Below are 72,089 nucleotides of genomic sequence, written 5' to 3'. Positions count from 1 at the left end.
AACAAAAAGCATCATGCAGATCTTCTTGGATTTTTGGGTCTGAGAAGAAGCAACTGAAATGCTCCAGAAACTTCCCTGCTGCAGGTGTTGCTGTGAGAGGGAGCAGGAACCTCTCTCAGTCCTGACCTGTTTCTTCGGAATGGGTGAGGCAGAGCACTGAGGAGGCACGTTGTTCATTGCCCGGGGAATACAGTGCTCTGAATAGGTAGGTATTTGGTGCCAGGTCTGGAGCATGCTTGTGAAAAAACAGAAAATAGCGTTATTTTCTAACGTAGTGCTGTAGAAGATTTTGCTTTTAAACATGCTGAAAGTTATTTGGAACCTGCATAAAAGTACATAACATTCTGTATTCTGTGCTTTTTAAATATACATAAAAATGTTTTATGTTTTTGTCTTTTGTATTCAAGTATTACAGATACATTCTTACTACAAACCAAGTAATACATACTCTTAAAAGTAAATGCTACAGTTTCTTACTTATCTGTTTTCTTTGTATTTTTATGCATTTTAAAAGTAATACCACAATATCCCATTGCTCACAGTGATTTGGGTTTAACTTTTCAGAGAGCTGGGTGTAACTTTTCAGCAGCATGAATCTAACCAGGCGGTGCTAGGAAACATCGAAAAGAGACATCAGTTTGTGTTGAAATAGTGAAATATCCCTTCATTAGATTTTCCCCATGTAATTTTTGCTTAAAGTCCCTTACAATTCAGACCAAAAATGTGCCAGTTAACTGTAAGAATATGTACCAAACATATCTCTTTTCATTATATTTATAGGGAGCCTTAGAAATTAACTCATACAACTAAATGCAGGTGTTTTTTCTCTTGGAGGCTGATTTCTATGCACTGTCTGGACTGTCTGGATTTCTGTTGACTGAAAAGGAATCCAGTGTCACTAGCTCAGGTGTAGGTACTTGCCACATGGGCACCCACAATTGATCGGCCTCTTCTAGTGGTTTCTGTGGGGTATCAGTAGCGAGATGGGGTTGGAGATGGACATGGATGGAGGACAAGTGGACTGCAGTGGTCTTGGCATAATTTTTTGTTTATGTTTGCCAGGAGGTGGAGATATGAGTCAGAATAAATTCTATATTTACCAGTTCTGTACTCTTCCTTGGTTGTTTGCTGCTAGCAGTTATTAAAGACCAAGCATAGCAGTGATCACATACATTATAGCAGTTATGATCTCATTTTGGCTTGCTCAGTTGATTTGAAATCTTATGTTTAGGTTGGTTCTAACCTCTTCAATTCCTATTCTGATCTAAATTCCTACCCCATTTTCACTAATACTTGCTGTATTGGCCATTCGCTCTCTGGGTAAATTGTATGTAAGCAGCAGGTTTAATGGTAATGGCCTGTGGCTTTTCACAGCTTGTTTTATTCTAGTGAGAAACTACACAGTGGGGGTAATGTTATACTCCATCTGAGACAGCCAGAAGAAGCTGTGGAAAATGCAGTAGGTTATATCACCCGCCTTCCTCATATTGGAAATGACCTGGAAGAGAAAAGGAGATACAGCTGGTTCTGTGTTGTTTAGGTTGGCCTAAGGCAAGAGAAGAACGTGCTGAGAGCTGCTAAGAAAAATAAACTTGGAATAATTTGAGTTTTCTCATATGTGGGAAGTACATGCATTTACCTGAAAGTAATTTGGGGTGTCTAAATGCTGCTTTTAAATTGGTTTGGTACACTAATATTAACTAGGTCTACTCATCCAGCCTCATGCTGTTGGTCCTCATGTTTGTTACCAGAAATAGGCAATGTCACATTGACACTTTGGGGGAATAAGAGAATTTACATAATTATTGCTCTCAGCCTCAATAGTGTGTGTGGGGATGAAAGTTTCTTGGTTTTTCAATAGCCCTCAGGTACATCTGAGAATATATATATCCTTGTGCAGGTTTGAATGAAAGCAAAATGAAAATAAAAGGATTTGTCCATGACCGAACTGGCAAAACCTGCAGTAATGTTGTGGATTAGAGCTAGTTTTGTTGCCTTTTCTAATGGGACTTTGCTGGTGCATTCGGTGTTTCAGGCAGTCACAGCTGAAACACCCTTACAGCTCCCTGGAGCACCTTGGTGGTGGCACAGAACAGCAGCTCTTACTGGAGGAGCTGTGATTATACTCACATCTTTCCTTCCCTGGTTCTCCTTCCTTTTCTACGTAGTTTTCTTTAACTGCTGTGTGGGTACGGGGTTTTGTTTGTTTGTTTTAAACTTCTGCTTTGGACAATTATTGAAAGAACAGAATGAAAATGTTACTGGCTGTGTGAGTCTGCTTTACCAAAGCAGTTTGGGCTTCTGGTACTCTTCCGGGAACTGCTTACATACTGAAAATAATAAGAAAATTAGTGTCCTTATTGTGTCCTTAGCTTTCCTCAGATCTCCCTGTCTTCTCACAAATCAGTACTATTAAGTTATAGTTTCATTGTAATCTTGTTTGTTTACAGAAATATGTACTCCTGTCTCCCTCAACATAATAGAAACACATTTCTTTGTTCACTTACCCTAGTGAGCTTTGCCTTTTGCTTTCTGTCTGGCTTTTTGCCTTCAACAGAGACTCTAAAATAACTACCCTAGCCCTTGCAATTTCAGTTAAGAAAAATGAACCTTATCCAGGTAGGCTGATGAATTGATCTGAATCCTGACCATGTGTTTTTCATGCCTCAGGTGGTAGCTGAGAACTGTCTAGAGTTGTTTCAGGGCATAGAGGCCTAATTACTTCATGCCTTGAACCTGAAAGCATGTAGCTGGCATATCTGTAATTTAAACTAGGTCTATTGTAACTGTCTTTTGGAACAAAACCAGCTGACGATAGATATTGGCTGCTTTCAGGGTAATACTTCACTTACCAATAGTGAAAAATGCTACCTTTACAACTCACAGTCAAATTTTTCCTGTGTTTTTTCTTTCTCCATTTAAAAAACTTCTTATCCTTTTATTACCAGATCAACAAAAAATGCTTTCTCATTTATATTCTTTAGTTTAAGCTAAAAGGCTCCTTTCATTTTGATTGTATAAATGCAAGGACATAGGAAAGGCTTTTTTGTTAATAGCAGAACACCAGATGATCATACCATAATAATGCCAATTAAATAAAATATGTCTTTATATTGGAAAAAAACAAAAATTGAATTTGATTAAACGATCATTATTTTATACTTGGAAAAATTCCATGAAGTTCACAAGACTTTCGGGAGTCTGTTGACCCAATTAAAATATCATGACCCAGATTACACAAGCCTTTGATTACTAATCAGTTTTTGATCAGTGTTTTCTCAGAACAATTTATCATAATTGCTCTGAAAGCAATTATTGTATGTTGTTCAATGCTTTTAAAATTCTTCACTAACAGCTTAAGGTTTTTGTCCTTGTAGCTTTTCACTAGAGCAGCAAATGATATAGTAGTGTGTAATTATATGCTTATTGCTAGTTCAACAACCAGATATGTTGAATGTCATGTACCAATTATGTTTTACTGTAAATTAACTATTTGCCTTTAAGCAAAAGAATATTTTTTAGACACAACTATTAATCAGTTGACTTTTAACTAGTAATGATATGTATTTTCTGTAATGGTTGTGTTCTTTAACTTGTACGGTCACATCGGGCTTCTGTCCTCTTGTTTTCAGAAACACCACAAACTCCTTTGATTTGGCTCAGCTTTGGCCTGTGGTGGCTCCGTTATGGAGCTGATGGAACCAGCTGTGTCCAGCGGAGCATCCCCCAATCTCCTTCCACAGAGGCCACCGCTGCAGCCCCCTGCGCCCCCGCTGCCCCTACTAAAACCTTGCAACTTACACACAATACAAAGAGCTTTTTCTTTTACTGTAGTTACTAATAATATTAACTTTCTTACAGATTACAAGCACAGTGGAGAATATTTATAAGTTGAAGTGAAAGAGGCACATGTAGACTCAAGTGTATGTATAGTAACCTTTTGATAAACTAGAGATTTAAGAATGCATATTACTTAGAACCTTAATATCACTTTAAATGACAGTTCTAATACTGTATTTACTTCACAAGACTGTTCAATTTTTATTAATAGAATTTTTTTTTTAATTTACAAACATGAGTGTAAGCGATCTGGATTCTGAATAAGTCATAGGGCTGTAAACTGCAAATCAGAAACAATAAATTACTGTATTGGTGATTAAATTGGATAAGAACCTAGAAAACACAGTGATTGTTAATAGCAAGGCTGGTGTGGGTATGAAGCATATTTAGGCTTTTTGTACTTGTAAATATTTAAGACCAGAAACCTCAGGCCCAGAAGGCTGGTATCTTTCCTTAAATACAGATGACATAGCTAGTTAATCCTGGGAAATATGTTATAATTTTTTTCATCTGATTCTAGCCACAGTGAATAGAATGACAGGTAATGCAGCTTTCACACCACATTGCTTAAAAGGTGACCCTGACTGCAAAATTCTTGCCCATTTTAACAAGGATCAGTTTATTATGGCCACAGTACAGCAGAATGGATGCCACAAAAATTCTTGCTTTGGTTTATTGAAAAGGATTGAAACTTTATTTCAGTCAGTAAAACTGGTTGTTTTGAAAAAAATCCAGCAAAGGGCAGCAGCAGCGAGAGCAAAGAGAAAATCAGGTTTTGTATGTTCCTTTTTGTTCACCTTTTTTATTTTTGTTTGTTTGGTTTTTAAAGGCAAGATGAATATATGGAAAGTCCAACTCCATCTACAGTTAAGATTTATTTTTCAGGAATGATCATTATAAATTGCACTATCAATATTAAGCGTTATCCTTTGAGACCTGTTCATTGGGCAGGACTAGTCCTGAAATGGAGGAGGATCACAGGAGACATCACGGTGTTCTCTGCTCATGCAGAAGCCTGGGCTACTCGTATTATAACAACAGTAGTACAAGTCTGCGCGTAGAGATCCTGTTCTGAAAGTGTTGGTTTACATTCTCCTGTATGAGGTGAGGCAGACTGGAGTGTTTCACATTTGCATCCTGTTTATCTCCTTTTAATCCTTGGTGATCTTTCAACTTGCCTGTCAGTTCATTAAATTCCAGCTCAGTGTTGATCCTGAGGAAATTCAGGCTCAAATGAACGGTGAGCTGCTTCTCAGCGGAAGCTGTGACTCAGACTTCAGGGACATCTGGATCTGTCTCTCTGCATTTGACCCAAGTGTCACTGAGGAGAGGGCCATGCAACCTAACTGGTGTTGCTAATGGATGCAGATTTGGACATCCTGATGGTTTGGGAAATCACTGGCTAGCCTGGTGGCCTTGCCCTAGTAAGCTGCCTGCTGGTGGAAGTCAAGGACTGTGGAAGCTTCACGGGATTTTCCTTCTCTGTGTGCAAGTGTTCCCTCTTGTCCAAATTACACTTGCTGCTGGGTCATTTGAGATACAGCACACTATAATGTTAGCAAGGAGATACTATTCTGGGACTCAAAAGCTTCTCTGAACAGAAGGAAGCTTACCATAGCATTCATGGCTCAGCCTGATGCCTGAAAATCAAGGTGCTGGAACATGCCACTGATAAGTATCTCTTCCTATTCCTGCAGTTCTAGTGGCACTAGTTCTTCCAGGGTGTCCCTAACTGTCAACATAGTAGTGGCTTAGATGGCCCTTTCTGGAGGATAAGTCTGGTCCATAGGCAAGGGGTGTCACTGAGGACATGCTGAGCACAAAGCCTTGTATTGAAAACACTGGTATATTCATGTGTTGTGCATGAGGCAAATGAATGGTGAATGTGGTGCATGTTTACGTGAGGCGGGACAGGGTGTATTCCCTTTCCTAGGAGGTATGAACACAGCCAGTGTGCTCCGAAGGACTCAGGCTTAAACGGATTAATCTTTGTTGGCCCAGGGACCACAGTTTGTTCTTTGCTGTGAATGATAAAGATAGTACCAGAATACTCTAAATGAGTATGGCCATGGGCTTCTTGACTCTTGCATTAGCGGTGTGGCTTCATTTTGGGCAATATCCTAGTTTAAAAATATTATTAATTTTCGAACTGTTCAGTAATATTAAAACCCCTTATACTGCAAGTAGACCTGATTATTCTTCTCAACTTTGTCACATTTCTTCTTAAAACATCTAGAACAATTACTACCCAAGTCTTTAAATATACAAGAAGATTCACCCCTATGACAAGAAGATTCACCCCATGAATCTCAGGAAAACAAAAGTGCTGCATCTATACTCCAGCTTTTTGACTTTTACAGGACTGATTGATACAATATTTTTATTGTCAATTTATTAAAAATATTTATAAACATGGACAAACATCATCATTTACTTGCTGCAGATTAAATCTGTGATACAGAGGTAATGATTTTGGTGAGATCTCACAAGTAGTACTCGAGGTTCTGCCATGAAAGTACATTATGTCAGTATAATTTACAGCATCTCTAATGATTGTTCTGAGCTATGTCAGCATTCAGCAGCTGTTTTATTTCTTCCCTCTCCATCCAAATAGAAAGCCTTGTATTTCAGTCATGTAAACTCTAAATCCATCCAGCTTTCAGGCAGGTTTCCTTCATATTCTTCAAAACAATAATGCTTTTGAAGGAGGATGGGATGGGATGGGATACTTGTGCTTGTTGTTTTCCAAAGAGTTGTAAATCTTTACCTCCTTTCCTTTCCTTTCCTTTCCTTTCCTTTCCTTTCCTTTCCTTTCCTTTCCTTTCCTTTCCTTTCCTTTCCTTTCCTTTCCTTTCCTTTCCTTTCCTTTCCTTTCCTTTCCTTTCCTTTCCTTTCCTTTCCTTTCCTTTCCTTTCCTTTCCTTTCCTTTCCTTTCCCCTTTTTTTTCTCTCTCTCTCTTTCTCTCTCCCTCTCTTTCTTCCTCCCTTCTTTCCTTCCTCCCTTCTTTCCTTCCTTCCTTCCTTCCTCCCTCCCTCTCTCTTTCTCTCTTTCCATCTCTCCCTCTTTCTTTTCTTTCCTAATACAGTATTAAAAGTCAACCATGATAACTCCCTTTGTTTTACAGTAAATAGATTAAAAAACTCAATACAAGAAAAACTGATCAAATGACTTAGTTCAGTGTAGCTGCTGCAAGAAAGATGCATTTTTCTGGTGTTTTTTAGCCTGAAGAAGCTGGATGTTAGGGTTTTTCAGTGTGCCTCGGAGACTAGTCAGAGTCCAGTGCAGCAATAAAAGGCAGAACCAGCCAAATTTTCCTTTAAACGTAGGTCATTTCAGATTGCAGCCTTACACATCATTGCAGTAACACTACTGAGAAGGCAGTGAGCTGTAGTGTGCTGGAGGGAATACCGGCTCCGAATGCGGTAGGGTAGAAGTTTAAAAATCAGTTTTGATGCCAAATAAAATGTACCATTGAACCTCAGACCAAACAACAACAGATGATTATTAGAAGAAATAACTTAAAGCTCTGAAGTATTTATTTTCCAAGATGTTGGTCACTATAGTACCTGCAAAGTTACATTGTGTTTTGTCTGTTCTAACTGTCAAGTCTGTTTTGTGAATGTAATGTAGTAGTAAAATATTTCAGAAGAAGAAACAGAGGCAAATGAGGACAGAGCTTATTATTTTCTCTAATACACCGAACAGGTTAATTTAATAATTTTTTATTGCTACAGTACTCCTGTGCGAGTGCCGTCTATACATTAACAATTGACCCTTAGCGTAGCTTCATTCAGTGAGAAAACTGGCTTGTTTGTGACTTGAATTGCAGCTGTTTAAACTTGGAGAAATTGATTGCAGTAGAAGGGATTATTCCATTTTCCTACCTGTCCTATTCTTTTTTTTCAGGTCTGTGAAATAAGCAGCATTGTAAAATGTTCCATTTCGATATTTCTCATTGTTTTTGAGGACAAATATATAAGCATAAAGGAACTGAATCAAGATAAAAAAGTGAAACCAAGTGTTTCTTTTATTTCCAAAATAATCTATTGGCTCTTGGGCGCTCTTAGTTCCCATGTTTTAATGTATTCATGAGTTTTGCTTCCTTAAACTCCAGTGAAGCAGGTAACTCTGTCATAAATGTTCAGCAGTTGAACACAGCATGTTTGACTTTTGGGAGCTTTTACATGAAAATAATTTCTATCTTGGATTTCATCAGTTCTTCTACATGACAGAAGTAGCACAGAGACTGCAGTTACAATATATTATGCTTACATTACAGTATTTTGATTTGAGAGCAGTCTACAAGAGTGTCCTGAGGCAAGGAGGTAAAAACCTAATATAGGAATCTGAATATATAAGATTATCCTGTAAAAGTGTCGAAATATAATCGAGAACATATTTTGGAGTAAAATACCTTAATGTTTGCTAACCATATGGAAATGATGAATATGATTCTATGACGGCAATGACAGTAACCTACACCAAACCTCTAGTATCTCTGTTTTCCTTTGCACACCAGAATATGACAGTCTAACCAGCACTATTGTGTGAGACATCTCTTCTTTGTCCAGTACTGTTCCCATAGTTCAGCTGTTCAAAATACGTACCTTCTATGACCCCACAGAAAGATTATATATATTCTGTAATTTTCCAAATATTGAATAATTTATTTTAAATTATCAACTGCCAGCATTTCATTGGTTTGACATCAGACTTCTCAGTTTTGAAAAAGTTGATGGTAAAAAGTTAAAATGGAACTCGGTTTCTGGATAAGGTTCTGTAAATTTGGTAAGTAAATCAAAATGAGAAAAAAAGGGCAAATATTATTCAATTTATTTGTTTAGAGATTAGTTTTAGTAAATTAACTAATTACTTCTTAGTTCTTAAAGATAATTTATTAGTTTATAGTTTGAATGCTTTTATTCACGATTTGGATATGTGAAGAACATTTACCAGTTGACCACTATTGTAATAATCACAAACAATATAACGTAATGCTATTCTAGAATGTAACTTTGGAAACCATCTTACCTGAAGAAAAAAAGGCTTCCATGGGCTCTAAAAAGAAGTAGTAGATGCTAAAGATAAATCTCTAATTTTGAAAGAAGAATGTCTGATTGTAAGTAGTGCCACCATGCCAAAGATTGCCAGAAACCATGGAATGTGCTTCCCAAATCCAGGGTTTTAATGGTACTGAGAAGCATTTCTCCCTGATAGACTGGGAATTTGTTATACCAGTGAACATACTTCTGACTGAGTTGATTACACATAAAACACATTGAATCATGCTGATATGCAGAAAGAATGAATTTAAAATAATTGTAAAGCACACTATATGATGAATACTGTATGAAAATTTATGTGCATTAATGTGTTCTGCTATTAAAAATATTTTTGATACATGGGGAGTATTTACACAAGTAAAACTTATATTTTCGTGATAGTTGTCAAATAAGGAGCCTACGTCACATGTAGAAAATAACCATGATTTAATTAGATACAGACAAATAACAGTGTAGGATCCTTATAATGACAATTATTATTTCCAGAGTGACTCCACAAATTATTATGGGTTATTTTCTGTGGCTGTCAATCTTCCTTGACTGACTAGATCAGGAGTGTCAAACACATTTTCACTGGGGGCCACATCGGCCTCACGTTTGCCTTCAAAGTTGAATTAACTATACGTACATTTCTACAGTCCTAAAATTACATTCGGCCCTTTGAAGACAACTGCGAGGCCGATGTGGCCCCCGATGAAAATGCGTTTGACACCTCTGGACTGGATGATGCCTCTTTAACTGATAAATACTGGAACTTGCAGGGTTATCCAGAGAAATAAGACACACCTGGCCCCACTAAGGCTTCAGGTGCAATTCCTGACATGACCGTCAGCTTTATGTGCTCATTCTTTATGTGTTAAAAAGCATGGCAACATAACCACATTTTTTTTTAAATTCTAAAAATTCATGAAATCATCTTGATATTTAGCCAAGAGAAATGCAATTTGTCCATGTGTATTTGCAGTCTTTTTAGACAGAAAAGGACATTGATCAGATGCTGCACAGATATTGCCGTTTTGGCAATTAATTTTCTTCTTAACCTTTGCAAACCTGTTCATCCCTGTCTGCTGAGCCTTCAGTTTTTGCTTCTATAAAAAGAGAGAATGATTCTTATGTCTCCAGATACCTTTGCGTGGTTCGGTACCCATCATCACCTTGCAAATAAGTTTGTTATAAAGGAATAAATCTTAAAGGTTTGGTTTTAGGTAAATATATAACAACAGAAATATGTTACTTATTAATCCTTTTTTTGATCTTCAGATTAGCAACAAACATAAGCCTGAATGTGCTTTATACTCGTGGTGCTTCAGCCATTTTAAAGTTTCATTACATTAACAGTATCCAGTGGCTTTAATATAAATTATAATCAAGGCTGTAATGTACTATGTACTTAAATATAAGATACTATAGACCAAAAAGATCAGAGTACTAAATACAGTACTAAATATAGAACGTAGTTTTCAAGCAAAACGTGTTACTATGCTTCTGTGCCCTAGATTAAGACCTATGTGTTTTCCTAAAGTAACTTCTTGCTTTTGTCACACTCCCAATGAGATAGAACATTTTGTAACGATGGTGACAGTTTGCCCACAGCAAGCTGGGTTGGTTTTTTTGTGTGTGTGTATGCGGTTTTTTGTTGGGTTTTGTTTGCTTGTTCATTTTCCCAATTGTTACCAAAAGTTGACCAACTCCGTAAAACCTGAAGTTTGTGCCAGTTCCTCATCTATCTGTTTAAAATAGCTAATAAAGATGATACAATAAAGGATGAGGTAAAAATATTATATAGCAAAATCTCAACTCTTCATGTGAGGACAAAACTACCTACATCTGTGCTACGCATGTGCTTTGCAAAATGGGCTGAAATACCTGTATCTGGACTCGTACATGCACAGGCCTGCAGCAAGTAATGCATTGAAGTCTAATTCTTAGGGGTATATAAAGCTTACCTCACTCTTTTTTAGAGTATGCCATGTGCCAGTTTCTAGAGGAAAATCATTAGACACTGTTTAGATGTTTTGTCTGCTGAACATCTTTCTGAGTAGCTTTTATCCTTATATGCAGGGAAGAAAGCATTTGCAGTGTGCTTGCCAAGCTGTCATCAGGTAAGAGAGATCTGAAAGACAAAGAAGCTTTTGAAGACAGTGAAATAGGCAGAAATACTGGTAAACGCAGAATAGATGTAGAGATCTGCATTCTGTTATTTAGGTCCCTGTTTAACGCCTCATAGGCACTTATTGAAGAAGTGTTACTGCTCTAGCAACTCCTGGGCTCAAGATGAAGAAACAAATATTAGTGAAAGGTACTGGAGACACTATGAAAAATACAGTTATTTTAAGAGGAATTTAAATGCAAATAAGCTAAACAACTTTACGTCATTGGGCATATAGATGACAAACTGTGAAACAATTAAAAATACTGGGAATACTAGCAGAATGTACCAAAAGTAAATAAGCATAAAGCTTAATGAGGGAACGGGAAGGGTATTTATTCAGAAATACATAAAGCTGGGCATGAACTAATATATCCTGCCAAGCAGCTTGATACCAGTGTTGCTAGTGGTATTTCACTACTGCTAACTGACTTCTGCCAATACCTGACTAGTTTAAAGCTAGCTCAGGTATTTCTTCTACTTGGTAACTAGGTATAGTTTACCTGATAAAGGGTTTAATTTCTTATTATTTTTTTAAGGATTTAGATTTATATGTTACATGGACACTTAAAAGCAATACTGAAAAATGTAAATCTGATGTCGAGGAGAACTGGGAGCTGGCAGAATTCAGGTGGGACAGTGTTTAGGCAAAGGTATTACATGAACAAATTGAAAGGGCTTTTATAACATTTTATGAAGACTGAAAGGAGGCCATTCTGTTTGAAGAAACAGGGAAAGAGGATGATGAGTAGAACAGGATCGCAGAATGGTGTGTGGAGTTTCTTTCATTAAGAGCAATGTGAGGGAAAACTTTGAAAGTATCCTGAGATCATGCACCTGAGTATCCAGAAAACTAGTTTTGGAAATAAAGATACAGCAAATTTTTGGAAAGCAAAATATTAGCTCTTTTTCACAAGTCTAGTTAAAGCTGATAAAACCTTGAATTACATCTTTGAGAGAAGGGTGGATGGAGAATGTTACTAGAAGAACAATTAGTGATGCTGAGCTTGATTTGTTAGTCATCAGCATGGAGATAATAACCCAAGATGTGTCAGCTGCTGAAATTGCTTAGAGAGAGAACATAAAGTAAGATGAGCAAAAGGCTATAGACACTGCCCTGGGGAATAGTGAGAGAGTGGGGAAAGATATTGCATCAAAGATGAACTAAAAGAACAGTCTTGAAAAGAACTGGAGCAAAAAAAAGTATCTTCAAACCTAGTGGGTGTAAAATGCCAGGGAGGTGAGAATAATCAATGGCATCAGAAATAGCAAGAAGCCAAAAGAGAACGAAAAGGTGGGAGCTGAAGGACAGTGAGATTCTGTGTGTCAGGGAGCAGCAAGAAGAGGCTGCCCCACAGGAAGGCCATCTGGGAGAGGATGGTGACAGCAAATGATTGTGGTCAGTGTCTCCACTGACGAGGGCACAATCCCTCAGTAGCTGGGCAAGGCAAGCAGCGCTGGGCTGGTTCTGGTGATCAGGATCACCTAACAGTCCGGAGCACAGGACACGTCCAACATGTTCCAACATAATCTTCTCCCCACGTCACCAACCTGCATCCTACCAGAGTTGTCCTTGGCCACAGGTGGCTGAGCCCCTTGGAGGGGGAACAGGTGGCACTCAGGGCCCAGGTGATTCATAGTATCCAATGATTTATGGTGGGCTCTGCTGCAGTTAATGAGAGTTTTGCAATTGGCTTAATTAGGGTTGGGAACTCATCCCCCCTGCTATGTCTGACCATAATTCCTTCTTGCTATTGTGTAAGATGGGAAAATAAGACATTACAATCCTGAGGCTGGAATGTGGATCACAGTTACATTGTGATACAAACAAGAAGACAATCTTTGTTTTGAAGGGCTTAAATCTCAAATATAACACATTCAGGAAGGCAGAGTTAACTAGATAATAAAAATGCCATTGTTTTTCATTCTTTATAGACTTTTAAATTTTGCTACTATTTAAATATGAGCACAAACAGCGCTTTCTTTTCAAGGCTTGAAAGTTTTTTTTAAACATTACTCACAGTATAGGCTAATATTTTACTATATCATGGATATTATTTCCAGTATAAAGTAACTTTTGAGTTCAAGATCCATCTGATAGCATTCAATTTTTAAAAGAAATATATAAATGTAGTTTTCCAACCACTGCCTGGTATTTTGCATCTGTTGCAGATAACAGACTAAAGGAGCTACCAAACCAGAGGCTTCTTGCAATTTTGGGATTGAATCTGAAAGACCTGCAGGGAAGGGCGGCTCTGGCAGCTGGCGGAACCGGCAGCACCGGTGGTGAGTGTCTGAGAACATGGTATTTATTCACTGACACTTTCGTGTGGTTGTGGAGTAGAATTACTGAGGCACTCAGATCCTCCATGGGTTAGGGTACAGGACGGGCTTTTTATAAACGTGGAAATGATTTTAGCATTTTTTTTAAAGTTTTTTTTTTGCTTGAGAATTATGTACAAAAAAAGTAAGAATTTGAAGGGAATATCTATTTTCACACAGGTGAAAATGGTCATTGACTAAAGTTCTGACACTGGAGAGTGATATTTTAGGTTGACTGAGTGCTACTGAAGTATTTTTGAAGAAAATACATTTTAAATTACTGATAACTTAGGAGCATAATAGTTGAATATGCATAAAAATACATTTCTGATCTATGTCTGCAATACTAGATTGTCACTATAATGGAAAATAGTATCAAAGATATGTTTCATCAGACAGGAATTATTTGCTTTTATTCTTTAAGCTGTACAGAGAGAGCGTTACATACCTGCACTATATCTTGTGTGATATTCCGTAACAATTTATAGAATGGTTTCATTCTTCAATTTAAATATTAAATAAAAAACCCTTCAAGTAATTACTGTGTCTAATATTTAGTGTATTGTATTTCTTAGGAGAATGCAAAAGCAACTTCTCAACAGTAAACACTGTAGCTTACAATTTTTATTACAAGAGCTTGTAAAACTTTAAATTAAATAATGTATCTGTCATTTTCTATAGAGAGGGGAGGATATGAGCTAAAAAGGATTATAGCTGCAAGTCTGGAAGCCAGACTAAAAGATTTGCAGCAAGTGGAGTCTTCTCTAGCAGATAACTGGGCTGAGACCCTGTATGTACATTCATCTGTATGTATGGTCAGTAAAAATTCTGGCTTGGGTAGACAGTCCTAGGATGGATGTTTAAATATCTAATTTTGTAGTGAAAATATGTATTATTGCTTGGGTCTGATCTGGAACATGTTAGAAGCCTATATTTCTTAGCCATAAAAGATCAGCTTGACAATTATCTTGGATAGAATAATTTAGCAGGACTATATCAATAGAGAACTAGGAGAAGGGAATATAACTGATGTTCATCATTATTGTTTTATGGAAAATAACACGCAAACCAGCAACTTCATTTGAGCAGTGTTGAAGTTATCATGTTGATTAACAGCAGCTGGCATAATAGAGATCTGCAAGTCTAGAATTTTGCAGAAAGATTTTTTATTATGAAATTAGATAAATATGGAATTAACTGCCCGGTTTAATATATTCTAGCAGAATACTTGTCAGCTTTGTGATGTGTTTCTTATCAATGTAAAACAAAATTGATTGTTGTTTTCATTTTAATTACTATCTCGAAAGGAACTGATGAAAATCCAGTGACTGGTGTTATAGAGGAGATTGATTTCAGTGCAAAAGTCAGGCCAGACTTACTTTGGCACTAAAGAAAGGATGTTTAATGAAGAACTGAGGTACCCGAGCCAAAGAGAGCAGTTCAGCAGAAGCTGAGTGGGTTAATTACCTCTTATCCTGTATTCCTGGTTGTCAAGTTTCCAAAAGATTTCTAGGTTTCAGAGTGCACAGTGATCCAGTTTCAAGAAGGAATGGAATCCAATGAAACTCTGTTATTCAATGCTGTTCTCCAGCCACTGAACTGTATTACATTTGCCCACACCCAGGGAGGGCTCAGTGCTCTGGATCCTGAGTGGATGGAGACACCACTGAAGTGCCAGTGAAATGCAATAACTGACACAAAATTTTATTGTTAATATTTCTTATTCGCTGCCTGCAGATGACGCCTCAAAAAGAAGCACGGAATCTTCACATTTTAGCTTGGAGATTAAATTGGTTGGCACTTCATTCATTTCACTAAAACACCAGTTCTTGTAGAAATGTAGATGGATTTTGATGCTTCCAAATGACAGGTGGCTTTGAAAATCCTGGACTCTATAAATTCAATCCAATGTTCTGGTAATCGAATCCATGCACCATGTGAAAGAACAGGATATAAAGGAGCTGACGGGTGGTATCTTCCCAGTCACGGATTGCTAAGTGCCAGCATATTTTTTCCGACGTATGAAAGTGTCTCTTTCAGCTCTTTCTGCCAGGCGTCTCTCCTGCAGCAGCTCCCAGAACTCTTGACACACGCTGTTTTCCTGTTACTGTTTGAGAGATTTATGACAAACTGGTCTAGTTTTGTGCCAGTGGAGAGTCTTGGAAAAAAGAGAATTTGTTCCTTCGTGTTCTGGGTAGGATGAGGTTTTGCTGTGCCCATTAGTGTGACACAAGGTAGCAGGCCAGCCTACCTTAGTGAAAACAAGCCTATTATTTCTTTAGAATCAGGTTTTAAAATAGTAAATGTAGCTTCTAATTATTGCTACAAAGTATTTCTCTTGTGATAGAGAAGAAAACGCAGGGGGTAACAGAAGAAAGGTTTTGCTTAATAGCTTGGAATCGAACTGGAAAGGTCTGCAACAAGCTCCAGCTCTTGCGAGTCACCAATTTTATGGCACAAATGGTAAATACTAAGAGCACAAAGGTTTCTAAGCATCCTGCATCAGATTAAAGGTTCCTATCATCCAGTGCCGTGTCTCAGTCTGTGTTCAACAGCAGGCATATAGAGAACAGTATCAGATTCTTCTCCAAATATTCTCCAGTTTCAAAGTAGGCCATATTTGCTATGTTCTGCAGCTAATGTCCCATGATTAATTATTTCATAACTTTATCTATTCATTTAAAATCCATAGTATCCATAGTATGTCAACATACTTTACAACTTAATTGTGGGTTATAGGAAGAAGTACCTTAAGTTTATTTTGAGCCTGGAACCTTCTTGGTCTGAAAACTCCATGGTCTTCCCCTGTTCACCTTCTCCATAGCCTCTCACTGTACATACTCAGTACTCACGGCAAAGAAGGTGAACGGGATCCTGGGCTGCGTTACGAGGAAGCTTGCCAGCAGGCCAAAGGCTCTGTCAACAACATCCCTCAAATTAGAAAACTGATAATTAATTTCTATGGTGTGTTTTCTGTCTTCCGACTTTAACAGTTATTTAGTCAATTTGAAGCATGATCTCTCTTGGGCTGAATGTTGCTGACTCCCTCAAAGAAATCTGGTAGATTTGTGGGGAACAACTTCCCTCTGCCTGTGTTGGCTTTTCCACGGTATGTGATACTCATCCGTGTGTCCGCTTGTTCTTATCTTTTCTAGCAGGTAGTGGTAGAAACATGTGGATAACTTTTATTTATTTATTTTTAATTCCCAAAAAACATCTTAAAAATTTGGACTATGCCTGTTAGCCATTTTCCATTCATATGGCAATGAGATCTGGCACTCATCCTTGAGTTCCTTAGGCCTTCTTAAATGATTAGTACTGGCTCTTGGCAGTTTGCTGCTCTTCCTAATGTTGATTTATCTCTAAAATATTTTTTGACACTTTGATATGAATAATTTCTCTGGCATTTGCCCCATGACAGGGTATTCTAGGTTGACCAGCTCATGAGACTCCTCCACAGTAGGTACAGAGGCAAAGAACAAGTGCACATGTATTCCAACTGTTCTTCTGATGTCTCAGTGTCAGGCTTCTTGTTCCAGTGTGTTTATTACTTTTTATGCCTTCTGTGAGGCACTAAATCCTCTTTAGCATACTTTTAATGGTGAACTTTGCATTCTTTTGTATTTTCTTCCTTTAAACGCAATTCAGCTTTTTCGAGGACAGGTCCTGGCTTTGATCAGCTTCTTCTACTGCCTGTTGAATCGGTTCTTCTGCAGTTCGTGTGACCTTTCTGAAGTCTTTCTTGAGCAGGTTCTATGGTGCCCAAGAATAATTTGGTGCTCCCCTCCAGACATGTTTAGTGATCCCTTTCTTTCTTTTTATACTTTCACTTTTTAAAATTAGGCATTACTGTAGTAGAGGGTTTGACTTTTATCCACCTTGCAATTACAATAGTCTGTCAATTATCATCCTTTTCAGAGTTTCTGGTACACTGACTGTGCCATGTCAGCATCCTCATTAACAGAACAGGAATCTTCCCCTTAGCCCATCTTACTTCTTAGACTAACACCTGTTTAGAAGAGTGGATGCATTTGATCTGGTTTTTGATGCCTTTTTTTATATGAGGCTCTGAGGTCGGCCTTGATCCTGAGTCTGTCGAGTCAGAAAAAAGCCATGTTTGTGTGACTGGATATGCTGAGAGCTGAGCTTTGGTTAGTAGAAGTTCTAGAATAAAATTGATGATATTTCAGATCAACACTTTTCATTTCTTTACTTGTCTTTGCCTTGTGCTAACACAAAAGGCAAATAATATAATACCTAGGAAAAAAAATAGTTAATTCATTTAAAAAAAAATATACAACATATAAATAATCACTTATCTAAATGAAATGCAATGGTTTGATTGATCTATACTGACCTGTATTGACACGAGAGTGTTGCTGAGGAAATATAAACATTTGCATGTTTTGTATCTCAGTTTTCATTTTATAAAGCTGTTTTGTAATTTTTTTTCTAAGACATACACCAAAATCATGCACTTTCTATAGTGTCTATTAATGTCTGCTTTGACAATCCTAATTGTGTATGTAAAATTAGGCATGGAACCAAGAGTGTGAAATTTCACATAGCAGAGAATTTACAATATAGTACTTTTAAATCTCTTGTGGATAAAACTACTTATGTTTTGTGTAATGCAGTGTTAAAGCAAGGTGAGACAGTTCACACCGCTGTCCTATGAAGAATAAGCAAATTCAATTTTTCTGATTGTTTTCCATTGACAGAGTATTTGAGACCCTTATTATTTCTTTGTATTTTAGAAGCTATTTCTTATACTAATCTGTATGAAACTCTTCAGCCTACTGTCAATGTTATTTTTAAAAATCCTGCCTTCAAAATTAATTCAAAATTAGTATTTAATCCAAATATTCAAGTTAAGTGTGTTTTTTTCGCTGCAATTCATGCATTTTAATTAGGCAAGGTTTAATATATTTACTGCCACTAATGAACATTCACCTGAATTACTTTACAGCACTCTGTGTTCTGGCACTTGTATTCAAAGTTGCTTATAAATATTTACTGATAGGTAACTCCTTTGGCAGTAATTCTGATTTTTCAGAAAGAAAAAGACGAGTACTTGGGAAACAGCCTCTGAATAGTTGAGCGTTGTAGCAAGAGGATCCTCTTTCACTGCTTCTACTTGATCAATACCAAAGCTTTAGTAAGAGAGTTCTACTTAAAAAAGTGTTTTGTTTTCTCTCTATTCACATTCTCTGCTCCTCTGAGAATGGATTTCTACTTGTTATGGAAAAGTGGTCATAATGCAGAAGAGTGCAGTTGTGCAGAAAAGGAAAAGAAACTGTCAGAATCCCCAAGGCAGGAGGTGTTTATCAGTCACGATTTCCTCAGGCAGGTGCTCACGACTCTGCCAAGAAGCGGCTTCAGTCTGGGCTCCAGGGTCCTCAGTCAGCCCAGAGGCAGCTCAAGGCAAGAGGCTCAACAAACTGTGGCGAAGTTTGTTTGTGGATGTTACTTAAGAAGGGCAAGAAGGAGGACCCGGGTAATTATAGACCGGTCAGCCTCACCTCTGTCCCTGGGAAAGTAATGGAACAGCTTATCCTTGGTGCCATCTCAAGGTATATCAAGGATAAGAGGGTTATTAGGGGCAGTCAGCATGGCTTTACCAAGGGTAAGTCATGCTGGACCAACCTCATAGCCTTTTATGAGAATGTAACAAGGTGGATGAATGATGGCAGAGCGGTGGATGTGGTCTACCTTGACTTCAGTGAAGCCTTTGACACAGTCTCCCACAGCATCCTCACAGCTAAGTTGAGGAGGTGCGGTCTAGACAATAGAGTAGTGAGGTGGGTTGAAAACTGGCTTAAGGAGAGAAGCCAGAGAGTGGTAGTCAATGGTGCGGAGTCTAGTTGGAGGCCAGTATCTAGTGGAGTGCCTCAGGGGTCAGTACTGGGGCCAATATTATTCAATATATTCATTAACGATTTGGACAAGGGAATAGAGTGTACTATCAGCAAGTTTGCTGATGACACTAAGCTGGGAGGAGTGGCTGACACACCAGAAGGCTGTGCTGCCATCCAGCAGGACCTGGACAGGCTGGAGAGTTGGGCGGGGAATAACCTAATGAAATTTAACAAGGGAAAGTGTAGAGTCCTGCACCTGGGCAGGAACAACCCCAGGTTCCAGTATAGGTTGGGAAATTACATATTAGAGAGCAGTGTAGGGGAAAGGGACCTGGGGGTCCTGGTGGACAACAGGATGACCATGAGCCAGCACTGTGCCCTTGTGGCCACGAAGGCCAATGGCATCCTGGGGTGTATTAGAAGGGGGGTGGTTAGTAGATCGAGAGAGGTTCTCCTTCCCCTCTACTCCGCCCTGGTGAGACCCCATCTGGAATATTGTGTCCAGTTCTGGGCCCCTCAGTTCAAGAAGGACAGGGAACTGCTGGAGAGGGTCCAGCGTAGGGCAACGAAGATGATTAAGGGAGTGGAGCACCTCCCTTATGAAGAAAGGCTGAGGGAGCTGTGTCTCTTTAGTTTGGAGAAGAGGAGACTAAGGGGGGACCTTATCAATGTTTATAAATATATAAAGGGTGAGTGCCATGAGGATGGAGCCAGGCTCTTCTCGGTGGCAAACAATGATAGGACAAGGGGTAATGGGATCAAGCTGGAACACAAGAGGTTCCACTTAAATTTGAGAAGAAACTTCTTCTCAGTAAGGGTGACAGAACACTGAACAGGCTGCCCAGGGAGGTTGTGGAGTCTCCTTCTCTGGAGACATTCAAAACCCGCCTGGACATGTTCCTGTGCGACCTCACCTAGGCGTTCCTGCTCCAGCAGGGGGATTGGACTGGATGATCTTTTGAGGTCCCTTCCAATCCCAAACATACTGTGATACTGTGTAATAAACCTCGTGATGTCAGAGGGTTATTTCCTTTGGCTCACTTGTATTTTTGCTGTTTTAGTTTCAACCCAGGATAAGAGACTTCTTTTTATTAATAACTGCTATAAAGCAATTCTAGCTCTTTAGATGGATGGATTAAGGATAGCAGGACTATGGTTATTCCAGCTGTAATTCTTTTAAAACAGATACACTTCTGTTTCCCAGCACTTAAACTTTATCATATTTGAACTACACCATCCCTCTTGGCTAGAACATCAAATCTTGCTTTAAAGCAAATGATACATTTTGTGACAGTTATAGTATCTTGAATCTGATACCGTGGGATGGCAGCTGCTCCCTCTCATTTAAGCAACTGTTCACTTGGAGACATTAAGCAACTTCCATCTGGTTGGAAGTGGCTACTAGAAATCCAGTGTAAGCAGGGATTTAAAAAAGGCTTAATGGGCCTCTTGAATCCAAAGCCTTCAGGAGCATCTCTCTGTGAAACAGTCATCTCCAAATCCACAAAAGCATTTTGAAACCAGATTTGTTAAGGAAACTGTAGAGCTTGTAACACGGATGAGTGGACAGAACTAGGTCAATCTACATGTAATCAAAAATTTGCTTAATTTAGGAGGACTGGTAATGCTGTCTTGGAATCAAGGTTCCTGAATGTCGGCATCCTGCTGCCTGTGTGACAGGAATTCTGTTAAGTTCAGGATTCCCGTGTTCTGTGCAGTCTGGGAAAGACGAAGAAGTAAAAGGAGATACAAAGGACACTTTGATACAGTCTGAAACAAAAATTTGGGATTACTATTTCTAGAATATCGAAAAACCAACAGCCATAAAGTTCAGAAATTATCCTTTATGTTTAAGCTGCCTTGTCTCCAATGAAGACAGTTTTCATGGACAAGTAATACAGAACGTGTTTAGAAGAAATTTCTGCATCTTTTCTTATGGAGCTTTCGAAGATCCTCAGTGTTGCTGTAGGAAGGGAGGCAAGTTTTCAAATGTCCAAAATAAAATCTCATCCATTGTGGCCACAATCCAACTGCAATTCTGTAAAGTCATACGAAGAGGAGCAGACAACACGAGCTGTACACACAGGTGCAGCTCCCACTGGTTTTGTACCCCGTGGTCGGGTTAATGCCATTCTCGGGCTCTTTTGGTTCCCTTGCTGGAAAAGCAATAGGAAAAAGAGCATTTGCAATGCAAGAAATAATCCAGAGCAGTACTGTGGACTTTGTTACAAAGGACAAGCAGGCTACACTATTGCACAGCTTCTTCCCACCCGTGAGTTTGCTCCTGTTTACACCAACCAGCAGAAAATGTACCTGTTGCCTAAGCCAACAGCCCAAGGGAATCAATGCTGCAGCAGCTCCGTGTCGGCAGGCCCAACCTGTCATGAGCGTCATCACGTCTTCCCAGGAACCACATGCACGCAGAACGCGTACACAGAGCATCCGTACACAACAGCCACCTCCCCTTCGCCTTGCCCACAGATCAGATGGAGGCCCATCAGTGGGACATTCAGGTGTAACTACAGTGCCCGTCCCTGCCACCCTGGGCTCAGACACCCAGCCTGCCCAGTAGCTGCCCCCGGCTTTCTGCTCTCCCCTGCTGCTCCCTGCAGTGCCCGTCCTGCTCCAGTGGCTGCTGAACCCCACACACACACTCCCGTACACACACCTGCCTGTCCCACCACCCCACCGATCCGTCCAGGAACTGGCCTTAAAAGCCAAGTCCAGCTCAAAACTGTCCCTTGGATCCTCTTGTCTCCAGCTGCTGCCCTCACAGAGCTGGGGACAGACACACAGCCCGACCTCCCGCTCCATGGGAACCAGGCTCCTCCTGCTCTCAGATGGAGGTTCAAAGGGACTATCAGAAAAAAATTCCCATTACTTCTCAGGATAACCTGAAGGTACCAACAGTTAAAAAAACAACGTACTGATTCTGTGAATATACAGAATCACAGAATGTCAGGGATTGGAAGGGGCCTCAAAAGATCCAGTCCAGTCCCCCTGCTGGAGCAGAACACCCAGATGAGGTTACACGGGAAGGTGTCCAGGTGGATTTTAAATGTCTCCAGAGAAGGAGACTCTACAACCTCCCTGGGCAGCCTGTTCAGTGTTCTGTCACCCTCACTGTGAAAAAGTTTCTTCTCCTATTTAAGTGGAACCTCCTGTGTTCCAGTTTGTATCCATTGCCCCTTGTCCTATCATTGGTTGTCACCGAGAAGAGCCTGGCTCCTTCCTCGTGACACTCGCCCTTTACATATTTATAAACATTAATGAGGTCACCCCTCAGTCTCCTCTTCTCCAAACTAAAGAGACCCAGCTCCCTCAGCCTTTCCTCGTAAGGGAAATGTTCCACTCCCTTAATCATCTTCGTTGCCCTGCACTGGACCCTCTCCAGCAGTTCCCTGTCCTTCCTGAACTGAGGGGCCCAGAACTGGACACAGTATTCCAGATGGGGTCTCATTTACAAATGTATTTAATTACAAAGTGGTTCTGATAATCTATAACATTAGTACCATTAAAAAATTTGGAAGCCTTTTCCTACAAAATTATAGACTCATAGAAGGGTTTGGATTGGTAGGGACCACAAGTTCATCCAGTTCCAAACCCCCTGCCATGGGCGACACCTTCCTCCAGACCAGCTATGCAGCAACTGTTCTCATTGCCATGTGTTGTGAAACAATATTAACCAGATAGTCCATTTACAGGGACAGTTATTAAGCTCCAGAACCCCTTTAGCACACATGCAAACCAACACCTGGGGCTGCGCATCAGTGGCCACTGTACGTACCATGGAACCCTGCACAGTGCCCTGGCCCTTGTGCATTTTGTACCACAGCTCACGTTTGTCACCCAAAAGCACTTCTTAACTTGTCTCTGATTTGAGCTAAAGGACATACTTGGTATTGTTACAACGTCTATTACCACTTGCCCAAACACACATAGTCCTTAGGTTTTTTGAAGAGCATCAACTTCTACAGGATAAAGAGACGAGATTTAAGTATTTTAAGGTACTTTTATTTAATAAATAACTTCAGTAATAGCACTGTAAAAAGTGAACATCTGTTAAAATAAAAAGGCACTTAAAACAAGAATATGACTATGATGCAGTTTGAATGGTCAAAGGCAAATGTACATGGCGCATGTCAAGAACGGTGTGACTCGTGTCACACGACAAACTACGCAATCTTAGCTACAGGGTAGAGGCAAATTTACAGCTAAGACTGCCCAAAAAAAGGAAAAAAAAAAAAGAAAAAAAGCTTGTGTTGATACAAAAATATTACAAAATGAATCGCAACCAAATACGTTAAAAAGATTAGAAGGGTGACAAAGCACCAGGCTTTAAACCAGGAAACGTTACAGAATGAAGACACAGTATGATGTAAGGCCCTTATGTGTTTTGAGGATGTCTCGGTAAGGTACTTCACGATACTGCCACCCAGGGCTTGAATTTACAAACAAAATCTAAGCAAGTTACCAGTCAGCAACTTTTTCAGTAATGGCACATGTTTTAAAGCTATTTTTTCCTTCTTAACATTCTTCTCAAAGTCTTTCATTTTAATCATAACCTGGCAATAAACAACTTAAAAATTCAAAATAAGTATGCAGACAATTTTCAGTCTTTTACACTGCTCAGTTCCAACTTACTCCACTTACCATGTACTCAATCACATGTCTCGCAAGCAGAAGAGCAATTAACCACCAGCTCCATGCTACATGAATTTAATTACATCTGCAAACTCAAGCCCTGATTTCCCTGTAAAGCTAAAAAGTGTAATACTAACTGGCTAGGCAGAGCCCTCGTGCCGATGGCTTTCACCGCGTCCCCTGTCCCGCCGCAGCATCGCACCCTGCAGAAGACCCGGATTCACAGCACGGGAGTGGAAAAGGTCCAAAAGGCACCATGTGACCTCAGCTGACAAGGCTACACAGTCTCAAGTTTTGTGTTGTGTTTTTGTCAGACCTCTGGTACTGATTACTTTCATTTGCAAAACAAAAAATAAAATAAAAAACCAAAACCAACATATTGTACATTTTCAAAACCTGCACAGGAAAACAAACCTATATGTAATGAATTAGTAAAATCACTGCAGTTTGCCCTAAATCTATCTTACTGTGACTACAAAAATTGCTATGCTGCATACAGTGTTGTGAAGTTATACAAGCAGTGTTCATTTTCCCTCATATTTAGGATTGACCACAGTTGTCACTGCACTCTTGTAAATAGGATTTTCACCCTAGAAAAAGAAAAAAAAAATAAAAATTACCATTTAGAGATGAAAAAAGCGCTGTGCTTGCGAGAAGTGGAAAAAATCAACCTCAGAAATCAGCTTAAGAAATTACCCACTCATGTTTTGTTTGTACACACAAACAGCTTAAGTCAAGCTAGTTTTCCCTCCAGCAACTCCAACACAGGCATGCTCAGCTACCAAAGCGGAGGGTTAGGGCACCATCCTGTTCAGTTCATATCACAGATCTCCTTTCAAGCTGCTGAACCTCCTCTGGTCATCTCAAGGCTGAGCCATCGGCTCAGGGCTCTGCAGCCCGTGGCATTCCTAACAGAACTGTAGCTGTTGTTTGAAACCACGACAGCCCACAGACCACATTCAGCTATAGTAAACATTTAAATAGCTTATCCTGTATTACAGTTTAATTCAAGAAACAAAGTAGAAAGGCTTGTAGTATTTAGATAATACACATTCAACATTTATATTGAACATTAAGTGCTTGTTATCTTCTTTTATTCATGCAGGTTCCCCCAACACCCAAATGTACAAAATGCACAGTTAAAACTGAGAAACTGCTGTACTGGTGCAAATGCTGTAATAAAAACGTTAGTTCTACTGATATGAGAAATGCTTACAGAACAGCTGCTTACTTACTTACTGCTGAGATTCAAAGACCTCTAAATCAAGCTTTTTTAAAGCTTCCTTTGTTCCCAGGTCTCCTTTTATCTCAGTAAATCTTACTCCATTTATGGCATCCCTGCACACCTAAGATGAACAGCTTGAACTCCAGATAAATAGATAAATCTTAGTAGCAGAAAGGGCTACTGCTGGGACTCTGTTGATACAGCCTGGATCTGCTCCTGTCTCAGCCTGATTTTCAACCTAAATAAATGTTGTTTACCACGATGAAGCTCTTCTGTACAAACACAAATAATTCCCGAGGAAATCCAGCACAGTGCAGATCACCTGAGCACCACGCTGGCCAGAACCACGTCTGGCCTTCAGCAGCAGTGAGGGCATCTCTCTCTCTTTGAAGTCCCCTCCAATCTGAGATGGTCTGTATCACCATATTGATTTAATACAGTGGGATTTAATTAAACAGCATTTAAAATACTTCAGGTTGAAACAGGTTTTCCTACAGTCAATTAAAGGAAATCCTCTCCCTAGACACACAAACAGCAGGTGTGTCTGGTTTTTTCAGGGTCACCCCAGGATGTGCCAAGAGGTGACAAGGCAAGAAACCAACCTGGTGTGAAATTTTCATATCACAGCTCCTGGCAAGTTTGTTGTCTTCTGTTGGCAAGACCTGATACTGGGGAAGTAACTGGTCTATCCCAACAACAGCAGCTGCTGCTGAGGAAGAACATTTTGCTGGTGTCCTGCCTTTCTGTCATGGCCCCTTTCCCCGACAAAGGGTGCTTCTCCTTAAACCAGCTTCTCTACATGCAAAGAGCAATGAGGCACATCCAGTCCTGCCCGGACCCGGGACCCCAGCCTGGTCTCTGGAGTCCTGCCAGAGCCTGGGCTGCTGGGCAATGGCAGTCAGGGTTCTCTGGTCACCCCTCTCTAGATCCCAGTCCCTGTCATCTGCTTTGAGGCGAAGGAGGAACTGGGTGTCCAGTGCTGGATACGCTTCAAACTCATAGAGACAGCAACAGACCCTTCCAGCAGTTCCCAGGGCAACTCTGGCTTGATTGAAAGTGTATCAGCTACTGCTTTGGAAAAGGATGAGGAGTTCAATATGCATATTTTTTTTAAATTAAATGATGGAAATACAGTGTTGTGGCTAGTTGCCCTAGCCAGACAAACTAATAAATGCAAAATTACACTCCGCCTTGCCCTCCCATTTTTAATAAAAAGCTTTGCAATAGTAAGAGGTAATTAAACTGGAAAAACATCCAGGGATGAGGGATTTAATCTGCAACTGTAGCAGATCATTATGCCTCATAGTTCTTGGCAATGTATGCTATTTCCTTGGCAAGTTTTAATGGAGAATTCTTAAAAAAATAAACACAAATCAGTAACATTTTTGATGCAGAGAAAGTCTGTAAGCTTAATAGGCTGTATCGTATGCAGAGTAGAAGATACTGCACAGCTTTTCAGTGGCATTACGATACTTGTTACACTGTGCTTTTAACCTTCAACATTTTACGAAACAGACTAACCCCAGCACATACAGGGAGGTTTGTTTATATTTTCTCATTTGTAAAAGAGAGATAAAGTCTATCAGATAGCGTGGGAATTGGTCTAAAGGTTAGGACTAAAGCTTGGAAACGCATTTTCTTCATGCCACTGCAGAGAATACACTGGTTTAAGCATGCAAAGTTAGGGAAAACACATTTGCCACATGCCCCTGTAAGTGAAAACACCATGCACGCTTAAACTAAAATAGAAAACAACAAAGAACAGCAATCTACAAGAGCAAGTGAAATACATTAAAAGACAGAGGTATTTTTAAAAAGTACCTTCAGCAGAGAATAAAGAGCTACGTTCTTGCAACATCATTCATTTTCAACTAGAGGGTAACAGCTCAGTCTAGTGTTGCATAAAAACGAACCTGTTATACAGGATGGCTGTTTAACCTTCTCATGCCTTTTTCTCTCCATGGACTTACTATTTCAACAGTCACTTAAAATACCTTTATGGTGGGTTTAAGTCCTAATTCACTGCAAGAAACTGCACTCCAGAATATTTAAACTCATCCACATACATTGTTCAACAGCTGGTTCTTCCTATTTTCAGCTCTTGTTAATATCTATCGTTATTTTACAGTAACATAAAATGAGTTCTCTGTCCACCTGTAGATATGGCAGTTGCATCAGAGGATGAAGCAAAGGCCCAGGTTAAGGGCAACAAAGACGACCGAGGGCGTCACCCACCATGGCTGGAGGACAGCAGCTGGCCTGCCATTAATTACATACTTTGTTAATGGCACAAATCTACACCAGGTGGGCAGTGAGGAGAGTAAAGCCTGACAGCAGCAGAAAGACACCAAGACAGCAGCTTTGCTGCAGGCCAAGGACAAATCAAACTTGCTTCAGCCCAGCTGGCTTGGGGACCAGCTGCAAGGACACCGTGGTGACAAGTCACTCGCCACATCATCGACCAGGACATGTGGAGCATTTGGGCACCTGGTCCATGACAAGCTTCATGTGTATGTGACCACGTGGGAGAGGGGAAGGGTCACACGAACTGCACAGTCTAGTTTATTGCACACGTATAGACCAGGAGGGAACCTACTGCAGTGTTGTTTTCTTGTAATGGGATTTCAGATGACTTTCTTGCCTTGGCAAGACAACTCTTTCTTCACCTAAATGAAAGGTTACCTCAAGAATGTAAAACCCCCAGAAAATCTCAGTGATAGGGGAAAGGAGAATGTTATTCTTTTACTTCTTGTGGGTCACCTATTGTACCAATACTGATCTCCTCCTTTTTGGTGGCCAATAAAGCTGAAGCCACCTCCCTCTCTCTCAAAGTTCTGGTATTTCTATGAATACCAAAAAGGATAAAGTATTTTTTTTTTAAAAAAACACACTCTTTCAAACTTCTAATCTTCATAGTGAGTGAAAAAAGGCAGAAGTCAATCCCACATTCACATGGGGGAAGGATTTCTGCAAGAAGTACATTTTGAAGACAAATGGCAGCACTGAGGACATTAGATCCTGAAAGAGTCATGGGGTGGAGAACAAGAGCACAGAATGAAGTTACACACCGTAAGGTTTGTTAGATACTTGCCTTGCATGCAACAGAAGGTACACAATTAGCTGCATGGTAGAAGAGACAGTAACAGAGACTTAACCAGATGGATTATGTGAAATGTGAGAAAGGAACAAGGACTCCATTTCCTCCACAGAATAACTGAGAAGAAAAATGGAAAGGAGGTGAATGTGGTCAGTGTGGCAAACAAAACGAATGTTTTTACAATCAATTTTGGACACACTGGAAAGTGAAATGATTGTAAAGAGAAAATGAAAGTATATTTCAACAAGGAATGGCTCAGAATGCTGGACAAAGAATTTGAAAATGTTGTCACAGTGAGGACAGGTAAGAGTTCAAACACTCTTAATTCCTGCTTTGTCCCCTAATTTTTCCTTTACAAAATCTTTTGAGTGCAACACCAAAAAAGGGAGGCAGCAGACAACAAAATTAGAGATGAAGATCCTTCCCTTCCCCTGGACCCTGAAAAAAGCCCTTGGACGTTTAAAGGATGTGCTGCCTTCCCAAATTCATCACTGCCCTCCCTCTAATCTGACCTCTGTACTGCTCATCTCCCAACACTCTCCTGACACCCACTCCCCACCTAAACATTCAAAAAAGTGCAACCTCAAAGCCTACCAAAGACACCCATCACTTCTGGTTTAGTGACTTGCTCTGCTGGATATGGCTGTTTCTGAAGCCAGCATTTCCAAACAGAGATGAGGTGTGCTGGGGAGCTTAGGAAGGACTAAGAAGCTGGGGAAAAATGCATCTGGGGGGAGAGGAACATTTCCTCTTATTATTATTATTATTTTCTATGTCAGCATCCAAACTGTCTGGGCTACATAGACTGTGATATTGTCAGTTTCAATAGAAATAGGGATGGAAAAACTAAGATACATATTTAATTATCAAATCAGTAGACCATCTGTATTTTACACTTTAAATACAAGCTAGTTCTGTAGTAAGTTAATAAGACAAAGCACTCAAAAAAAAAAAAAGAGTAATCTGTGAGGCTACTCTGAATGTTCCCAGAGTTATTCTAATAAAAACAGTGATATTTATAGATTTGGTTATCTGAGGAATATCTAAACTAGCTTTGCAAACATATCAACTTCAAACAAACTGACTGCTGATTTGAGGAGGTAGAAGACAAGCCCTCCCCTGGATGCTGTGTCTTGCCACAATCCAAAGAGCTTCTTCAATCCTAACAGCTGTTCTATTACATATCCACACATTTATCCCTCTTCCATAAAAAAACCTCACCCCACACCCAGAAAACTCTTGTAGAATAGTTTAAGCCAGTAGTGGTGGTATTAGTAAGTCAACAATCTTGCTGTCAAAACAAGTTAAAATTTTCAAGCTGCATTCTTTAAAGCCCCAGAATCAGCAGCAATAGATAAACTGAGCAAGACCCAAACTGTGATTAACTGACTGTGACACACAGTGAGCTTGAAGTGACATGCAAAGGAAAAAAAGGAAGAAAATGAAAGAAGATACAAACTGAGACTTAGAGACCAGCTTTACGTCCATAGTTTGGATTCTTGAAATTGTTAATAGGGCTCTTGTATATTGGATTTTCTTGCTGAAGTAAAAGAAATGGTCAATGGCGAACAATTCGACGGGAAAAAAGAAAAGTAACATTCTCAACTATCACGGAAGAAAATCATGCTATATGTAAAGAAAAGTGTTAGTAATATTTTTTTCTAATCTAGAATTAATTTTTTTAAATAAAAACCAAAGACTTCTTAGGAGATTTTAAAAAAATTATTCTCTCATTGAGGATACGTGGGTGTTGACTTGTGCAGAACTGCAGTGAAGGGTTTTGATTAGCAGATTCCTACAATTTCCCAAGGGCAGTGACCCTATAGCCTATGAAAGCCTATAGACCATAGGCTTGTTTTTCTTGCATACTTTCCCATTGACAAGGGGTTGGGAAGATTTCAACAAACCAGTACCAGCCATGGTTTTGTGACCAGTTATTGAAATCTCCCAACTAAACATGTATAAGATCTCTTCCGTAAGTGCAAAATCATCTTCTTCATTCTATACAACAGTGACTTTCATCTTCTAATAAGCATTTTAATAATGTGCTGTAAAGCGTGGTACAACTGCAAAGCCAAAAAATTCTGTCACCATCTCATTTTCCCTCTGACATTTTATTTCAACTGAAGTTACTATAATACTTGCTTGTTTAAGCCAACAGGTACTTCTCAAAAAGAGCTGGGTTTGGGGTTTTGTTTTTTGTTGTTTGTTAGTTTTCGGTGGTTTTGTTTGTGGGTTTGGTTTTTTTTAAATTTTTTTCTAGTGGTAATACGTAACATTTTAAAGTTGGCTTAAAATAAGTATATTTCTGGTCCTCTGTAGGCCAAAAGGCAGGAATACAATCTCAAATATTTAATGTACGTGAACAAAAACCTTCTGTTCTTCCTCAACTACTGCAGCTTTTATACAGATAAAAGCCTCTCGACTTACCGTATCCCACTTGGCATTCATCTTCTCCTTCTCGAACTTAGCAAATTCTCTTCTGTCATGAATGATCATTAGTAGTTTCCAAATCAGTAATAATGCAAGTCCAATAAGAACAATTCCAGCAACCACACCAGCTACAATGGGAATGATGTCAGGGCCGCTGGGGCATTCTAGGGAACAAAGCGAGGGAAGCATGATTTTATAAAGTGTTAAAGCATCCAAATGCGCATTACCTTTAAAAATGTTATTTCGTATGAAGCCATTATTTTGAATATTGGACACACGCCAATACTATTTGCCCTTCAAATAATGGAAGTTTTGGAACGTGTGCAACCTGTAACGTTCCAGTTTATTTTTATCCATCCAATTTGTGTTTAATCTTAGCAACGGAACAATTCCTGTTCTGATGATAAAGTCTACGCACTGCTAACTCCTTAGGTTATTCAATTAGTAATTGTATTTTAAATATGTAAAAGCTCCAAGTCAAAGGTGGCACTGGAGGAATAAGCCAGCTAGAGCACAAATACAGATTAGCAAAACAGACCCTATCAACAGCATTACAGAAAATAAGTGTTCATCATTTTACCTCAGCTGTTATTCCTAGTAGCCAATATATAGAGATAAGTAACAGCTTTGCTTCCGAGACTGGTTTTTTTATTTTTTAAGGATATCTCCTCATCTTGGGAATTGACCTCTTCTAAAATAAAATTTTTAAAAAGGGGTACATCATCTTTGTATAAAAATAAATCTCACTTGTTTTGAAAGTCCCTGATATGTTTGAAAAGAGTAATACAGGCACAAAATCATTTAAGGTGACTGACATAGAAATAACCACCCTCCAAAATGAACCCCAGCTCTTCTACTAATACAAAATTCCCAGTAATCACAAACTGAACAAGAGCTTTTGCAAAGCTCAGCTGCAGGAGTCAGAAGCAAATAAATGCAACTCCTGTGCTGTCGATAGGAACGCTGCTTCCCCCGAACTGCAGACCCCTCATCTTGGAGCTGCCTCTGCAGGAGCGAGGGAAGTGGGAAGGGACACGACATGAACTCCCTGGCAACCAGGAAGGAAGAAATGTCTGCTCCACCCAATCCAGCTCTACTGAACGGAGCTTGTTCCTTCAGCACCTGTATGGCACAAAACTTCAGGTGCTTCCTGGGGCACAAAGGCTTGATTCAGCTCTTAGCTAAGACCACAGAAGTTTATACACGAAACAAAGGTCAGACCCCCAAAGTATAGTGCACGCATTGGCTTGTCCTAACAGAAGAAGGGCTCCAGGTCCTCCTCTATAATTTTGACTACATGCTTAGAGAATTTAAAGCATTCTGAATGGAAGAGGTATTTATTTCTAAAGACCACTAACCACTGATGTGTATTAAGTGCTGATCAGCCAAATGATCAACTCTGAAAGTTCCTTGAGTAGAATACAGCACTTAACCTTTCAAAACACAAGTAGGGTGTGTATTTTCTATCAGGTTTATAAAAATCGGGAGACCACCTGCTGCTAATGCGCAAAACCAGAATTTTTGCACTGTTAGATGCAACATGCAGTGATGCAAACTAACAATACTTATGTTAAATAAATGGTAAATTACAGATTGAGCTGTACAATTCTTCTCTCCCTTTTTTTTTTTGTATCAGAAGATTGATCAATACACTATTAAAGATTAATTAAGCAAAAGGCTTTTCAGACTTTAAGGTACCTCAGTTAAGTAAAAGCAAAGGCTCCCAGAATGAAATAATTTAAGGAGTTTGCTGCACAGTACACATTTGGGTGTGTGTGTAAGACTGGTCCCATATTATTAAACAAAAGGAAAAGCAAAAAGCAACAAAACCCCACAGACACCATTGTTTCTAACCTGTAGCACAAGCCCAGCCAAAAACACTGCCAAAAGTTGGATATCTAGGACTTGCTACAAGACAGGTAAAAGAAGCCTGCAAAATATAGCAAGTGGAAACATAAATGCTTTAACAAACGTACCTATCTGATTTACTTTGTTTTTAAAAAACAAACCCATTTCTGTCATCCTAAAGGTTCTAAAAGAACTAGATCTAGAGACACTTATGTTTTTCTGAAGTAACTCAAGTTTACAACATCCACAACTCTCGCTCGGGGAATACATACCCATTTCCAAAAGCACCTACCTCACACAGATCAACCAGGGTGACTTTGTAGCACACAACTGTGTGAATTAACAACAAGGACAAAGGGAGAGCAGGGAACACTCTGTTCATACCTGGGGTCTCCACCACGTGGACGTTGGCTTCACCATTTGAGTTGACAGAATACGTGAAGTAGAACCAGCAGTCGTCAACATCCTTCTCTTTGCAGTGAGACAGCGGATCGGGCTGTCCAGGCTGCGGCAACTTGTCTCGACTTTCTACCAGCGTCATGTTGAAATGCATACATTCCTGAGAGCATGTTTCCTTCTTTTCTCCCTTATCGAAAGCTCTGCACTGAACGCAGTCCCTGTGGAAGAACAAATCGGAAGCAATGCCTTTTAATATGCTCACGAAAGATTTCTAGCATTTAATCTAAAGAATTGTAAAAGAGAAAATGCAGAAAAAAACCTCAACAACTCCAACCCTTTTGCCACAAGGCCAGGAAAAAAAATAAAGCAAGGCACAGCTTTTTACCAGTCAGAATATTTATGTACCTGGTGATTAACAAAGCCCCCCTTTAATAAACTCTTCTTTCCCAGGGTGGTAAGGTAAAAACATTTTCAACACCTCCACCTGGAAAATGAATACTCTCAGAGAACACAGTGTAGGAACAGAATATTTACAGTGAAACAGTATCTGAGAGACAGGTTAAAAAGAACAAACTGAGTGACAAGTTTTACAGTAAGATTTCACTCCGAATAACTCACTGACAGAAGCCGGCTGAGCAGGATTTTGATACTAAAAAGACTGTGCGGAAAGAAAACCTTTAAGTCATCCGCACAAAGCCAGGACTTGGCCCAGCCGCTAATCATAAACTTATTTCAAAGTTTCCATTCAGAAAATGCTTGGTTTCCACAAACCTGGATTTCCAACGGCAGAGATAAAAATTCCATTGGCTCATACAAATCTAGGCTGAGTTTTTGACTGTCAGGATAGTTTGACTTTTTTTCAAGAGTGTTTCAGAATAAAAGTTTTAAGCAAAAAGTTTAGCTGAAGTTTTAACTACTCTGGAAATGGTACCATATATATATACTTTTGTTACAATAATTTTAAAAGGTCAAGATGATAGGACTTTACAGCCTGTCACATTATATACCTGGGTTCTCCCCAGCTCTGTAGAAGGCTGGCTGTTGATAATTGTACGTGAAATAGGGGAAAGCTGTCACCAGCCCAAGTCAATCTGAATGCTTTAAATGACTCGACATAATGTACACATTTCCATGCCTAATAAAAAATGGCAGGGAAAGACTTTAAGAAATAATTTGCCTACCTGGAAGCAACCAAAATAACGTATGTTATTGTTTGTAATTATCAATTACTCATGCAACTTTTACTGTCTAAAGGGATGATAAGATACAATGTCCCTGCATTTCAGGGTAAAATAAAGCACAGTATCAAAAGCCTCATTTTAAAAATTCTGCACGTGTAAATACCACAAACTCAAATACACAGAAACTGGGATTTGGTTTTCTAGGTACTTACTTGTGCTCTGCACAGACACCAAGGCAAGTCTGACACATTTCACATGTGGGGCCCTGGAATTTTGGATCTGTACAGTTACAGGTCCCACATTCACAGGTTCCTCTTCCATTGCAGATCTGCCCATTAGACGCCATACACGGCAAGGTATCCAAAGAGCAATCACATGCACTGCCAGTGAAGTTGGGGAAACACTCGCACACTCGGCATTTGCAGATACCGTTTCCTGTGCGTTGGAAAGATATCACAGTGAAATGAAGTCTAATATAAAACACAAAATTTGTGACCGTAAGACAAACTTTCACCATCTGAGAATGGATACTGGGAAAAGAAAACACTGGTGGTGCGATAATTAATTTAGAGCTACAAAATAAATTTTTAGCTCCTTGAAAAACTACTTACAGGCATTTAACCCCTTTTCCCATTCTATATTTGGATTTCATTTTGTAAACAAAATAACAAGACTAGGGAAGGCTGATCAAGAAGAGTATAATGTGATGGCCCTGTCTGCTGGGTGGAGTGCACTACAGCACTGCTTCAGTTCACCATGTTGTATGTACACCGTGCGGTCTTTGTATCTATCACTACATACATTTATAAAGCAAGATCTAAAGAGATGAGAAATGCACAAACTTAGACTTTAAAACACAGAAAAATGAAACATCTTTGAGTGCCTAGAACACCACCATTCAGCTGCTGTCCTTCTGACCTCATCCACCCAGCCAAACTTTATGCTCCTTACACTCCCGACACAGCAAACAAGACACCTGTATCTCCAAAGGGTGATCTGGGTGAAATGGAAAGAACTTTGGCTACACCCCTCCTCCTCCATTGAGAATAAAGCATTTAGGTCAATACTTATCTATCACTGTATATTTTGGAACACCACCACCATTGCTCCTATTCCTTGCGGAGCTGGTGAGCAATTGTGTGTCCTGAGCAAATCGAACAGATGATGCTCATAATTCAGTTAAAGCTTAGTGGCTTCTCTGTTTTATTTTTGTATCACATTCAAAACTGAGGTAGTAGTTACACTTCTACCAGGTATTTCCATGTGAAAAACAGCCTAGGGAAGTTACAGGACAAAAATACATGCAGCAAGATAATTTAGACACTGCCTGCTAGAGGATTTTCTAATCTACTTTTGATTTCAGGAATTAATTGCCAGTCTTGTTTCAAGCCCTTAAGGTGTTTCTCTGTATCCTGGACATTCTAATCTTCTCTTACCTTTCAGAACAGTCTCAAGATAGCATCTCAATGGTATCTTGTCAGGCACAGAGTCAAGTGCTCACTATTACAAGTAAGCTGAGGTCATTATCTCTTTTTATTGACACAGTGGTTACACTGAGCCAGTATAACATTATAATCTCAGGCTAGTTGTCTTTACTGTAATACCTGAGGGTAACTCGGTAATAAACAGCAGAAGTCAAGTTCACTTTACATCCTTCCTGGAGTCGTGATTCAAGGAAGGTGACATGTTTTAACGTACTATACGTCACGATCACAGAGAGCTGTTTTATTAATAGACATTTCCAATCACCAAATCTGTGGATATTCTCATCTCTGTTATCAAGCAGGTATGATCTATAAGCTCAGTATCACTGCTCTACAGGGTGGAGCTGACAGACTTGTAAAGAGCTGGCCAGTTTTGCCAGCAGAAAACTCTGAAGTAGTTTCTCACCTCCACAAATCAAACCATTTGATCGATCACAATTGAAGTTGTCACATTCACAGTATTTGCCAGAATACACTTCATTGGTGTTTTCTCTTTTCTTGCATACACACTGTCCACAAATGCATTCTCCATTGTTACTGCAGATTTCTGTACTGTTCTCCCTCCTGCAGTAAGCATCCATATCCTCGCTATTTACTTCATCTGTACTACATTCACACAGTCTTCCTATACGTCCTTCATTACATCTGGAAGGTAAAAACACAACTGAAAATTATAAACTTAAAAGTCATACAATAAAAAGACCACAAAAATAGCACAAAGAACAGTAGTAAAAGTGACCATTCTCTCAAGGAATATTCTGAATTAAACTTCAAATGCAATTCCAGCTGACATCTACGTAGGCATTCTTGCTGGAGCAAACTGGACTACATTGCTCCTCTGCTGATTACTTGTTCCAGATGAGAAACTACAAGTCACCTCCTCTAATTACATTGCCACAAAATCACTATTAATCCCTCTCTCATGTGACACAACAATAATTATTTTTAAGCAACAAGAACTGTTCAGTGTAGCTGCTGTCATCTTCCAACGAAAAGATTTCCCACAAACAGCAATTAGGCAGGAGAGCAGCTGATCTTCAGAGCTGCTGAGCTGAGATCTTCGGGGATCAGCACTTCTCATTACCAAGGCCAAATTACGGATCAACAAGTGGAGGTCGTTCTTGTTTCCAGCAGTGACTGAGAAACCATTACGGAGCATGGATCAGAGACAACGTTCCCTCAGGAAACTGCTGCTGCTGCCAAAGGCCAAGGCTGCTCTTACTCACAGGTCTGTTTTCCCCCACCTGAAATCCTGGGGACACCGGTGATAGTGATACCAACTTTAAGGAGTCTTTCTACACAAAGATGGGAAAATCAGTTCTCCTTACTTAAAGGGAACACCAAAAACTGACTGCAAAATGGAGCAATGGATCATAAATACTGGATACAAAGTGGCTTATTCCTCAACTTGCAGAGCACTAAGCAGTCAAGGGGACACATCTCAGTCTGTCAAATACCTCGTCAACTACCACCACCAGCTTCACCAGGCAGATCTTAAGAGAACTTTTGGTATAGGATGGACTAAGAGAGACGTCAGTATCTGTTGCTTTATTTTTGATAACTCACATATTAAACCATGAAAAATAAGAATTCTAGATTTTATTTCAGTTACAGTTCACTGAAAAGGAACCCAAACTGTTTTATAAACGTCCTGGATCTTGTTTTCCTAGAGGTGATCTTAATTCCATTTGGCTCTTACCTTCTTATCTCAAAAGCTTCCACGAAGAAACAGTTTTCATTTTTGCTGTAGGTTTCCGGGGTGAAGGGGTGGGAAAGGCTTAAACCTTGACTTACTAGGTTTATCTTCAACCAGTCAAAACTGAAACTCCAAGATTCTGCTCTGCTTTCATGGTGTGTAACTCCAGAAAATCCAGTATCATTTTACTAAATTTTCAAATATGTAGTAAGGAATATATGTGTAATCTAACTCCCGTGATGGGCAATAATGGATATTTCAAAGGCATAAGTACACAAAAATAAAATCAGATGTACGCTGAAAGTTTTACAGATCCATGCAATTAGAAGAAACATTGTAACGAGACCTCAAAAGGTTAGAAATAAAGCAGGAAAAATAGATGGGGATGCCATGCAAAATAAAAGGTGGTTGTCTTATTATGACTTCTCGCTCCTTCCTGCTACCCCAGTAAGGGTAGGAGATCCTATCTAAAGACTAGAAAGCTTTTGAATTTCTCAAAAATCAGCAGACCTCACATTACAAGGATATAATTAGACTGAATACTTGCAAAAACATCAAAGTAATCCCATTCATTTTGTCCCATTAATCCATGATTTTGCCATATTATATGGACCTCAAAATTAAATAACAAAACCTCCACAAAACACAAACCAGAAAAAGCAGGAAGACCTATATCCTTTAAAGGACTGTCTCAAGGCCAAATTTGAAATCTGACTTGTGCAATAGTGCAAGATCAATACTACAGATTCCAGCATAGGGATTATTTGCAAAGATAAGGTATTATGTCAAAATATCCTAAAAGAAACAGGTCTGCAACAGTAATTCTTGTCCTTTCACAAAAAAAGTTAGTAAAACTGAGTAAAACCTAATTAAGGAAACAAAGGTCTTTCTTATATTTCTCTTTTGCACAAATAAACAAAATATCTATCTATTTACCTGCAGGCACCACATTCAAATGTTCCATTTCCTTCATGGCAGGCTGGACTATTGGGTTCTCCTTCACCTTGACACTGACATTCACAGATGAACTGGAGATTAATTTCCACTTCTTCAGTGAATCCCAGTGGTTTAATTTTAATTGTTTCATTTTGTCCTTTCTTTGGACATTCATTAGCTGTTACATTAATCTCAAATTTAACCTGCAAAGAAAAATAAACAGAGTGCCACATTACTAAAAGGAGTTTTGTCTGTACTATTAAAAAATACTGAATGTTGGGACACTTAAAATTAATTTTGTATTTGAGTAGCAGCAGAAATACTGTAGGTTACCTCATCTCCAATTGAAATGTTAGAACATTTTCTCCCATCTTCTTGTGTGTCATTCACTCCATTCTTGCAGAAAGACTTATAACTGATGGTCACTCCTTTTGGTAGCTTACTGTTTTCCAGGATAACCTCTGAAGAAAGGGACTAAACCAATAGTTATTAGCTAACTTTGGACTGAGTCACACAAGCATTTTGCTGAAAGAAAAACTGTCTATGGTTGTATAGTGTTTAAGTGCCAATGCCATGGTCACTCTGGAATGATGTAAAATCCAATGTGCTGAGAAACCTCAGCCCAGGGCTGCCCACAGTCAGGCCGTGGTGACCCCTGCTCATGGCTGAACCCCGTTATACAATGTCAGGGAAGGTCTCCACAGGTGTTGGAGGCACTTGTTTGCACCATGTGCTCCAAAGGTGATATGGGGCTCATTTACACAACACAGCAAGGAAGAAAATATTTTGGAGCCAAACCCAGGAGTCCCTGAGGTTGATGAAGACATTTTCTTTGGGGTTAAGAGGCTGAAAAATAGCCCTTTTCCATGAGGAAGGAAGGCAAAGACCCGAAGATGCTGAAGAAACAGTATGCACTTTGGTTGCAGATTTCATTTTTTAAAAAGGGAAAACATGGATGGTAACTTCTTTCCACAATGTTTTCAAGTGGTTCTAAGAATGTATCTTTCTAGTCATCTAACTTCTTATTGCCACAGCATCCAAATGGCTAACATGATTTTACCACAATGGTGGTATATTTTCAGTTTAGTACACTAATGTCCTATTTTGCAGAAAATAATAAAATCTACCTTGAACTATCTGCCTGAAAAACTCGTAATAACTTAGAAGCAAGAAAAAGTAATACAACCCAAATAAAATCAGAACTTACATTGTATGCATCAATGATCAGCTGGATCACATTGCTGGAGTTTGAAGACAATGTTCCCACTGCTGATTTTGGTATCAGATTTTTCAGTTCCTTTCAATATTTACAAAAGTAAAAGGAAAATTACAGTCTTACTATCAAAGAAAGTACAACTTGTACTAAAAATATCTGTATGGACATAAAATGCTTTAGCGGCTTAACTAGTCAAGATCAAGTACTTGAAAAAAAACAAAGCTACAGGTGTTGCTAGTGCTTTTCATGATTTTTGAGATTACACACAGCACTACTAATATAAACAAACATCTTGCCCTCTCTTCTCCTTTGCATTTTTATATTCAATTTGGTAATAGAATACTGAGACCTCATCTTGCACAAGTTGACCACATACAATATATCCTCAAGATCTTAAAGAAGAACTACACTTTCAGTGCATTGAAGATAGGCAGATAAAATATGATTTCCAAAAAAAAGAGAAAAACATTTAATATAGTTTAAATCCCCCTCCCCCAAAAAAACAAAAACCACCTTGTTAGGTTAAAACGAGGAAAAATATGCATCTCTTTAAACAGTCATTTCCTATTTCACAATCACATCCAGCAGTTTAGTTTATTTTAAACATGAGGAATATAAATAGACCACAAAGGACAAAACACATTCTTTCATAAACATGTATCTTGATTCAGCGTCCACACCCTCCTCAGCTATTTTGCTGTAAAAATATTAATAAAAATTAACACTGCAAACATGTTCTCTGCTCCCTCCTACCTACAAAGTAGAAAGAGGGGCAAGGGGCACTTTCTCCTTGGAAATTACACACACACAGAGTATCAATTTTAACAAGTAAAAAAAGGCTTAATAGTAAAAAACGTGAGTAGTAAAACATTACTTCCATGATCGCTTATTTCCATTATTATTTTAAGTAATTTTAATTATTTTAGAGAAAATCTGAGTCAGTCTTAGTGCTTGAGGGGAAAAAAGTACAGAGATCAGAAATGTGTTATTTATCTTTACCTTATAAACTGCCTGAAACTCTTCAGTAACAGCAAAGATTGTCTGAATATTGTTCTCACTAAGCTTCTGTACCAGATGAGCAATAGAGGGATAATCCTGTAAAAATCGAGCATAAAATGCCATTTCAATTTGGGACATATTGCTAGAAACCTATCAGAAACACTTGGACATCATACAGACAATTCACCTTTAGAAACAGCCGTGTGGCTTGTAACCAGCCAGCTTATGCCACAGTTCTAAAGCAAAACAACCTCTGAAAACATGCACTGAAAAGATTCCATATATGCCCCATGAAGATAGGTGTTTTTTCACAATAACATTATCATATTCCTTGCCACTTAAAGTCTCCAGGTTAAATCCCTAATCAAAATGTCCTCAGAAAATTATGTTTGGTAGTTTTCCATGACTTATCTCAGCGAAAACCACTACCTTTTGCACTATTTCATAAAAAAAAAATAAATCTGTTTTATTTTAGGTTACTCACTTAAGCTTTACAAAGTTTGTGTGTTCATATATTCCTAAAGTTATTGTATTTATGCCATCTAGCAAATGTTTTTCTTTTCACCTTTTATGTGATCTACCTATTAATAAACCATTAATACAATGTTGTTAAGCATACTTTTACTATAAACTTTATATCATAAGATTTCAAGCAGTCTTAAACTAGCCAAGAAGGTCTCTATTTTACAGTATTTTTTTTACAGTAGTAAAATACTTCTGAACACAAAGACTAGCAAAATGACAAAATAATAGGACAGAGCCACCACAGTTTGACAGTGGACATGCAGGATTATTAATTATTAAAAAGGTTAAAAATCAACAACACAAATCACAGTGTTAAAGTTGCCATTTCTTGAAATTTTCCAATTAAGAGTGGATAAATTCTTGCACATTTGCTTTAGTTCAGCTAAAGTCACTCCATGTAATACAGAGGTAAAGTTCAAGAGAGGAGGCAGTCTGAAACTATACCAGATGATCTACTGCGTTTTTGACCTTAAGCATCACAAAATATTAATTCCTCTAGAAGATGATGCAAAGACTTACATAATAGTGGCTCATTGTGTACATATTATTTTCCAGATGACACTTCCCATCATTTGGTAAAACAATTCCACCAAGTTTACCGTCTCCTGCAAAGTGAAATCCAGCATCCGTGGAAAACACCAGGAGTCTTGTAACATTTCTCCAGCCAATTTGTTCCTTGGGAAACAAAGAAATGGATTTTTGTTATTTTGCACTGATTTATTTTACAGTAGTGGTGATCAACACTTGAGAGATAAATGCATGAAAAATCAGACAGATTTAGGAGAAGTCATACCGCAAAAGCAGCGCCTTGGAAACCACATAATTCACTCAAACCTTAAAAGCACTTGCATTTCATTAAACATCTGCTGTAGGACTTTCATCAAAGGCAAGAAACATTCTTTTTGAGATGTACCTTGGTCTGTTCAGTTCTCAGCGCATCTGAAGATCAAGAGGGTTTTAGAAATCAGGCATGTCAGCCCAGCTCTTTGATGCCCCCAAGTTGGCCCCTATGTCACCACCACACAGACTGAGCACAGGGAACAATGTCTGTGTGCTGAGCACCGCAGCATCCTTGAATCAGAAGGTTTTGGCTTGCCCAGTGTTAGGCTCTGAAGAATCATTAGGCTTTACCAATCTAGTCCAGATTTGTAATCATGTGCGGGTTTTGGTCAGGATAGAATTAATTTTCTTCATAGCAGCTAGTATGGGGCTGTGTTTTTGATTTGTGCCAGAAACAGTGTTGATAACACAGGGACATTTTTGTTATTGCTGAGTGGTGCTCACACAGCTTCTCATCCCACCCCACCAGTGGGCTGGGGATGCACAAGAATTTGGGAGGGGACACAGCTGGGACAGCTGAGCCCAGCTGACCAAAGAGATATTCCATATCATATGATGTTGCGCTCAGCATATAAAGCTGGGAGAAGAAGAAGAAAGGCGGGGAACAATTGGAATGATGGCATTTGTCTTCCTGAGTCACCCATAGACATAATGCAGCCCGAGTTTCCTGGAGATGGCTGAACACCCGCCTGCCCATAGGAAGTGGTGATTGAATCCCTTGTTTTGCTTTGCTTGCATGCACGGCTTTTGCTTTACCTATTAAACTGTCTTTATCTCAACCCACAAGTTTTTTCACTTTTACTCTTCCGAGTCTCTCCTCTCATCCCACTGGGGGGTGTGAGCGAGCGGCTGTGTGGTGCTTAGTCACAGGCTGGGGTTAAACCATGACAAATCAACACAGTTTGCCAGAGAACTGCCCTTTTTCACTGTACTATGAACATCCTGACCCACAGCTGCAGGGTCTAATTCTATAACCCGCCTTTTCCTATTTTAAAAAAATTATTCCAGAGTTGAAGCCCCAGTTAGTATAAGGGGAGAAGGCCATATAACTGGTTATTTGTGTGACCTTTTTATCACATAAAGTAAAAAGCAACAAAAAGCCCCAGAATACTTAACACCGTACTTTTAAAATAAGACTTCTGATTGTTTCAGAAAGTCCTCATTCCATTGATCAACAGTACAACAATATGGTAACAAAACAGTAAACCTGGGTATCACTTTTGTGGGAGTCCGTGTTGTACAGGTGCATACAATGTTCTATCAGGCTACAGAAACATCAAAGAAGAATGCAGTGATCTAGATCAGATCTTGAAAAAAAACAAAAATCAGGTTTCCATCTACTTCTGCCTGAAGAGCTAGTTGAAGTTACAATTTACCAGACAATTCTGAAACAACAAGAAGCTTTGAAATAACTTGGGAATAGTTGCTTACTCTGGATTTTATACACTTTTGAGCAGGATTTGACTCTCCTTTTAGAGCAAACTTCAAAACTTTATCTTTGGAATGCATCTATCTGCTGCAAACACGACTTCTAATGGGCCCTTTCACATTTCCTGGTTTCATTCGCTCATTAGAGGTCTCTACAAGAGACAAACGCACGTATCCATGCAGTCTGCCTAGTTGACCTTGTTTTGCTAGTGTGAGATGACGTGTTCACACGTTAGCCACCATAGAACACACAAAGGCTGTATTGAAACAATTTCATCTAACAGAGCAGTGAAGAAAATGAATAACACTTACCCCACAAACTGCAACCTGCATGATCGCATCAAATCCACCTTCAGGAGAATCTAAGTTCCCAGAAATGTGCTGTTTACCCACAAGTTCATTGAATTTGTTTCCTTCACTGGTAAGGCTAAGCACATTTTTATAGCTAAATGGACTTGTACAGTTCTGGTCACCTGTACAAGGATTTCTGAGTTTGGCTGGTGTTGTACTTATATATGGCATCACAGTTTTCTCCACAAAAGAGCCAAAGCCTAAGATAGAACAACAAAAACCCTGTAAGTTAAAGAGAATTCAGTTCTTCATTATGTCATGATACAATAGAATGCAAACGCATTCTAGCTGAACTGACATCAGAAATAGCTCTCATACTTGTTTACGTTCCACTTTCTCCATCAACACCAAGCACTCTTTATGTTCCTCGACAGGTTCCATGTATTAGAATATCTGCCATAATACTGCTAGTTTTAAAAAATTACACTTCATATGTTATCACACGAGAAACATCAGGAAGGAAACTTTTTTTTTTTAGAATAGGCAAATCTTTCTTACCAATTCGAAAGTCTGATGTTATTTTTTCCATTTCAAACATCAGAGCCGTTCCGAGACTCTTCACATTCTCTAAATCATCTTTCATAGAATAGGAGAGGTCCATAAGATAATAAAGGTCAATGGGGTAGTCTTCAGCTCTCTTAAATTTTAGTGAGAATGTTTGAGGTTCCCCTGTTTCAGAGATTAAAAGAAAACCAGAAGCCATTAAAAATTCCACAACCACACTGGCAAGAAAAATGCTCTTTAAAGGAAATCTTTGAAATACTGATGGAAGTTTTGAACTAAAGGTGAGTGATTTTTTTCTGCTGCTAATTGAAACGCTTAACATCAAATTATGTTGAAAAAAAATAAGATGAAAAAATTCAGTAAGTATTTCTTTCAGATGTCCAACTACATACTTCCAAGGTGTTTTACCTCCCCATAGAAAACTCTCACTGCCAGAATCAAGACACCCTTAGTTGCTACAATTTCAAACCTTGATAACTGCAATAATTTTAACAAGGTTTCTGTAAGGCCTACTAGCGCAAATTTTCTATATTTGTTCGCATCCAAGATGACCCCAAAAATTCTCAGTGCTTAGTTTAAAAAAATATATTTTTAAAAATAGGTTTGTAGAAGAAAAATCATTTCTGGATAGAATATTTCAAGTTAGTTTGCATCAAATACAGGCTGAGAGCACAGAAATAGCAGTAAGATAATTGCAAGCTACTGTTCTTTGCAGTTGTAAGCCCAGATCCCAAGTTTTGCCAACAGAAGCACGTACTCTCACCCTGATGTTGAAAGACACTGCAGGAAAATTACCCCCACCCTGCAAAATGGAAAAGTATTATTTTGCCTATTATACAGAAAATAAGGACGAGTATTAGATTTTTTTCCTCTACCCCTCTCAGTCACTGAAATTATATGGCGATATTGCTGCTGCTCAAGTCTGCTTAATAATTAACAAACGTTTGCTTAACATGAGCAGAATTCGCAAACTGGGAAAGCCATTCGATAGGCAAAGGGAATAGCATATGGAACACACAGTAGGCAGCATGGTTTTCATCAAACAATAAACAAATGAAAAGCTTTAGATTTTCCTTAGCTGCTGTTTAAAAGAGCCTGTGCAGACAGCAGATATCCCCCTCTGCAAGCACACAGTCCCTGATCAGAGACCTTGCGACCAAGACAAGTACTTACAACAGAGTAATAATCTTTTGGCTAATGAGGTTCTGGTTGCCCAGGTCCCTCATATGTTGTGACGAACAAACTTCTGTGTCAGAGGGACAATAATTTGGTTTGAATTTGAAGCTTCTAATTGCACATTAGAAATAAATAGGGGCAACACCAAAATTACAAATTAACTTCTCCTTTGTTTCCTTACCATGCTGAGCTTCCTCAGATCATCTTGCAATTATTAAGGCAATTACCACCAAGCAGCTGACCCCCAGTACAGGCTCTTATTCCAGGTAAATATGAAGTACCTGTTGAATGTGTCTGCAGCACCCAGGAACTGCCCTTAAGGACAATCCCCATTATGTTCAAGTACTGTAGGAGCTACTGGTTTTTAGCCCTAGTTTTTTTCCCCCTTATTTGAATTAAATGAAGTTATCTTTAGTGGCTGGAAATGGTACACAACTCCTTTGTTCTCATTACTGTAGTTTTGTGTCCACACCTTTAGCCTCTGGAAAGTAATTTTATGTAGAAATCCAAAAATATTGCTGCATAACTACAAAACCAATCAGTTCAGACACCCTCCAATTTTACCTTTCTGATATCTGTACCAATCCATGTATCTATTTTCTCAGAAGTTCTATTGGATACAAGTGATAATATCTAACCTTTTATAAAAAAAAAAAATAATAAAATCAAACAGTATTTGGAATATCTAAATTCCTAAGACCTGAACGGCTCTGCTATCATTCGGGTTAACTGAAAAATTGAGTTTCTGAAACAAAAATGGTTACACTTTCAAAACAAAAAATGCAGATGTGGTGGTGACAGAAAAATCATCTAAAGACCAGAATGAAACTGTCCTTACCGACTCTTAGTTTCAGTACTAATTTTTGAGGCTGGATCTGTGTAATGTCCTCTGGTTTCAGCCTCTCTGCAGCACCTATCTTACGATTTGTTACTTCTTTATCTTCAAGCACTTGTTTGCTACCTCTGGGATTTTCTATATCTTCCATAGGACAGCCTTTACTCTTCAGTGCTGCCAAGTCATCACATCGTGCAGATGTTGGTTCTCCTTCTTGTAAAAAGTCCTAGAAAACACAGGCAAGAGTATGAAGGTTACAGCTATCTGTAATTTGTTATACTTAAGCCATAATGAGAAAAAAAAACCAACTTGTCAAAAATGTTAAGTTCAGTAATAAAACACATAGTCCTGAAATATGTTATATTATAATAAATACATCAGTGACTACTATTTAGTTCTAGAGTTTGCACCTACTTGTACTTGTATCTATGTATAAGATGTAAGCAAGATGAAAGAAAAGAAACCACAATGTCACCCTCTGACAAAAGCAGAACATCCTTTGAAATCGGCTCCTCTAAAAGTGACAGCAGATGGAAAAAGCTCTCATCTACACATAGCTGTCAATAACGTGAATCTGTTTGTACAGCCTGCTTGGCAACTACCCTCCCTTTTAACCTTTTGTTTTTATTTTTGGTTTTTTTTGAAAGACTAATTAAAGATTATGTAAGCGTACCTAGGTACTCCACAACAAAATAATAGCAATATGCTAAGAGAGCAGGGGAAAGACAGACATTTCCCCTTTTATTCAGGGGCAATTCAATCAAAAAGTAAGATCTATAAGTAAAACCAGTAAGTTACTTTGTTCTGAGCAACAAATTACCATTCCCTCAAATCTAAAAAGAGCTCTAACCATAAACACAAATAAATAAGGCTTCTAATTGTGAAACTTGGCAATTTTGATTCCCTCCCCTGCCCCACTATGCATCAAAAAAACCGTATCTTAAAGCTTGTCAGTTTTTGATGACTAGGACCTACAAAAAAATCTGACAGCTTAAGGCCAAATTTTAAGGTCAAGTCAGTTTACTAAAAATGTCTGAAGTTTACAAGATCATTTGGGGGACAGTAAGCAGGCAGTAAATGGAAATAAATATACATTATTATCTTCTTATTAACCAACTGAAGAAGAGCTGTAGAAATTTTTTTTTGTTTCTAACCTGAAAAAGATGCTTCAGCATATACCAGTTAAGTCACACAATTTAAGATTATCTTACATTATGTATTTCCTGAATTTAATTTTTAATTGCATAAGAGAACACTTTTTTAATATTTCGTAACAAAAAAAACAACCCACCCACACAAACCAACCTCCTACCCCTCAAATCTACCAACAACAGACACTAAACTTTGAACATCTTTCTTTTATAACGAAAACCTTCAATCTCTTTCCCTACTCCACCTAAATCTAAAATTAGCTCTTACTCTAATGTCACTGGAAGAATATAATTAAGCACACCCAGACAGATTCCATGTTGGAATGATTTTAAATAACTATGAGGCAGCCGGCAGGGTCTACATACACTCACTATTTAGACAAGTAGAAGTAAACACATTGTGAAAAGCAATTCTGCACAAACCAGGACATCAGGAAAGCAGTAGTATCTGAATTTTTAGGTAAAAGAAGTAATAAACTGAAGAGCTATAGGAAACTATCATTAAACAAAACAGACAAATATATATATTAAAAATATTTACACAAATTTGAAACCAAGGGAGAAAAAACAAGCCATAAAAGGAACTTTCCAACACTTACTGTTTTTTTACACCAGCCACAGTTTGGTCCTGCTTGTATACATTCACCACATGATTTTGCATTAGCTTTTATACAGTCACTTCCACCTAGCAAAGAACACACATTTGTCACTTCATTTATAAAAAGGTGCTAACTACATGAGAATTTTCATTTGTTTCATTCTGGGATTGTACACTACGTTCTACATACAAACAGGTTATTAACATGAGATATGACTGACATTGCCATTAGCACTTGTCTGACAACGACATATTTATCTACATAAGTAACTACTAAGTACATATAGCTTTAAGGCAATATTAAACTACTGAAATGAAATCAAGTGACTTACCTTGCTGAGCAAACCCATTCCATATCAAGCAGCAGAGGACACCAGCCCACGCGAGCAATTTTAATTTAGTCTGAAATACATAAACAGAAGACCAAGTTCTATGATTTTTCTTAGCGAGTAAGCAGACAAAAAAAAAGTTGCATGAAACTGCAGACATGTAACTGTGTTTCAGAGGAGACAAGCAATATGGAGCAGATGGAAACCAAATGATCTTTGCTGTACCAGACAAACAGTTTTGCTCTCATACAACCATGTTTGTGGGCTAAACTTTGTATTTAGAAGACATGAAACAGGGCAGCTTCTTAAATTATTTTGAAATACTCTTATGTTAGGTAAACATGCAAGCCATGAGAAATTTCAGCTGGGCGGTGCGGAGGGGAAGAACCCAAACCAATCTATTGGCATCTTATGAAAACATATTTATGCTCTGTTACCAGAGATTTCTAAACAAAGATACCACAGAAATACAAGACAGAAATGGAATTTCCCTATTCAAGTCTCTGTTTTAAGATAAACTTCAAGGCCCTTAAAGAAAAAAAACCTCTACCTGTAGTTCAGTGTTACAAAACTTAATAAAAGCCTGACACAAAAAATAAATACATATGAACCATGTAATGTATAGGCTTTGAGATAAGATTTGAATGCTTATAAACAACAATTGAAGGTTACTGACTTTTATTTTTCCTTAATTATTGCTGAGACTTCACTTAATACTCCAGAGTTAGGATTACACTCTATAAATAGCTTTCAAATAGACTATTTTTTTCTAAATGTTTTCTACTCTAATAGTAGGTAGCCAGCAAGTCTGTTGTCACATCTTTGAAATTTTGGTACCACTTTAAATTCCATTTCTCTTTTATTCATTACAAGAATTCTGGACCCGTGGACCCTGGCTGCTGATTTCCTTGGTCATCCCAAAATGTTATTGCTAATTAAAGCCTTTCCATTCATTCTGGAAACACCAATATTCTTAATAACTTTTTGTTCTAAAATATAACTTGCAATATAGCCAAGAAAAAGTAAATTTGGCAGTCTTTTAAAATCAACCTGTCATTTTCTAGAAGAAGTACTATTACTCATATGAATTAGTAGTGAAGTGAGCAATGCCTAAATTAGCACAGCAGTTGAGCTTTGGTTTTCCCACACTGATTTAGGGTCATTCATAATTACATTTTGTACATCCAGACCTAACAGAGAGTGGACAACTGCTCTAAAATCCAGTGGAGAAGGTTTCAAACAGAAGCCAACCCTTTGCTAACAAATTGTATCCGAAACCAACATGAGATGGTTTTTTTCTGAGAAATCATTTTGGGCTGTTCTTCAGGGGCTGCTGTAGCTGGAAGGCAGAGGGGAGCTTAGACGCTGGAGAATTAAGAGAATTCTCTGTGGAGTGTCTTTGCTAGATGTTACGCACATAAGAAATTACTGTTTAAAAATACAAAGAAAAATTGAACTGCAAATTACACCTTACCAACTTTTGAGCATTACTTACCACACCTATCTAATTCAGATTCTTCCCTCTGCTGATCACTGCAGAGGTGATCAGTCCTTCATTCGTGGAAATTCTCTTTCATGAACACTCTTTTATTGAGTCCCCTCTTAAAACAACCGCCTGAATCAAACCTGTGCAACCACAAACCTCGATTAGCGGGGAACTGTGACTCAAGAAATGTGAGCAGGGAGAAGACAGATGAAGGGACTGAACCAAGGTCAGAGAAGGAGAGCAGTTAATGGTGTATGAGCACACTGATACCACTAGGACTGTGAAGGGGAAAGCCTGACCAGCCTGCTCAACTTTGAGGTTCTTTCTTTTTTGGTTTTATGGTAGGTATGTTCCGCATTTAACAAACCTTACTCCCCACAAACAAGGCAGTATTTTGTCACTCTAGAAGTTTTGCTTTAACTACAGCCCAAACAGGGTGGGCTTTTCAGTAAGAAAAAACCCCAAGCTGCTGGCTTCACTTTAGTTCTGTCTTTCCTGTTAGCCAAAACGAGAAAATTATAAACAGTTCACCTTTTTAGGGCAGACTAGCAGCGGATGCACAGCAAGCCCAAGCAACTTTATAAATAAGTCAGCAAAGATGTGACACAGTGCTAAAACTATGACTAAGACCATTTGGAAGAGAAGCGCTCTGTGGAAATGCATCTGCATGATGAATGTAGTTCTGGGCACAGATTCCCCATAAAGTTAACAAGGAAAACGTCCTTTCCCATATATGGCTGAGCTCAGGCCTCTCCCAGAGCCAGCGCCGGCCTCCGACACACGCCAGCTCGCTTCCTTACCTCTGCTGCTTAATAGCTTTTCCATCTGCTGAGTTTTGGAAAAGCATGAGTAAAGATTTGCTAATTTGGATTCAATGCTGATTGCTCTTTAATGCAAACAATGCCAGGCGCACCCTGTGCGCTCCAAAGCGGCTCCTGCAGCAGCCCGGCAAATCCACCCTCCTGCAAGTCACTGGTTGGGACTGCGGGTTGCCCTGTTGCAGATTTTTCTGTTAAGGGAATAAACCAAAACAAATAACATCTAACTACACTAGACAGCCAAAGGAAGCCTTTGGAAACCCTTGGTGGAGCTGGGACTATACCCCGGGTCAGTGTTCAACCACAGATGACGGGAACAGAAAAGAACCCATTGTTACAAGAAATAAATTAAACTTTTTTGCGCAACATTTACATATTTTCTATTATACTTGTTCTCCCATTTTTAAATTAAACCCTTGAAATATATCCCAGAATCCTTGAAGCAGTGATTTCCCACCCCCTTACAAAAAAACAAAGCAGCTGAAAGCTTACAAAAGGCAAGCTTGCTGAGAACTAAAATCTCTTTAACAACTAAATCACCAGATGGATACATTTTGAAAGGCTGCAAATGGTGTGCTGTTCAAAACCAGATTTTAAAATCACTTCTGCATATTTGTGAGCTGTACTCTATTTTTGTTAAATATTTTAGGAAGACAAACATGGACATAACCTTGAATGTCTGCACTTGTTGCTTTCCAAGTTTTTTTTTTGCTAACTGTCTCTACAAACAGTAATGCTCAAAGAGAAGTTTTTCTTTATAAAACCAGCTTTGATGTAAATCTCTAGAGCTTCTAATATGAAATGAGAGACTCATTAAGTGACAACAGGAAAAAGGAAAAACTAATTCTCCATAGTGCAACTTAATTTTGAATTTGACAATCAAATATTTAGTACCTTTGTATTATGCTAACCATTAAGATATTTAGAAATTAATTTTACTACTCCACTGCCCACTGCAACTTTTAAAATCTATTGATCAGATTTTAAAATCTAATAAACAGCAATAGCATCTGTGCAGAAAATTAACGTGGCAAATGGGGTCAAGAAAAAAGGGTAAGAGTTACAGAAACACTAATTTCTTTGAAATCAAGTATCCACGGCTCTGCTGCTCTCACCACTCTTCAGCTCAGCATTCACCCCACCCAATGCAGGCCACAGGTTATACTGATATTAAGGCAACATGAGCAACAAGCTCTTAGGCCAATGCAGAACTGTTCCACTCAGCCCAGCAGCAGCTCATCAACCCAGAACTCCAGCATCCACCAAGCCAGTGCCAAGCAAAAGAACTGGAATAAGAATAATAAACCAGGAGGCTGATTAACAAGGATGAATAACCAACAAGGAGGATGGGTGACTATCCATCCTTACACTAGATGAAACTGGCTGTAAACATAATCTCAGCTCTAGGAGGGATAAATTCCATACAGCATTTCTGAATCAAGCTTTAAACCTGTGGAAAAGCAGCTGATGCAGAGGTGTCAGTCTGCGGGAAGCACAAACTCTAGTCCAAAACTCTGAGTTGCTTATTCATTTCTAGGCTTCTAAGCATAATTAGACTGGTGTGTGAGGATGTGAATAAGTAGGTTGTCTGGTCATTGCCTCAAAAAGGTGGCTTCTGCACAACAGCTCAACCCTTACTGCATATTTAAATGTTTTCCCCTTGGTCTGAAGCACGGTTATGTATTTGAATAGGAAGCTTTCCAGGAAGGCATGCTTGAAGATGCAACAGAGGCAGACACCTTGTAATGTCTTCACAGAATCATAGAATGGTTTGGGTTGGAAGGGACCTTCAAAGGTCATCCAGTCCAACCCCCCTGCAATGAGCAGGGACATCTTCAACTAGATCAGGCTGCTCAGAGCCCCATCCAGCCTGGTCTGGAACGTCTCCAGGGATGGGGCATCTACCACCTCTCTGGGCAACCTGGGCCAGTGTTTTACCAGCCTCGTTGTGATAAATTTCTTCCTCACGTCTAACCTGAATCTCTCCTCCTTTCCTTTCTGACCAATGCGAGCATTAGTGCAGCCACCAAGGAGTGCTGGCTGAACCACTAACCCAACCACGAAAGTGGCAAGTTTCAGCCATCTGGGTACAAAAATGCTTGTCCTGGCATGGTGGAGGTGGTGAGATGGGGACGGCAAAAAAGAGAACTGGTAATAAAAAAATAAAATAATAATTAAAAAAAATGCACTGCTTCTCAGCCGCAGTCCATGGCTGTGCGCTGGACTACAGTGGTCACACAGCCCCCACCCCCAGTCACCAGGGCTCTGGTTATAAAAAGAGCAGGAAGAGATGCATTTCTAAAATAAGCAGAATTGAGTAGTCTCTGGAGACGCCTGTTTCAGGACTCAATGGCTACCCTGCTAAAAGAGTTCCTACCGCCCTCACTCCAGAAGGTTTACTGGCTTTAGCTGAGGGCCACACTTTTTAGCATTAATTTTATGGACCAACAAGATGAATTACATTCACATTTCTGAAAAAAAAAAAAATAAAAAATGAGGGAAACAAAAAAACTAAAATCAACCAACCAAAAAGGACACAGCACTTTTCTTAACTGGAGAAAGTAAACAACCCTGGTGACATGGGATTGCTTGTACAACAATCCACTGAAAAAAAAACCATGGTAAAATAGTATTTTGCCGCTCTGTCTCAATAGCAGTATATTGCTCAGAAAGACACAGGTACAGAAAACGAAACGTTTCACCTCAAGGAGTCACTTTTGATTGAAACTTCCAAGTTTGTGGTACAGATTTTCCAACAAATCTTAAATAGGTAATTCTTAGTTTGTGTCCTTAACAGCTACCTTGTTTACTTAATAAATGTAAATGTTATTGTAATACTGAATTACAGCTGGCATACACTGCTTGCACAGTCGATTCCACGATCAGCAGATAAAGAAACTATGTGATGCATTCTTCTTCACGGAAGTGGAGATTTGGGGTAAACATTGATTAAAATTTCTTGCTGTTCAACCATCAAAGAACCAAAACCCTAACTCACCATACAAAAACTGTTTTTTTGCCCAGATGGGCGCAGCCCTGTGCTGGCTGTCCCTCACAGACAGGCCCAGCTGCTGGCCCTGCACCACCAGAGATGAGGTAGCAGAGTATCCCATGCAGGGGATGTGAACTGGAATGGGAAGTGTAAAGATGTACAGTCTTGAGAGCAGGACTTGGCAGCACCCCAATCCAAAGGGTGCTGCAAACGCTGCACCTTCAACAGCCTATCTATCCACCAACCTACCAACAGCATGGCTTAGCAAGACCATGATGTTCTTTCTCCCTCTGGCAACTTTGCAGATGTTAATGCAGCAGGTTTTGAACCGCTTGCAGTAATATGGAAAGAATGGGACATTAACCCAGATTAACGTGCAAAATAAATTCTTTAGCACTGAAACAGCTTTTACACAAAAAATTCATCACGTCAAGACTGCTTCCTCAAATTGTAACCCAAAAAAGCTTTAAAGTATAACCCCTTCAGCTGTGATGCTACAGGATAAAAGAATCAGCAGTATTTCACATTAGACATAATTTCTCTGTCAGTTATCTTTAAGTTAATGGAATAAAACAAGCATAATCACCAGATACTCATGACAAGCACTTCCATAACCACTTTATTTTAGTGGGGCATATGTTAAAATACTATATAATAAAACAGGTGGGACTTAAATTTTAATTATAAAGAGTTAAAATCTGCAGGAAACTAATTTTCTGCTTCGGTTAGGGAGATTAGCTCCTCCAGTATGGTTATATGAGGTTATCTGTCACAACTAGGGTATGTCACTGGTTAGTTCATATCCCCAACCTTGCAGTTAGCCCTGCAAGGTTGGGGATCCAAAAAACCATGAGAATACATATTTCTGCACACCAGATCCACAGGGAAACATATCACAATTCTTCAGATTCTGCATGGAACCACTGTGCCCCCCTCCTATGTTTAGTAAGGCAAACAAATACAAATGGTAACACAACTGGTTTGCTAAGACTCAGTTACACTGCATTACCACCCATAGTTTATTGATACTTACAGCTCTAAAAAATTTCACAAGAGATCAAGTCACATAGAATGCAGCAAAAAGTACTCGCAGGCTGAGGCCGCAGCTCATGAGAACAGATCTGGAAGGCTGTTCACGGTATCAGCTTGTATCCCCAGAGTACGGGCTGGCTGTTAGTTTATATAGGACACAGCTGCTTCAAGACAGAACAGTTAACTTCACCAGCACTCACACAGTTTGACCATATTATTCCTTTTATATAGAATATATTGATACTTGTTCCTGGATTTCATAGGAGCCTTCAGCTAACTGACAGTAAGGCAACTAGGTATTTCTCTGAAAAGTATTTTTTGGTCTTGATTTGAATTACTGAGTGGAAACAAATCTGCCCAATCAGGTGCCTGGCAGCAGGGAGCGGGGTGGAGATTTTTCTTGACAGAACATGTAAGTTTCCTCTATAATCATAATAAAAGAGGTACCAACTTCAAAACAGCTACAAGTGATAAAGTTTTCCGATAGCTGACATCTCTCCCCCTTAAGATAAAAGGTGGTAGGTCCAGTTGCGATACAGCTCACACGACAGACGATGGTAATGGTTCCCAGACGTTTTACAGCACTGAGACATATCCGAGAAGAAAACTGGGCTCCAGTCTCCTCATCCCCAAAGTTTTTCAGGTCACACTTCCTGGGAATGCTCTACCAGCCTACAGGATATATGGGTAAGAACATTCTCCACCTCTCTTTTTAAACTAAAGCTGCTACACAACCAAGAATGAAAAGCAGGAGGTGAAAAATGAGCTGATGGAGTTTTGATTCTCCTTTATCTACTGAAGCACTCAGATGGTGGGAGGTAGAAGAAAGATGTAAGTGGGGTTCCAGATCCTGTTCCTTGTAATATATATATATATATATATATATATATATATATATATGTGTGTATACACACACACACAAATTTTACAGCATATTATCAATGGATAAAAGCAAAGAGTCTTTGGACCATGATTCAAAGTCTAAGCTTCAGATCTTTCTCACTAAATGACCTAACCTGTAGGAAAGTGAAAGGAAACATGTATGTTCACACTCAGACACTAAAGAGAGCCTTGACTAAAAACCTCCTATACCACGCTTGACTACTCTGAGTAGTGCACACTGAGCTGAAATCCTTCTGTAATTGCAGACCTGATCAATCTGAACTATAAAGACTTCTCTATGGACTTAAAGAAGTCAAAATGAATACTTATCCTCCAACAAGCAACTGAAGGCAGCCGGGGAGCTTCTGGTAAGCAAGGAGAGACTTACTGAATTTAGACTTCTTTGGAACATAGGAAACTTACGTAGGCAGGATAGTACCATGAAACAAAGCATGGTATGTAATCTGATTTCTACACACGTTTTCATTAGCAAAATCCATTGATAATTTTGCTTAATGACAAACTCTTGTAACCTGCTGCAAACGTAAATAATACTCATCACAGGCAAAAACAAATTGCTTAGTGAATTGTGAAGAATACTAGTGCTGCTAAAGCCTACTCAGTTTCTCTTTTCATAACATACTTCTCTTTAAGAAGTCACACAAGTCCAAATTGCATGCTGAGGATGGTGCAGAAAGTAAGAGAACAAGAAAAGATGCCCAGGGACAACATGAAGATGCTACCACCGACAAAGAGCCTTCACCTGTCCAGTCAGCAAACCCCAAGTATGACCTTAGTCTTTTCCTTTTGTTTCAATGCCTTTTGGAGAGCACTGTGGTCTGGGCAGGACTAGCGTTGGTCAGTCAGCACCACTTCCAAAGAAGGGATCTTTTTTTCAAATAGTGTATGTACATATCGCCATGCACAGAAGGTTTGTAATTCAAGACTAGACCTCCTTAGTACTACCAAACGACCAATAATTAATTTAAGGAGAACACTTTGCTGTACTAACCACCCCTGTCCCTAGCTTGGTCCTAACGCAGGCAGAAAGACTATTTGTATAATGTTTTCTTGACCCACTGAATCACAATTTGAAGCTGAGATTCCACAGTTTAGGAGTTGCTTTGGAAAGCATCTTGATGCTTGAAAGGCAAGTAGTACTTAGCTTATGTGAACAAACAACCTGTGTGTGATCATCACATATAAGACACGGTTTTAGAGGCAAGTGCTCTTTCTCATGAGTAACATTATGTTTTCCGCACAGGTTTATTTAGATATCTTCACAAGGCAATTATCCACAGACTGCAACTCAGAGGGTAAACTCTTGCCAACTGTATTTTGGAAAACTAGACTAACAAACAGGTGCATTGTGATTAACGTTCAACATTCCATTAGGAGAGAAATACAACTGTGCATATTCTTGAGCAGAGCAGGCAAAACCCTGCAGCTACATCAAATTAAAACACCACCAATACGCTTTCACTGTTTATTACCTACAGCTTATACCTAGTTTCAACTAAAACATTTGCATCTTTTTTCTGAAAAGCCAGTTTGTAAATAGTTCTTGCCACTCTACACCTCTCAAACTACTGTGCTTACTAAAGTACAAAATGAAAAAACAGGACATCCATCCTCCACACACCTGCACACCTCTGTTTTGCTAAGAAATCTCATGTCAGTGCATCCTGCCTACAAAAAGCTGGGATTCCTACAAAGACATTATGAACCTTCTCGAATTTTAAACAGGGACAAAATAATAAAACCTATTAGTACGCTGCATATGCTGCATGCAAGCACACCACAAAGCACATCTGTAAGGCTGAACAGCCAACACACCAAGCCCATGGGTACCGATCGATACTGTGGTTGAAACTGCTTTTTTCTTGCAGCTTCTATACATGTGCACCTTGAAAGCTTCCTCTTTAAGGATAAATATATAATGAGGACATGTAAATGTTAAGAAACAGAACACCTAATTTTTTTTCCCCTTAAAGCCGTCACTGTCAAAAATATCCATTTTCCATACTCTTGCCAGCAGAAGTTTCCAGTAGTTCAAGTCCATCACAGCATTGACTCAAAGTGTGTCATCTCCAAGAATTAGTAAAAATTCTCACTGCAACCAATGGTATCAGTAGGCATTTTTCTGTAACAAATACAGGGTGTTTCAAAGAGATGGACCCAATTCCAAAGCAGCAGTGATTTCAAATTGGCTCCATCTTTTTGAAACACTCTGTATTTCAGGGTTTTCATTATTCCAAGCACCTCTTTACACGCTTGTGATTAGAACAGAGAGAAAAACACCACTGTTGTCTCATTGTTTTTCAATGCTTTTTGACTCAGTCATTTTTGCCATAATAATTTAATTTATCCTCTTGTTTAAATGTGACACTTTTTTTTTTTTGGCAGGGGAGAGTGTGAATTGAACATTTAGCTTGTTTACATAGGTCTTGCTAGGCTACAGGACTTCTTGGCTAATTTTAGCATTTCATTCTCAGACAGATTACAATTAGGAACTCCACACAACAATTTAAGCCATTCTAGTAGAAAACACGGGTGTCTGCTCCTTGTGGTAGTATTAAATTCCCACACGCTCTGCACCACTTACTACTCCCATAAAGAGAGTATTTAATTTTGTGCAACTTAAACCTCACATTCATCCACACAGGAGGAAACGAAAAGTTTAGTTAAACATATAAATATAGCTCTTACACAGCTGACTGTTAAGTGATGCTTCTGAGGCTGTACTGCCTTAGTAACATCCACGACTGCCACAACATCTGGCTAAACCAAGCTTTTCTTCTAAAGGAAAAGCACAACAGAAGCATGTGCATTCCTAAGCAAAAAAATAGAGAATCACAGTTAATACAGTGTCTCGCTCATCTATTTATTTAAAAGAAAACAGTGCAAACCTCTGGCTGGCTACTGCTGCAGGTACTGCAGGAAGCCAGAAGCTGCCACACCACAAAGGGCAAACTCAGCGGAAACTCTGTTGTTTCATGGCAATGTTCACCCACCAGCAGCTATCATTAACGCTCAGGGTACAGTTTCAGCAACCAAAACCCAGATGAAAGCTAACTGCTACCGAAAGGAACAGCAGTGCTACAGCATCCCCACCTCTGAAAAACCAACCTCTGCCCCTGCCCCACCACTCCAGCCCTGCCCCACCAGCACCCCGAGCCAGCTCCGCTTGCTGGGCTGGCAGAGCGAGAACGGGGGTCACCCCTTTTCTTCCAAACTGAGCGTCTGTGAGCCCACCTTCCTCTGCTGGCCTTGGGTGAACTGCTTACGGATGCTCTGTAACACAGCCAGACAGTCTGAGGAACTATTCCAATTTTAGTTTTCCCAATAGTTTATTACAATAAGTTAGTTGGCAAAAAAATGAGGACACGCAAAGAACAAAACACTGAAGGTTTTTGTTGTTCCTGTCTCCCCCATCCCCCCCCCACCCCAGCAGATTTGAATGCAAGTACACAGAATAATGCTTACAGATAGTATCCAAATATTTAATTGCAAAGGTTTTTTTTTTAAGATTCACTATTCCGACATGATTTAGAATGAGACTTGTACTGAAACAGCTCTTGTCCTCAGCGTACTTTCAACATGGGGCAAGTGGTCACAAAACCAAACATGCAGAAACAATAAAAAAACTAGTCATTCCACAGAACTAAGAACAGCCTTATAAATCTGTATCTATAATATTTTAAATATATATATAATTATATATATATTTAATTGTCCATATGTATTTAAATATTTTAATATATATAGAAAATTAATTATGATTATTAACTTAATGGCAGTGATGACTGGCTAGGTATAACTATGCAGTGAAACAAAGAGTAGACTTAATCCAGATTTTAATTGTGAAGTTTGAGCACTTGGAAAAAGCTCACCCATCTCAGGAAAAAAAATTACTTCAATCTTAAAAGATGTCTTGTCTTTAAACAACAGACCTCTCACAAAGTATTTCAGAACAAGCAGTCCTTGCCTGAACAACCTGCCTGTTAATACACTTCTGCTGCTTTTCAGAGCAGGACTTTAAGCCTGGAGCCCACAGGCTGCTTCTAAGAGGACTGCAAAAGATGAGATTTCTCAAAGTACCCAAGTAGATCTACTAGTTTGCCACTACTGAACAGAGACAGCTCAACTTGGTGGCCCTAAAATTCCCCACTTTGCACCCTTCATCTATCTGTCTGGTGCCAGCTGTGGACGATACTTTCACCTTTCAAGTGAAACAGTGGAACAAGCTGAGCAATAACTCCTTGCTGAGTTATTTCTCACCTGATCTAGCAAGCTGAGATGGATTACTCGAGTCAGAAGAGCCCTGAAGCATGCCCGAGCAGATGCTGTGAAGTTCCACAGCAGTTTATGCCAACTTATCTCTGGACTGCCACAGCCTCACACTCCTCTCGCTATGAGCAGCACATTTTCCTACTCCTCCCCTTGGCCTGAAGTGTGTCACTAGTAACATGTGTGGTCACCCACATCAAACTGCTGATCCAGCTGAAAATTAATTTTTTGCCAAGCTATTTTTCAACCAGATCAGCTACTTCAATGACTCACTGTACAGCCTTATGACTTGCACAGCTCATGCAAAGAGGATGGCAAGACTACACCGCTACAGGCAGAAGGGACAGTTAAGACCTACATTGGTATATACTGCTGCAGAGCCACGTTCCTCTGAAAATAAAGCACATTTTTAGTTAGTCATGGTTCAAGGGTCACTGGAACATCTTATAGAATATGGAAGTCAGGTAAATTTGAAAACGACTTGTCTACTGCGGAGTTTTGTGTTATCGCTAATGAGCTTTTTTTTTTTAAACTCTGCAGAGACATAGTATAAAAATTGCTTCCAGCAAATGTTAATCATATTAAATACAGACATTATTCATTTAGGAAGTGAAACTGCGTTGTGAATTACGTGCCAAAAGAGCCAGTATTTGTGCAAGCTTTTTTATTACTATCTAACCACTCTCCAAATTGGTAGGCTGGCAGCGATAAAAACGCTGGCAGCAACCTTACACATTAGAGTTGCACTTTAATGCTAAAGTTGAGTTTTTCACTGAAACTGGTGATGCCAGCAACAGATCTCTGTAACATTTTAGTCTAGTCTCCGAAAAGTTACATTAACAGCAACAGAGGAAGGTAACACATACATTAAAAAAAATGTTTATCACTGTGTAGCAACTTTATGATGCATTTTAAACAACCTATAGCCAATATGTATAGTCTGTTCTTCCGAAAAAGGAAATTTGCTGTTTCCTTTTTTACGCTGAAGTCCGCACCCAGGAAAAATTACACTGAAATTCTCGAACACTAATTTCTCCCACAGATTTCTGGCAAAAAATGGCAAAAAACAGCATTAAAAAAATATTCCCTGTTTTTGAACTGTACAGTAAAAGCAAGGAGCGAATGCTATGTCCTAAAATGTTACACTTGGAGACGTTTCGAAAATGCACATAGGTTACATTCATGTACAACTTAAAACCAGATTTGTTTTAATCTATTCTGACACAAAACCGGCAAATTGACATTTTAAAAATTGTCAAGCCTTCTATTTTATGCAGATGGGCTATGGTACCCTTTCAGCATCCGGACAATCTTTAGGCAGCACCAGAAAGTGAGCCTATACTAATATACTCCTATTAACATATGCTAAATACAACCTTGCAAAAACACAAATGGAACCTCTGAGAAGGTAATTCCTGACTTCATCCCATGCCTGCCCTAACTAATTGCCTAATACACAAGAAAAAAAGACATCAGTCTAATAAAAAAACACCAAGCTAGAACACATTGGCAGCACATAACCAACCCTGCTTACCCTAGTCAATCTCGTGGATGATGCTAGCCAAGATTTCCTCATTTCTCCTTTTTATTATCAGAAGATAGAGCACTTCACTTACTGACTGGACAAGCACAAAATCTTCAACTGCTCCACTACCGAAGACTTGAAAATAACATGAAGTCATCCCGATGCAAAATTTAATCCAAATTTAATGACAACTAACTACTAAAATGTGTCATCTTTTGATCTCTGGGAGGGTGCTTTTTTTCATTTAACATCAGAAAGATTATGCTATTTTGTATTTACCTCCACTTCAGAAACAGGCTTTCCTTTTAGCTGTACTCATCTTCACACAAAACCCTTTTACCTAATAGCTGGAAAATCAGACAGCTGAGGGTCAAGGCAGAGTTTGCATGTTGCCCAATTTAATCTTTGAGCTACTGCATCTGCAGAAGATGCCGGCCAAGCTATTATACTGTAATGCCAGGTCCTTCAAATGACCTCCCCAATACACTCCAATACACTCCTGACACTCAGGTTACCCCACAACTCACCGGGAGAGCATCCTGTGATCTCCCGCTTCATGGCAGTGCAAGGGTACAGACCAGGTGGGTCCTGCCAGAGACGCCGAGCAGGTGAGGACAGCTCAGGTGGCTTCGCAGAGCAGCCACCTGCACGACAGTCAGACACAAGGCGGTGACAACACCTGAAAGCAGCACCATGTTAAGACACACTGAACTACAATTCCACCCTAGAATGACAGCTTATCCTCCTTTTTTCCTTTGCAAAAGGGAATGGCCCCCACATACTTATCTCAATACTTACTTCAAGGTCAAGATTACGCCAAACCAGACATCTCGGTCTCAGGTTTGTTTTTCAAAACCACGACCTCAGGGATGAGGTAAGCACTAATACCCAAGATACAAACTAACAATATGACCATTTCCTAAGTGAAATACTGAATCTTTCTAAATTAATCAAATACAATTATTTTTCTTCTCTTAACCACAAATCAGTCATCTTTGCATGAGGGTAAGTTCAGTGTTTCAGTTCAGCCCAATATATAATTATTGTTTTTCATTCTACCACAAAGGACGAGAAAAGAAGAAGAAAGCTTTCACTTTTTCTGTTCGGCTTCCACATCAAAAGTGCTTTACTTGCACAGTGCTAAATATAAAAAAGTTATGTTAGTAGCCATAGCAGAAAATTAACTACATGTAAATACTTGCGTGTAGTATGCATACTACACCGAATTTTACAGTTTAATACAATAATAACCTGTGTAAACAATGGCTCTCCTTCCTGTCGATACACTAGAATGCAACAAGCCTAAATTGTCAAAACTAGGACTAATTAAGTGTAAGTGATCTTGTAGAAAAAAAGAATAAGAAATAAATGAACTGCAAATATTACATTGATCTCTTAGGGGAGAAAATATCAGCACTAGATACTGTATATGTTAGAGTTTATGAGCACTTTAAGAAGCATGTGCATTTAAACATGGTCTTACAAACGAGAAGTTTAGAGAAAATTACTGTAAACAGAAAACTAATGATTTGTTGGCAAAACATGAGAACTGCATTAATTTATCAAAGATACTCAAGAGGTTTGTGGGAGAAAGAAAAGAATGAAAAGGATACTGAGAAAACACCAGCATCTTCTTAGCTCTTACCGGCAATAACAAAGTTAAGATTCCAGCCTCAATTTTGTTACTCAAAACTTCTCCCCCAATAAAAACCACAAGAATACCAATGATATTTTGTTGCTGCTATTGTAAAATAAAGCACATGAAACAGCTTTTAAGACAGAAAGCATATTTCATAACCCTTTTTGCAGCTGACAATAAAGAGAAATTGAGAAAGATATAGACAAAAACATCATTCTAATAAATAGCCTTTACTCATTGACACCCCAAAGAGGATTACAGGTTAGTTAGGAATCCTATTACCTTCTCTAAAAGAAAACATTAATATTATAGTCTCATCAGGCTACTTACCCTACCATGTGCCTGGTTATCTGCAAATTTTGTACTAAATTAGTGACTTTAACATCTCTGTGAACATCTGCAATCTGTTAATAGGAGAATACAACAGCCTAGGAAGTTCACTAACCACTCTGATTAGTCTAACAATAGAAAACTAAAATAAAGTGTTTATTACAGAAATACAAGATGTTTAATAACAGCATTCTGCCTAAGAGAGCACCCTTAGTACTGAAAAAGACAACTGTACTATTTAGCAATGCATAACGAGGTGCCCAGTGCCTCATTTGTCATTCACAAAACAATTTTCATTTTCTCCTTGAGACATTCCCAATACAAGCTGTTAGGAAGCCTGTGCACTTTGTAAATTCACTAGAAACTCACACAGCCTGTTATGAACACAGATAAAGCAGACGATAATTTTTTACAAGGAAGCTGTTTATACCTTTTTCCTGGTACTTGCACTACTAATTCACACAGTGGGAGAGAAGAAAGTTTAGAGAAAGCTCTTGTCATCAATTTATCCTGACTGGGTTGTTACTGGGCCACACCTATGCAGGACAAATTAGAAAAAAAAGAAGAAAAAGTAGAATTTGGAAAAAGTAAAATTCACCTTCCCATTTGTGGGTAAACACAAAAATGACTTAGTAGGCCACGCGAGAAACTCCATAACCACAACAACTGACAAATGCTGGTCAACATTGTGGTCCACTGTGGTTACTGCATGGCCAGTAACATCATCCTTTTCAGAAAGCTGGCCACAGAATACACAACAGAACAGAGCGACACTAGAGCGAGGAGGAACTGCACAGAAAAAAGGAGGTGGTGTCACCCACCATACACGGCAACATTACTCAGCATTAGAACTAAACAACAAATTTCAATTTTCTGACACAAAAGGAGCTTTAAATCAGACCAAGATATTGCCAGTGTCTCTCCAGGAGATCAAGCCACAGAATTTGTTCATCTGTTCATTTGTTCACAATTCCGTGACACTCCCTCTTGAAAAACAAACAAACATCCTCTTCAGAAACAACAGCTAACTCTCTTCTACACCAAACACTCATTTTCCTGTAAAGCCTTGAGATGCACGTGTTTGTATAAAGAACACCCATGCACACACGGCACCAGAATAAAGCCTGAAAAATCTTGAGTTGTCTAACCAGTAATGTTAAAACTGCAAATGAGAACCCTACTACTGTTAAGTGCCTTCAAAGCAAGGTGAGTAGAGCAAGTGAGAACAATTTGTAGAATCAGAAATTCAAAGATAGATGGGAGATGAGAGGCAGAAAAACACAGAACTTAACTGTGAGTCTTCTGCTGCTAGAAGACAGGAAATTTTCTACAGGGCACATAATGTAGCAGATGACTTAAAAATCTAGTCATAGGGGAATAATACACATACTGGCAAGTACTTTTTAATAACACTTCCAAAATAAATCTAATGCCATATTGCCTTAATCACATTTTTAAGAATTATTTAATTTATGCAATTGCTTTATGAGTTCTACAAATAGGTCTCGAGAAGCTTGAGGAAAAAAAAAGACACTCCCAACAAGGATTCCCTTTCAGAGGGCTGACTGCAGCTCCTAAGAATAAAAAAGATGCCAAGGGGATTGGCCATTCTAAAAAAGAGCTGGAAAAAATAAATCACTTGAAGTTCTAGAAAAGAAAATGAGACTAGAATAGGTTCTGCTACTGCCAAGCCTGGATTCCCTCTTTTCTGGATCTGTCTAACCAGGATCTCTTCCAAGTGCCATGTGAGGAAACATGAACAATCTTAAAGCTGGCTAGCTTGCCACAGTTCATACTGATTAGGAAAATCCCTGCCTGTTTCAACTTCAGTTTTGCCACGTCTCACTGATTATTACAGTCTCTCACATGGAAGGCGTACAAAGTATATTTGGAAAGAAGTGGGAAGAGGAGGCTGGGTATACCAATTACCAGCAAGCCTCCAACCAGCCTCTACCCTTTCCCCAAAAAACCCACTCCCCAAGCCATGCGGCGGGTGCAACGCATCCTGAGCTAACAGGGAGCAGAAGGCAGTGCAGCTCACGTTCCCTGTGTGCAATGGGGACATGAGTGAAGGCTGCACCAGGCATCAGCAGCAGGTCTGCACTGAAGAGGCCCAGGGCCCCAACACCCAGGCAGGAGAAGAACACAAGGGCTCTGCGTGTCTGTCCACTACAAGGAAAGAGCACAGGGATGAAGCCTGTGCTGGAGTGTTCCAGCACTACAGCCTTTGCTGATGAGACCCTTTTTGTAAGCCATCAAGAGGAGGAATTTCAACAGCCTGGTTAACAGCAGTCCTGTCACAATCACAAAAAGAGCCGTTTCTGAGGGCCACGTTCCCAAGAGCCACGGACAGCCAGGAAGCCTGTAGCGAGCTGATCAGAGGGCTGGGAGAACCACAAGCTAAGTGTACATCACATCACTCAACTAAATCAAGACTGGGTGGAAAGGTAGGCATGACAACTATTTACAAACAACCAAAGAGTGTTCATACCAGTGGCAACGGGGGAATTACAGTCAGGGGCAACAGAGAACATAGCACGTGTCCACCCCATGTGTGCACCGCTCTCCACAAACTCGGTTTTCTTCTACTCAAGTTATCTATTTCCCGAGCTGCCTGCTATAGCAAACGAGCTCTTTGCAGAACTGCACCATAGCAGAGCTACCCTAAGAGAGGGATGGGGAGAATGGCTACGAGCAGAAGGATGAAATAACGAATCAGGAAGAAAGAACAGCAGGAAAAGTTTCCGGACACTTTGCTTTCAGCTGTGGGAATCACTTCCCAAAGGAAGTGGTAGAATATCAACCACTTGAGTCACTTAAAACTCAACAAGACAAAACATTAAAATTCTGCACTCACATCAGAAATTCAAGTAAATTCAAGAGAAACTCACATCCTTCTGAATTAGTCCTACATGAGGATGGGCATAACTAGGCACATGATGCAGATGAGGTGACCGAGGGTACAGAGAGCAGAATGAGCTCCCTGACAGCACACAAAAGAACACCAGTTTTTTAACTGTTGCCTTTTCATTTTGAAGTAGGTCTGGTTTATTTATCATGTGGCTGGCAAACAAGATACACCACTTACCAGCTCCAGCTTTAATTAAAGTAAGATTTCATTCTGCATGCTTGTCAGATTTGCATCTTTCAGCTGAAACATCTTTGAAAAGGACAAAAGTTGAAGGTGTTCGCATCTTAAACTTGCCTCATCTTGCCTACCTATTGCCAATGGCTCACTGTTTTTGCAACCCTTACAAATATAGCCTTAGGCAGGCTTGCTAAATGCTACTTAATCATTTGCCAGAGGCGAGTAATATTTTTTGTGACAGGAGAATGAATCATCAGTTTCATCACCAGGATGGATGTGGACAATGAATATTTTCACTACTTTTAAAGTCTTGTTTAATTTAGTCTAATTTCCATCTTTCTAGTAGTACAATTCTTCTTTAAAAAACAAAACAATGACAACAAACCCCAAAAACGTTGCTACCAAGCCATCTCATTTAATGGTAGAAAACTGATTTTTCTCACCTTATCACCACCGCCTACCGAATTATTAATGTGCCAGGAGTATAGATTATCTAAATCTGTTTCCACATAAAGTCCCGGTCCATTTCAACCCTTAAGCACACACATTGCATTAGCCGTGAGTGGAGACATTCTTCACTCCTAAAGGTTTGTGTGTCTTGGCATGAACAGGACTGTAGCACCATGGCAAATCTACCAGAAAAAATATCAACATTTTCGCCCAACAGGTATGTGCACATGTGTTGGCATGAATGGACTGTTGTATTATACCAAGGACAAATGCAGAAGGAACCAATAACAGCTTAACCTTTTTTCATAAAGGAAAATAGTCACAAAGACTATCTGATGAGTCTAACAGGCAGTCAGACACTTATTCCATAAGATACAGACATCTGACACAGGCTAAACAGTGAGTCAGAAAAAATTTCCTACCACTTTATGTTTCATTCCAAACATCCATATAGGAAGATAAAAGTATGAGACAAACCATTGTGCTTCCATTGCTGTAAGTTATTTCAGAAATCTCCACGTGAAACAGATCAGATCCAGAGGCCTCACATTTCCACTTCCACCCTGACACAAGCCTATAGCAAGCTACAGGGGTTCAGAGCAAAACCCACACAAATGTGAATGCACTGCGCGGTCAAAACGCTGCGCTATGATGCTGCCGTCATTCAAACAGTACACACGCCGCTCTTAATGGTTACTTTCAGCAGATATACGTAGGTCAGAAATCTAGATATCCAAGTTCCTACACTGCTTCACTCCTCGCAGGATCTCATTCCTGTAACTCCTTCTCCCCACCGGCCTGCTTCCCGCGGAAGGCGAGCCGGCCCCTCCGGCCCGGGCGCCGAGGGGGACGCCGCCTGAAACTTTGCCCAGCCCAGTGCTGCCCCTTCCCGGGCACCCCCGGCCGGGAGGCCGCGGACGGCACAGGGCGGCTCTGAGCGGGGCACCGGTGCGGGCTCCCCGTTTTGCAGGGAGGGTCGGGGCGGGGCGGTCCGGCTGCGGGCGCTGCCCGGCCAGGGCCGGCCCCCGGGCGGACAAAGGCCTGGCGGCCCCCACCGGCACGGGAGGCTCGAGGCCGCCGTCCCGCCGCCACAGGAAGCCACAGGCTGGGCCCGACACCTTCCCGCCCGCCCACCCGCAGCGCCGGCCCGGGACACGCACACCGCCCCGGCATAGGGGCAGGCACGGCGGAAGAAGAGGCGCCCCCTCCTCCGCCCGGGACGGGCGCTGAGAGACCCGCACCCCGCGGCGGCGGCTCCCGGGTGCTGCCGGCGGCTCCCTGCGCGGGCGGGCGCCAGGAGGCCGCGCTCACCGCCCTCTGCCCCGCACCACCCACCGCAGCCCCCCCGGATCCCGGCGGACGCGCCCCAGACGAGGCGCCGCGGGCCGGGCGGGCACCGCTCAGCCGACTCCCGGCCGGCTCCAACCCCCGCCCCGTGCCCCCGCTACCTCGGCCATGGCCGCGGCACGGCTGGCTCCGGGCAGGGGGCGCGCTCCGGCCCGCCTGGCTGACTGAAGCTCCCCCTCTGCTTGGCGGCCCGGGAGCGGGCTGGGCTGGGCTGGGCTGGGCTGGGCTGGGCGCGGCGGGACGCCCGGGCTCGCTGCTCGTTCCCCGTCCGGCTGCCCGCCGCCACCTCGCCTCCGAGCTGCTGAGGGGGAGCCCGGCGGCGGGGGAAGGGAGGGGACGGCCCGCGCTCGGCCGCGCTTTCCCCGCCCCGGAAACACATTCCTCCCCGCTGCCGTCAAGCCCGGCCGTGGAGGCGCTCTTCGCCGCGGCGGGGCAGGGAAGGAGGGAACGGCTCTCCCTGCACAAGGGGGGGTCGTCCCCTGCCTGTCCTCCTCTTCCCTTCGTGGCGACGGCCAGCGCCTTATTTGGTGGGGTTTTATTAGCGCCCCGGCCGCCGGTCCCTCCGTGCGCACCCGCGGGACGGGCAGTGGGGACGGGGCTGCCCCGCGGCTGGCGGCGTTTCCCTCGGCGCTCCGGGGTCGAAAGGTTGCTCGACCCCAGCGCTGCTCCTGCTCCCTTCGCTGCGTGGTCCCTCTCGGCTCGGCAGTGCCCGCGGGGCCGGGACACGCGTGGGGGCGGAGGGGTGGCTGTGGGAAGGGGGAAAGTCTGTTCTTGCTCATAACTGCTCCCGAAAGCGGTAGAAGGCAACAAGTTGTCGATGAGCTTGGCATGAGGCTGACAGTCCTAGTTAAAACGTGGAACTCCCCAGGTCCCTTGGCCTGAGCCTGCTTCTGTTCAGTGCATGCCCTTTGAGTTTTTAAGTGCTCCTCAAAGTAGGTTATTGGAGGATCTACTGATTAAAAAAGGTGGGAAATGCAAGCTATGGGCTTGCAGCTCACAGTTATAGAAGCTGTGCCTCTGTGTGGCTGCTGGAGCTGGTGTCAGTTCTTATTTTAGTACAATTAACTAAATGAGTGGTGCTGCAAATTAATAATAATTTTTATTACTTTTCACCTGCTTTGTCTCTATCTGCATTTTAAAATAAAGTTAGCAATGTTTCTGCCTTACTCAAGTGCAACCTGTGTTCCATTTGGGCTCCATTTGGGTTCCAGTTGTTCAGGACTGCAGTCTCTTAACACAGCTGCATTAGCAGAAGCTTTTAGTGCTGGTACAACTCTAGTTGCAAAACTGTTTCAGTGGTGTTGGAAAATGAGATTGAAATTACAAACTGATGCTCCAAGCAGCTTTAACAAAAGCAAGCACTGGACGAATTAAGTGGTAGAGAAATAACTTCAACAATCAGAGGTAAGAAAGCCAGTGACCATATGGTGTGACAGATAAATTATTATGTAATACTCCCAAGAACAGGGAAAGAAGCTGTCATAAAACCAAAATTTTAAAATGGTAGAAATGTATGCCACAGAAAATAAAAGGAAATGCTGGAGTGATAGTGATCTGCCAAAAATGTAAGAAATATAAGTACTGGGGAAGAAAAATGACTTCTAGCTAAGGTATTCTCTGTTTCCTTGTTGCATGGAAAAAAGCAGAATATGCAAATAGTGAGCACAAGTCCACTATGGTCAGGGAAGCTGTAGCAAAAATGTGTCTCAGATTGCTGGGGCTATGAGGTGTAAATAAAAGTGCTTTACAAAGTGGTGCTTCAAGCACTACCACAACGCTCCACTCAGACATTTGTGTATCACGTTGCCACTGGCCGACTGTGCCATGCCATAGGAAATTGTCAGGGAAAAATCTTTCAAAAGTTTGAAAAAAGGCACTGAATTATTTGGCTGCCTTCTGGACTCCTTCAGTGAGTACAGATGTGTATGAACACCAGTTGTTACTTTCCAATACTTCTAAAGTACTAAAGGTGTCAGAAAAAGTGCAGAATGTGTCTGAGCCAGCAGACACCATTGCAGCTGATGTCGAATGTTTAATGTAGCATCTCCATGCTGCAGTATACATGACATCTGGGAGATTGAATGAACATTTTTGCATGGAAGGGCTCAAGAAAAGCCAGGTTTTCATGGCTTAAGTGGGCAGCTAGGAAATGTGTGGGTCACTGTTAAGCTTGGGTATCATTTCTGGGATTCCACATCCTTGCATCTTACAGAAAATAGGTGAGAAAATGTGGCACTGGAGACAGGAGTATGAATGATGTATATTCACTTAGAATGCATACTGATTTCTTTGGTACTGATGGATTTGCTGTTGTGTTTGCTATTGATTTTTCTGTGATTTTGAGATTGTGGTTCTTTGTTACAGGATTTGGATACAAGTTTTCAACTCTTCCTTGTCCAAGTACTTGCATGTGTCAAACCCGTGTAGGAACTGGAAAATATCAGAACTATAATACTTCAGTTAGTTTAACTTAGTTTTATTTAATTGGCTTAATTACATTAAATTAACATACCATTGTTCCTGATTTTTTATCTGTATTTAATACTCAGGTTGTATTTAGAAGACAATAAGGGCTGTCATTTGGTAAGGATGACTTTTGTTTTATGTGTAACCTGTTCATTTTCTATGAACAAAGTAAGAAGTAAATTTCTGAGCTGTAGAATATACTGTTACAGGACAGGTGGCAAATTGATGCCATTAAATATTATAAAGAATAGTAAAATACTTTGGTTTATGAATACTTGCACATCATATTACTGAAAAAATCACACAACTAATCAGAAAAATAAATATTTTAGTATTTTAGTTATTGCTTTCAAAGTATTTACAGTTTATTTGGCAAATTATATTACTTAGTAGGTACAGCTGATTTAATTACGTGGCGTTACCTTTTATACCTACTAGAGTTTTACTTTAAAGCCCATTAAACAATACACTTTCATTCTGTCTAGCTGTCTTTTAATCTAAGCCTTTGGCAAAAGGAGGCCCTGCTATTCTAGAAGAGAAGGGTTTGGTGGAGCACAGGCGGTGTGTATGTCACAGTCTGAGAATCTTTGGCCTACTGTCAGTGAGTCATTTTATATATATAATATATTCTATTAACATGGCCAGGTTGTGTTGTAGAGGAATCAACTTGTAGCTACAGCTTGCCTTGCAGATACAGGTTTTATTACAACTTTCACAGAAACACCCAGGAATCCCAAACCAGGTTTTGGTGCATCCGGTGTTGCATGTGTAAAGAGGCCAACTGTGTGAATTGGGGTGCTCAGCTGCAGCTTGAGGGCTGGGGGTGAGCGTCCCCATATCCTGCAATCCATCGAGTGCCTGGCTGGTAACCAAGGGGTGAGCGGTCATTTGTGCGCCTCGGGGACCACTGCCTCCTCGGAAGGAGGATCTGGTTGTAAGGGGAAGATGCAGCAGCTCCCACACACTTATCAGGGCATTTCCTTGGCTGCAGTTGCCCAGTGGTTGCATGTTGCTGCCAAGCCACTGAGCTCTGAGTTACTAAAGGCCACACAGCTGGGGGGCTGTCACCCTCTTCCCCACCATCTCTTGCTCCACTCCTGAAGCTTGGAAGGGTTTAAAGGGAGATACTTTGCAGCTGGGGCCACAGTGAGGAGTGCCATGGTTTGCACACTAGCTCCCGAATGCCTCCCATCAGAGCACCACACTGGGCAGTTTCATGATCTCACCACCCACTAACACAGGCCTTTTTCCCTTTACTTCTTCATACTCTATTAGATATGTCACCCACCACTGCCCCAGGATGCATTAATTTATCTGTACTGCTTCTCTTTCCCAACACACTTTGTTACTGAGAGCAGATTACTTTCTTCCCCTCTTCTCCTTCTTCAAAGTGCTTCTACCACCCTATCTAAGATAATTTTTCTTTCCAAACTAAAGAGAAGCAAATAATAAACCTGAGGTGAAAAATCGTTGTTTAAATACAAAAGACAGATAAAGGGTGGGAGAGAAAACAGAAAGTAATTTTCCCAAGGGTAGCAATGGAGCCAGAAAGAGGAGGCAGGTCTCCTGGGACCACAGCAGGCTGTGGCCACCTGGGCTGCACCAGCTGCGGGAGCA

At 40.0% G+C, this 72,089-nt stretch overlaps 1 protein-coding gene across 5 annotated transcripts; it reads right to left on the bottom strand.

Annotated features, from left to right (window-relative positions):
* Nucleotides 1-23,224: 23,224 nt before the first annotated feature.
* Nucleotides 23,225-68,360, bottom strand: ITGB1 (integrin subunit beta 1). 5 transcript variants are annotated; one of them, XM_065050524.1, is made up of 17 exons: nucleotides 68,108-68,360; nucleotides 48,131-48,200; nucleotides 47,800-47,885; nucleotides 46,053-46,275; nucleotides 44,033-44,203; nucleotides 43,496-43,734; nucleotides 41,435-41,590; nucleotides 40,391-40,486; nucleotides 39,383-39,472; nucleotides 38,509-38,649; nucleotides 38,176-38,378; nucleotides 35,950-36,188; nucleotides 34,272-34,494; nucleotides 32,864-33,096; nucleotides 30,629-30,795; nucleotides 29,658-29,738; nucleotides 23,225-24,466 (listed from the first exon to the last, which is right to left on the bottom strand). In XM_065050524.1, exons 1-16 carry the CDS (start codon nucleotides 68,114-68,116, stop codon nucleotides 29,664-29,666), a joined length of 2,421 nt encoding a protein of 806 aa, XP_064906596.1. In that variant the 5' UTR covers nucleotides 68,117-68,360; the 3' UTR covers nucleotides 23,225-24,466; nucleotides 29,658-29,663. The 5 variants fall into 5 exon arrangements, with proteins under 5 accessions (XP_064906596.1, XP_064906597.1, XP_064906598.1 ...); XM_065050525.1 differs by lacking the exon at nucleotides 68,108-68,360 and adding an exon at nucleotides 67,137-67,154; XM_065050526.1 differs by lacking the exon at nucleotides 29,658-29,738 and having other exon boundaries at nucleotides 68,108-68,359.
* Nucleotides 68,361-72,089: the final 3,729 nt, after the last annotated feature.

This window comes from Columba livia, chromosome 2 (genome assembly GCF_036013475.1).
Source record: "Columba livia isolate bColLiv1 breed racing homer chromosome 2, bColLiv1.pat.W.v2, whole genome shotgun sequence".
Taxonomy (NCBI): domain Eukaryota; kingdom Metazoa; phylum Chordata; class Aves; order Columbiformes; family Columbidae; genus Columba; species Columba livia.
This window is presented reverse-complemented; position numbering and strand designations above follow the sequence as displayed.

Excerpts from the sequence above, each read along its gene's own strand:
- ITGB1 (XM_065050524.1), bottom strand. Across the intron at positions 41,591-43,495 it reads TGCAGGTTGCAGTTTGTGGG|GAACAAATTGGCTGGAGAAA; the intron begins GTAAGTGTTATT and ends TTGTTTCCCAAG. Across the intron at positions 40,487-41,434 it reads ACACAATGAGCCACTATTAT|GATTATCCCTCTATTGCTCA; the intron begins GTAAGTCTTTGC and ends CGATTTTTACAG.